Source organism: Ylistrum balloti, unplaced genomic scaffold (assembly GCF_031769215.1).
Source record: "Ylistrum balloti isolate Yb309-2 unplaced genomic scaffold, AGI_CSIRO_Ybal_v1 Utg371192, whole genome shotgun sequence".
Taxonomy (NCBI): Eukaryota; Metazoa; Mollusca; class Bivalvia; order Pectinida; family Pectinidae; genus Ylistrum; species Ylistrum balloti.
The window spans coordinates 1-53,260 of NW_026782649.1; the positions used below are offsets into that span (position 1 = coordinate 1).

A 53,260-nucleotide genomic window follows, 5' to 3' on the forward strand; every position below is an offset into this window, starting at 1 on the left:
CAGATAATCGAGGACAACGTTGAGACTTTACGAGGTTTCGCAATGAGCGAAAATAGGAAACGAAGTGTAGGTAAGAGGTGTGTGGCATACGGGTGTTCAACAAAGTACGGCGATGGGTTTGCCCTTCATTTATTCCCTACTAATGCCGATCTGTGTAAGATGTGGACAAATTTTGTACAAAAGAAAAGAGACAAGTGGGACGGTCCAACAACGTACTCGGCTCTGTGTGAAAAACACTTCGAAGATGGGTCATATCCTATGAAATACGCCATTCTTCGATCCATGGGTCAAACTCCCCCCAAGAAGAAGGTTCTCAATGCCGACGCTATCCCCACCATACAGACGGCAGTTCAAGCTGAGCCCATGGATGATGTATCCCAACTTGCGTCCCCACTGTTTGCGTCAACACCAAAACCAAAAAAGCCCAGATCCGCCTTCATGAAACGTCAAAACAGAAGGGTACGTATTGGGACGGATTGACCTAATGTAGGCATAGTTTTATTCAATGTTTTGAAGATCTGATTTTTAAATCTACATAACATTTTCTATATGCCTAGGTAATTTGAACAAATTATATATTAAATATTAGTGTCATCTACAAAATTGAAATGTACTTATATATTTTATGTATTTTTTTTTATTTATTTTTTTTTTTTTGGGGGGGGGGGAGAGGTTGCTTGGATTGACAAATAACTCGAGATAAGCTTAGGTTTTACATTTCAATTCTACGTTGACTACTATATTATGTATGTATTTAAACCAATTGCACATAAATATGTCATTCAGTCAATCTGCCCTGACAAGTATTGAATGGTTCATATTTTCATTTTTCTTACAGATCATCAATGAGATATTGATTGATGGCCAGACAAAAGACATCAGTGGCGAGGAACCCATGGACACCGACCAAGGTGACACTACCCCTACAGTTTTGGAGGTATGAATAAAGAGTCAATTTTATTCCCCCCCCCCTCCCCCTATGAAGAAATGAAATTGTGAAATATGGTACACAGTTGATATTAGATTATTAAACTTCATAATTAAAAAAAAAAACCTGCGTGATATTGCACCAAATACTATGGTATAATGTGGTACCGGTATATTATTTTTTTTGTGGTACCCAATTCTAATCAATATCATGCCCAAAATACATACATGTTACTGTAGAAAACAATAACTTCAACATGTTGTATATTTCATTCAGACACCAACAGTACAGAATGGCAGCTGTATTAGCATCAGTACTACTAGGACATGCGGGACACAACTGGCTTTCAAAAAGCCCTGTGCAAGAACTGTACGAGTACAAGTTACGCCATTAACTAAAGAAAAGGGTAAGACAATGCACAATACATACAACTTTATTGAAAAAGAAAACAGTCACATAATTTTTTTTGCAATTGAGATACTGATGTAGCAACCCTTCAAACAAATAGAAGAGGCCGATTGTAATACTGCTTTCTGAGCTTTATTTTGCCAATTCTGAATCGGTGTTCAATACATGTTTGACCATTGGTGCATTTGTATCCAGATCCTATTTTGTTTTTAAACTCTGTCAGATTAAGAATTTGTATTTAATAATATTTCAAAAAAATGTGAATTTGTATTTAGCTTATAAATTTTGCATACATAATTATATTAATTGATGTCATTATTTTGTAACAGGATGTCAAACTACCAATAAACCAAAGATGAAAAATGTTGAGGTACAGTGCAACATCCTGAAGCCAGCCAAAGACAAACTCAACACCTCTGTGACATCAGATGAGCTGGACCAATCATGGATATCGTCAGCCCATGGAAATGAAGCAGATGACTCGGACTACCAGCCTTCAGAGTGTGAGTCGGATGTTGGCTCAGAATGCTTGAATGATGATGACAGGTAATGAACAAATGTTGGTTACTGTACAATTATGATTATGTACTTACAATCGATCATGTTTGTCACTTTGTTCATCTTTTTTTTCTCGCTATGCGGAATTTGTTTCTTGACATCTTGGAAATATTCCATCAATCTGATGTTGATTCTAGTTCAACATTTTAGGTATTCATAATTGGAAAAAAAATGTGAGAGGTCTTTCCTGATATGTAAAGAGTTGATTGCAGCAAAATGTTTTATAACTTTAAAAAAAATATTGAAATATTTGTCCATTATTAAATACTTGAAATATACCGGTGTAGTTATAAATTGTACAATTGTATTTGGGAAACTACAAAGAAGTCATATCCTAGATTTCAGATGAAATAAGCTATTTGTCAGCTATTATAGTTTGAATTGAGATTGATATGTGATGAGCCATCTATAATAATCTTCGTTTCACTTTTCAGGACTCGGAAAGAAGACAGACTATACCTTGTCAGTGAACAGAGTTTGATGAGCTTGTTCCAGGTTTGTCCACAGTGCTCATCACCCTCCCTGGGGAACATAATAAACAATGTTGGGACTCTTATAAAAGTCGAACAGGACTGTGGTGTTTGTGGACACAGTAGGTTGTGGAATAGCCAGCCACTGGTAGGGAGTATTCCTCTGGGGAACCTGAAGCTTTCATGTGGGATTCTTTTCTCTGGTTCCCTTCCAGCCAAGACCCTTAGGATATTTGACTTTATGAATTGTCCAGCCATTTCCAAGGAAACTTTCATAAAGCACCAGAGGAACTACTTGCAGCCTGCAATTGTGGATTTGTGGAAGGAGCGACAGAGGATGTATCTTGAAGAAATACAAAGAAACAACCGTCCCATATGTATTGGTGGAGATGGTCGTTGTGACACACCGGGCCACTCAGCAAAGTTTGGCAGCTACTCAGTCATGGACTTGGACCAAGGACAGGTCATTGATGTGCAGTTAGTGCAGGTAATTAAATGTAATATTATAAACAGTTATAAAGGTGAGTGGGTGGGGAGAGAAACCTTGGTTTACCATATATGCTTGTGTCCATATTCCAAACACTGCCTCCTTTCCCCAGATATTTAGTTTTGTCTCAATCAAACTTTACACATAATGGTTAAAAAATGAGAATACTTTTGCCTAAAGGTGATTGTATACTCTTATATGTATACTCTTATTTAGCCTATTTATGGTAAAATATTAGGTTTTCTTTGTGATTTATTTTACAAGTACACAACTTTGTTCTTTTTCTTCGCTATCTCAGATACCCGCAGATATTCAAATGAAATGTGGTTGTTTTAGAACTTAAGTTACATGGACTTCACCTGTGTTGATCATGATCACAAGACTTATAAATAGTTGTAATATTAAGCTGTCTCCATTTTAGAGTAATGAAGTGAAGAGTAGCTGTCATATGGAAAAAGAGGGACTGTCACGCAGCATTGCTTTCCTACAAGATCATGACATCGACATCCACACCATTGTCACTGACCGCCATGTTCAAATTAGAAAGTGGGTGAGAGAGAACATGACCGACACCAAACACTGTGTAGATGTGTGGCATGTAGCTAAAGGTAATTGTCATAGAGTGTAAAATAATTTAAATATTGCTCCAATGTTACTACTCAAGTATACATGTGCTTGAGGGAACTATAATAATTACAACTTGGACGTAGTGAATTGCTATCAGCAGTTTCGATACAAGACATTGGTCATTTATACATATTCTTTGCTCGACAAAGAAAACTGACATTTTTGAAAGCTTGGAAAACAAATTGACGCTTTTTATTTCTAGGACTTAAGAAGAAAGTGTTGGCCTTGTCAAAGGAGAAAGATTGTGGAGAGCTGAGCACCTGGATCAGAAGTATTACCAACCATCTATACTGGGTGGCAGCATCCACACCAGATGCAGATAAAGATTTGATGATGGAAAAATGGCAGTCACTTGGAAACCATATACAAAACATCCATGAGGGCCATGGTAAGAAGTTTCCCAAGTGCCTGCATCCTGACCTCACTGGACTGGAACGAAGAAAACGATGGCTGAAGCCAGGTATGTGCACTGCTACAACACTAGAATAATCTGTTGCTTAAAAAAATTGAATCTTTTCAGACTTTATCATGTATTTTAAACAGGAAGTGCCTGACCACATTGGTTTTCTCTGAGCACTTCAGTATCCTCTTCCCATGAATTTCCACGGGAGCTAACATCTGGGCCAATTTAAAAAACAAATAAAGTTGAAAAAATAAATAATTACAAAAAGAAATTTATTTGAATAAAAACAAAAGAAATAAAATCATATTTGTCAATTAAGTTCTTTATGAATCTCAATGCTTTCTGAGTTTTATGATGATACATTACTTTCAGGCACAAAGAGCTTGGAGAAATTGCTGCCTATCCTGGACAACCGACAGATGAAGATGGATATTCCGATGCTTTCGACCAACCAACAGACATCAGAGTTGGAAGGATATCACTCTGTCATCAACCACTTCGCACCAAAAATGCATGGCTTCTCCTATTATGGGATGGTATGCAGGTAAGGTTTAAAATTGATACTTATTTGTATCACTATTATTTACCAATCTTGTGCATTGAATATTATCCTAATGAGTGTAAATGTCACATTAGAAGCAAAAATATTCCTTCATGGTTTTAATCGAACTAGATATGTGTAACATATCAGTAAACCTCTGACATGCTATTTATAGAATAATCATCAAAAACCTTGCCAGAGCAAACGCATTTATGTCTAACATATGTTTTCTAGTTTTCAAACTTCAAATTGAACTTCTGTTAACTACTGTACTGATTATTTTCTTGTTTATATTGCAGACTTCTACTCGGTGCCCTTCATTACAATGAAAATGGAGGCAGGGACCCAGCAGTCACCAAAGATGGTAACACTTGTTACAACATTGTGTATCCCAAACACAAGAAAGGAGAATACACAGTCCGTGAAGTGAAAATGGAGCCAACTTTCGGTAAGTATACTAAATCGTGGGAACCCCTGGGTCATTTTTCATAACTTCACTATTCAGTTTGGGAAAAAAAATAAAATTGAAGATTTTGGGTAGGGGGTTACCTTTTAAGCAATGGGGGTATGTTTTATGTAGGAATAAAAAGTATCCGATTACATTTTGGTCGGGGGCTACATATTATGCATGACACCGGCAGTGACCGGCACTACACATAAATTAAAGGCAACAATCCATTGAAATGTCTTCTTTTTTTAATGACAGATTACGTTCAAGAGCTGCTACAAATAACAGTCAACAAGGCAACAAACACCAGAATGACTAAAACACAAGATGTCCTGATGGATGCACCTCCAGCACTATGCAGCACCTTTGAACGGCCTTCAAAACTAGAAGCTGTGTCATCAGTCCAATCCCGTTTCGCTTGAAACTAGTCATTCACAAAACCATACTTTTCATTCAGTCTCCATAATTGAAACCCCTCAATTCTTCACCATCACCAGGCGGGAATGTCTGTCGTATGAGATTTACAGCACATGCTGGAAGTGGGACTCGTACATTTCGCCCCAGAAAACCCCAGCACCATCGGACAAACTGTCGGTAGGCAGTGTAGCGGTTTCGCCTGAAAAAAGATAAACAAGAAATACAGATGCATTGTCATGTTTTCATTTTGGTATTATAAATTATAATAAATTATAATTCACAGGTGTCTTTCAGTCTCAGCACTTGAACTTGTTTGGTATTCTTACTGCAAAAGTCCAATAATAGATGAGGTTTTATAAGGGGAAAAACAAACAAATTGTCAGATAATCACAAATCTCTGTATGATATTTCACATCATATACATGTAACATTCAATGGATAGCTATTACTTACGCTGGACCATCGGGTATGTTGCCATTATGGTACTGTCTAAAGGCTTGATATGCTGTACGCAACACATACACATCTAGGCAAACAGAAGGAAATCCAGGGTGCTGTGTGATGCAGTTCAGGTGTGGAAACTCATTCTTGATGTGTTGGATCTGTGCAATTTCAGTGCAACAAATACTTTCAGGGACTGTTGGCATCTCTCGACAGTTTTCACATTTGCACCTGTAAAATAGTCATTCTGAATTATGTTTAACGCATAAGCATTGTTAGAGATTGTTATTGGAAATTGCATTTGTTATTGAAAGTTGTTTGGTATTGAAAGTTATATTTGTTACAGAGTAGTTCTACTCTAAAACCAAATAAATTCCCAGAAATACTGATTTTTTGGATTGCCCTTATTTTTTTTATTAGATATTCTAGGTGTTATTTCATGTGTTCATCACATCAGTCAAAGGATATTTTGTCAACAGGAATATTTATATGAAATAAAGTTGATTTGTCCTTGTGAAGGATTAAATATAACAAAAAAACACTAAAACATAATCTGTGTTTGTCCCAAGTGGATTTGCAGCTTCTCCATGCTGCTCTGAAGTCTAATCTGTGTTTACTTCCTAGTTAACTTATTTGCTCCAAGCAGAATTTAGTAGTTTTCAAATGGTGTAGATGGATTTTAATATTTATTTTTGAGCAGATACAACTTCCTCTGTCAAGATGCTCTGGATATTTTCCCTACAAAACTCACCAAACAACATTACCATTGGTACACAATAACATATTTTGTAGAGATTGAGATCAGGCCTATATATATTCTTATTGACAGAATAATTAATATAATAATAACTGATAATTTATAGATGGAAAAATATATACTCAGTATAGATGTTAGGTTAACAACATCGCATATCCTTTATGGGCAAGCCGACCAAGTTCGTAGTGACGAGATTACTCGTCCAGCGATATAGTTTTATGTTGCCTGGTTAAGTTATGTTATAATATACATGAAGGCAAAGTTGACGGTTCCGTTTAACGAAAATTTTAAGGCTCAATAAAAATACTTTGGCCATTAAAAGGCCGTAAGTATCAAGGTATTCTTATATTGGGCCTTAATATAGGTCTACGTACCATTCGGTTGAGCCCAAGCGGTCCTCGATTGCCGCTTTCTTCATCGTCGTCACTTCCTAGCTCTGGCTCAAAACGATAAGGTCGAATACCTTCAGAATGCTCCACTTCAAAATCAGAAGAAGAGTATCCCATATGAAGGTCGCAATCTGATTGTGAGTCTTCTGTCCCATCGCTTCCACTATCGCTGTAGGCATCCATGTTGAATGTGTTCACCTTGTGACGTCACGATTTCATGTGCACTACACTACACACATATCCGCTACACTCTGATTGGCTTTACCAGTCAGGTGCAAACTGGGATGATTGACAGGCCATATCATCGGTCGTAGTGAATCAATTTACATGCGGTTTTCGACATTTTCTTATTTAGGTGCTAATGTCTTTCTTATTTAAATCTTATAAAACGATACACTAACACTTTAAGGGAAAATATCAGTAAGAGGCACAAAGGGAGAAAGAGGGAAAAGCTACTATTCTAGAACCAATAAGGATCATAAAATGTTTTGATGTCAAGACCCCTTTGAATCAGCAATCTGTTGAGATCTATGTCACAACAATTGCAGAGTAAATTGAATCAACATGTATTGATCATTTTTGTAGTCCCAGATGGAAGCAGATGAAAGGAAAGTACGGTTAAGTTTGTCACAAGGTGTTACATAAACATATTTATAGAATGGAAAGTGCTTAATATCACGTTTCATTTGTCACAGGAAAAAGTGATAATAAGTTGAATTTGACATCAAGTTATCTTTTACAGAGATGCCCCATGTGTGGTTGTTAATGTTGAATATCGCCTGGGACCAGAACATCGCTTTCCTGCCAGTAACGATGATGCCAAGTGTGTGGTACGCTGGGTAACCATGAATAAGTCTCTACTAGGTAAATAAATATTAAAGAGAAAAACAGGAACTGATGTTTCATTGTGTCTAGGTTGTCTTAAAACAGATATTTCTAGGATTCAAATATTTATCAGAGTTAAAAAATACTTCCTCAGATTTGTTTTCCAATAGACAAAACGAATTTAGAAAAACAGAAAAGATGAAACACTTTGCCTCTAAATTTAATTCTATGTGTTTCAATATTTTAATGAATAATTAATGTCTCTGATATTTTTGTAGATTTTTCTTTACATTTCAGAAACACTGTAAAATTAGTTATTGATTTTTAACAAGTAAATTCCTCAGCCATTTTGATGTGTTGGCATATTCATGTGGTTGTTATTTGTTTTCATGTCTCTATGATGCACGGCAGTTTTCAAAATCAGCATGCGTACTGACCTCTTATCATTGACAATAGTTTTACATTAAAAAAAATGTAGTTTTTTTTTTTTAATTTTCAGTATATTTTTTTTGAAACTGGAAAAAATTACTGTGTTTAATTCACACGGGATTTCACACTGAATTTTCTAAATCCAAAAGTATAACTCTGTTTCCAAGCCAACAGTGTATGCTAATGTTGTACATGCATGCCTTGTAAATATGTGTTGGTTTTGTGAAACTAGTTTTTCTATATGTATTAGGTGCTGTCAACAACAGTACCGTGGGTGTAGGCGGAGACAGTGCGGGGGGACAGCTTGCGGCCACTGTAGCTCACCAGCTACACAGTGTTATAGGTTACCAGGTAGGTTTTTTCTTACTTGCATGCTTTCTGTTTCTCAGGCGCCGTCAATGATAGTACAGTCGGGGTCGGAGGTCACAGTGCCGGGGGCAGACTGGCGGCTGTGGTGGCACAACAACTAAGGACTGTCATTGACTATCAGGTACATCCAGCCTCTGTATCTATCGTAGTTTGACTATCAGGTACATCCAGCCTCTGTATCTATCGAAGTTTGACTATCAGGTACATCCAGCCTCTGTATCTAAGTTTGACTATCAGGTACATCCAGCCTCTGTATCTATCTAAGTTTGACTATCAGGTACATCCAGCCTCTGTATCTATCTTAGTTTGACTATCAGGTACATCCAGCCTCTGTATCTATCTAAGTTTGACTATCAGGTACATCCAGCCTCTGTATCTATCTAAGTTTGACTATCAGGTACATCCAGCCTCTGTATCTAAGTTTGACTATCAGGTACATCCAGCCTCTGTATCTATCTAAGTTTGACTATCAGGTACATCCAGCCTCTGTATCTATAAGTTTGACTATCAGGTACATCCAGCCTCTGTATCTATCTCAGGTACATCCAGTTTGACTATCAGGTACATCCAGCCTCTGTATCTATCTAAGTTTGACTATCAGGTACATCCAGCCTCTGTATCTATCAGGTACAAGTTTGACTATCAGGTACATCCAGCCTCTGTATCTAAGTTTGTATCTAAGTTTGACTATCAGGTACATCCAGCCTCTGTATCTATCTAAGTTTGACTATCAGGTACATCCAGCCTCTGTATCTATCTAAGTTTGACTATCAGGTACATCCAGCCTCTGTATCTAAGTTTGACTATCAGGTACATCCAGCCTCTGACTATCAGGTACATATCTAAGTTTGACTATCAGGTACATCCAGCCTCTGTATCTATCTAAGTTTGACTATCAGGTACATCCAGCCTCTGTATCTATCTAAGTTTGACTATCAGGTACATCCAGCCTCTGTATCTATCTAAGTTTGACTATCAGGTACATCCAGCCTCTGTATCTATCTAAGTTTGACTATCAGGTACATCCAGCCTCTGTATCTAAGTTTGACTATCAGGTACATCCAGCCTCTGTATCTATCTAAGTTTGACTATCAGGTACATCCAGCCTCTGTATCTATCTAAGTTTGACTATCAGGTACATCCAGCCTCTGTATCTATCTAAGTTTGACTATCAGGTACATCCAGCCTCTGTATCTATCTAAGTTTGACTATCAGGTACATCCAGCCTCTGTATCTATCTAAGTTTGACTATCAGGTACATCCAGCCTCTGTATCTATCTAAGTTTGACTATCAGGTACATCCAGTTTGACTATCTGTACATCCAGCCTCTGTATCTATCTAAGTTTGACTATCAGGTACATCCAGCCTCTGCCTCTGTATCTAAGTTTGACTATCAGGTACATCCAGCCTCTGTATCTATCTAAGTTTGACTATCAGGTACATCCAGCCTCTGTATCTATCTACATCCAGCCTCTGTAAGTTTGACTATCAGGTACATCCAGCCTCTGTATCTATCTAAGTTTGACTATCAGGTACATCCAGCCTCTGTATCTATCTAAGTTTGACTATCAGGTACATCCAGCCTCTGACTATCAGGTACATCCATCTAAGTTTGACTATCAGGTACATCCAGCCTCTGTATCTATCTAAGTTTGACTATCAGGTACATCCAGCCTCTGTATCTATCTAAGTTTGACTATCAGGTACATCCAGCCTCTGTATCTATCTAAGTTTGACTATCAGGTACATCCAGCCTCTGTATCTATCTAAGTTTGACTATCAGGTACATCCAGCCTCTGTTTCTAAGTTTGACTATCAGGTACATCCAGCCTCTGTATCTATCTAAGTTTGACTATCAGGTACATCCAGCCTCTGTATCTATCTAAGTTTGACTATCAGGTACATCCAGCCTCTGTATCTATCTAAGTTTGACTATCAGGTACATCCAGCCTCTGTATCTATCTAAGTTTGACTATCAGGTACATCCAGCCTCTGTTTCTAAGTTTGACTATCAGGTACATCCAGCCTCTGTATCTATCTTAGTTTGACTATCAGGTACATCCAGCCTCTGTATCTATCTAAGTTTGACTATCAGGTACATCCAGCCCAGCCTCTGTATCTATCTAAGTTTGACTATCAGGTACATCCAGCCTCTGTATCTAAGTTTGACTATCAGGAACATCCAGCCTCTGTTTCTAAGTATGTTTCTAAGTTTGACTATCAGGTACATCCAGCCTCTGTATCTATCTAAGTTTGACTATCAGGTACATCCAGCCTCTGTATCTATCTAAGTTTGACTATCAGGTACATCCAGCCTCTGTATCTATCTAAGTTTGACTATCAGGTACATCCAGCCTCTGTATCTATCTAAGTTTGACTATCAGGTACATCCAGCCTCTGTATCTATCTAAGTTTGACTATCAGGTACATCCAGCCTCTGTATCTATCTAAGTTTGACTATCAGGTACATCCAGCCTCTGTTTCTAAGTTTGACTATCAGGTACATCCAGCCTCTGTATCTATCTAAGTTTGACTATCAGGTACATCCAGCCTCTGTATCTAAGTTTGACTATCAGGTACATCCAGCCTCTGTATCTATCTAAGTTTGACTATCAGGTACATCCAGCCTCTGTATCTATCTTAGTTTGACTATCAGGTACATCCAGCCTCTGTATCTATCTTAGTTTGACTATCAGGTACATCCAGCCTCTGTATCTATCTAAGTTTGACTATCAGGTACATCCAGCCTCTGTATCTAAGTTTGACTATCAGGTACATCCAGCCTCTGTATCTAAGTTTGACTATCAGGTACATCCAGCCTCTGTATCTATCTAAGTTTGACTATCAGGTACATCCAGCCTCTGTATCTAAGTTTGACTATCAGGTACATCCAGCCTCTGTATCTATCTAAGTTTTTGGTACACTGTATCTAAGTTTGACTATCAGGTACATCCAGCCTCTGTATCTAAGTTTGACTATCAGGTACATCCAGCCTCTGTATCTATCTAAGTTTGACTATCAGGTACATCCAGCCTCTGTATCTATCTAAGTTTGACTATCAGGTACATCCAGCCTCTGTATCTATCTAAGTTTGACTATCAGGTACATCCAGCCTCTGTATCTATCTAAGTTTGACTATCAGGTACATCCAGCCTCTGTATCTATCTAAGTTTGACTATCAGGTACATCCAGCCTCTGTATGTCTCAGAGTTTAGATATCTATAAGTATTTGTTTTCTAGGCTCCTACCAGGATTGTGGCTGTTTAGAGGAACCTATTTTTTTATCCTTCAGTCTCTGTGAAAACATTTACATTCTGTGTTTGTAATGTAATTTGATCACTTTCAAAAAGTCTACTGAAAATCAAACTTCCTGTTGGATCTGAACTTACTAAAAGGAATTACAAAATATCTAGAAAAGAAGGGCTATAGGTCAAGGGTCATGGTTATGGTGTTACTTTGTTTAGAAAATTGAAAATATTTTCGTCATAAGAATTATACTACATTATCATATATCAAGGATTTTGTGCTCCTTTTTAATGCTTGCAAATTTAGTGGCTGTCAAAATCGTGTAAAAAAATCAAAACAAAAAAAAACAAACACGCAATGTGAAATTTGATATTGTTTGATATGTAATCTATGGCTTCATAAAAACAGGAATTGCACAGCTTGTGAATATTGGTAAGTCTGAGGTTGTGGAAAAGGGACTGATATCAAGTGTGTAGCAATTCTTCATTTTTCAAGGGTTATTTATTTAATTATATATGCCTACAAACAAACAAAGGTAAGTTATTCTAGGAATTTTAGGTGTGTTTTCTGTTCTATTTATATATGTGTACAAACAAAGGTAAGTTATTCTAGGAATTTTAGGTGTGTTTTCTGTGACAATGAAAGTGCATGAAAAATGAAATATGCAACAATTAAAATTGATAAATTTTGAGGATTTTCATAAAAATTGCTCATTCCAAAAATATCTCAATATATGGTATATCAATATTCATGTATACACATGTGCAAATTGTACAAATATTAAAGCTCAGTCTTAAAGAAAACTTTCATTGTGCATACATGTACACAAACTGGTATATATTGTAACAGAGGTAATTATTTATTTCAATATCTCTGGTTCAGATCAAACCTGGGACCTGTGGCTAGCTAGTTTTACACTCAAATCATTGAGTTCAGGTGGTATATTATATTTACCAGGGTTGTACATGGTAATATGGATCAATGATCTGTGATAATGTCTGCCTGAAATAAATGGCTGTTTATAGGATTCCTGTGAATAGTAAGATCTATTTGAGCATGACATATTTTAATTCATCTGAATACTGCCACAGTTCAGAATATACATAGGTATTTGACATGTTCTAAAATTATCTTGTGTATGAAAACTACAAAATTTATTGAAGCATTGAGCACCTCTTCATCTGGATTTTGACTTTTCTTTGGATCACCTTGGAATTTCCTCAGTCGCCTCCTAGGCCTCAATCTTTAGGCCCTTGGAATCACTGACGAGTCCTAGAAGGAGGAAAACAGCTGTATGATGCAGTTTACTTCATTGTTTGGCTCTGTTGTATCTAGCTCTAAAATTTTATTAAAAGTTATTTGTGGGAACTTTTGTACCATGTTTGAGTTGTTTCATATATTAAGTACAATGCACGGGAACAATGCTGTATGAGATATATGGACTCTGATATCAGTAACATAATCAGATATCAAGAATTATTTGTGTACAAATAATCACAAGGGATTTGCATTCACAATTGACTTACCTTGCATATTAACGCGGAATTCAAACCCACATTTAATATAACTGATTCACAGTATGTTGAGGCTTTAAAGGGATTTGGTTGTGAGCATGCTGAAGGAAGGACCTATGTATTGTATGAAAACTTTATCAATATTCTTATACAACACTTGTACTAGGTTATTTATGAAATCTGGTTTTCCTTACAGGTATTGGTGTACCCTAATGTAGACTATAGAAAACAGTATCCATCTCAGGAAGAATTTGAAAACTTCCCAGGACTTTCTAAAGAGATGACTCAGTGGTATGTAGTCAAGGTCAATCAGGTTTTAAGGGTCAAGGTCACAATTTAAATGGCTTAAAAGGTCAAGGTTAAAATTGAAATCCTTGTCAGTGGCCATCATTGCACATATATTTGAATCAGCAATGTTTGGTCTCTTTTCTATGACAATATTAGTATTGATATTTTGAGAATGGTGTTCTGAACTTGTCTGAAAATATTGTGTAAATATCAATGATACTTCTGTGTTTTTGTTTTTTGTTTTCAACATATTTCAATATATATTAATTCAATTCTTTAATCTGATTTTAAGTTATGCATTGTTTTCCTCTCAATGCTAGAAAACATGTATAAGATGAAATGTTGATGCATTTCTAGGTTCTCTAAAAACTACATTGATGATTCTGATAGGGAGACAGTTCTAGCATCACCTATTCTAAATGAGAAGTTTAACTGTCTGCCACCTGCGCTGATCATCTTAGCAGAATTTGATGTTCTTAAAGATGCAGGTTATGGTAAGTAAATCTGTGAGGAACTCATCGGCAGGTTGTGGTAGATTCCTAGCAGCCGTCTTTGTTTCAAGTCTTATGATTGATACAATTTACATTACTTCTAATATGTCATTAAAATATGAGAGGGGGGAGGGGGAGGGGAGGCGTGACACATTACTTCAACTCAGTCATTGGCTCGTAAGTGAACACATTACCTTGACTCTGTCAAGAATGGGCATATTGCGGTGAAAATGTCCTGGGGTTCCAACACATTACCTCAACTCAGTTATAGGGTGGGCTTATTTCCATAAAAAAAAGTGCTGGGCCAATACATCACCTCTGACTCCGAGTGGAGAAGTGAGCTCGGTGTAGGTCAAGGAAATCCTATTTTAGTACATATGGGTAAGTATTTTGGCCAGACTTGTCCCTGATTATTGGAAGACTATGGTAATGAGAAAAAAGAAGACTTTAAACACACTATTTATTTAGTTACAGACATAATTACCTAATTAGCTCTAGACTGATATTCTTGTCTTCAACTTATAGCTGACATAAGATTCCTTTTATCTTTATCAAAGAGACTACAGGTATGCTTGATTCTATAAGTAACCAGACTATCGCTCGCTGATGTTATCTACAGTGTGACACAATAAGGGTATTAGGAGGGTAATTACCAGGCATTGATGATAGTGTAAAAGTCTGCTATGTCGAAGATGAATTTGTTAATAAAAACCTGAAAACTGATTTTATTTTTATAAGCTGAAATAAATGTTCCTTGACATATGAAATATGGTTGAATGGTCACATCAGAATTATCTCCCTTGTTACACATATTACAGACATCTCTCTTCTTTGTCTCTTGTAACACATATTACAGACATATCTGTGCTTTGTCTCTTGTAACACATATTACAGACATCTCTCTGCTTTGTCTCTTGTAACACATATTACAGACATCTCTCTGCTTTGTCCCTTGTAACACATATTACAGACATATCTCTGCTTTGTCTCTTGTAACACATATTACAGACATATCTGTGCTTTGTCCCTTGTAACACATATTACAGACATATCTCTGCTTTGTCCCTTGTAACACATATTACAGACATATCTGTGCTTTGTCTCTTGTAACACATATTACAGACATATCACTGCTTTGTCTCTTGTAACACATATTACAGACATATCTGTGCTTTGTCTCTTGTAACACATATTACAGACATCTCTCTGCTTTGTCCCTTGTAACACATATTACAGACATATCTGTGCTTTGTCCCTTGTAACACATATTACAGACATATCTGTGCTTTGTCCCTTGTAACACATATTACAGACATCTCTCTGCTTTGTCCCTTGTAACACATATTACAGACATCTCTCTTCTTTGTCCCTTGTAACACATATTACAGACGTCTCTCTGCTTTGTCTCTTGTAACACATATTACAGACATCTCTCTGCTTTGTCCCTTGTAACACATATTACAGACATCTCTCTGCTTTGTCTCTTGTAACACATATTACAGACATATCTGTGCTTTGTCTCTTGTAACACATATTACAGACATCTCTCTGCTTTGTCTCTTGTAACACATATTACAGACATCTCTCTGCTTTGTAACACATATTACAGACATCTCTCTGCTTTGTCCCTTGTAACACATATTACAGACATAACACATATTACAGACATATCTGTGCTTTGTCTCTTGTAACACATATTACAGACATCTCTCTGCTTTGTCTCTTGTAACACATATTACAGACATCTCTCTGCTTTGTCCCTTGTAACACATATTACAGACATATCTCTGCTTTGTCTCTTGTAACACATATTACAGACATCTCTCTGCTTTGTCCCTTGTAACACATATTACAGACATCTCTCTGCTTTGTCTCTTGTAACACATATTACAGACATCTCTCTGCTTTGTCTCTTGTAACACATATTACAGACATCTCTCTGCTTTGTCTCTTGTAACACATATTACAGACATATCTGTGCTTTGTCCCTTGTAACACATATTACAGACATATCTGTGCTTTGTCCCTTGTAACACATATTACAGACATATCTCTGCTTTGTCCCTTGTAACACATATTACAGACATATCTGTGCTTTGTCCCTTGTAACACATATTACAGACATCTCTCTGCTTTGTCCCTTGTAACACATATTACAGACATATCTCTGCTTTGTCCCTTGTAACACATATTACAGACATCTCTCTGCTTTGTCCCTTGTAACACATATTACAGACATATCTGTGCTTTGATTGTTACAGCGTACCATGAAAAGCTGAAGACAGCAGGAATCAGGTCACAGACATTTTGTGTGAGAGGAGTAACACATGGCTTTTTCCATCTCCCAGGTAAGGTCAAGGTTAAAGGTTATTTTACTGACCACCACACCCTCCTCTCTCCAGTTAAAGACAGCGATACAATATGATAATGACTTTCACTGTTTGTATATGTGGGGTGTGTCTGTCTGTGCATCCATGTGTGAAAAGGTTGTGTACAAGATTTAATCATGAGACTTTAGATAAACTTCATACTTACATCCTTAACATCACACCACCATATCTATACATGATTTGAATGTGGTGGTCATCAGTTAAAGTGAAAGGTCATCATCGACTAATTTTGAAATAAAAATCATTTTCAAATGTTATCTGATGAAACCCCTCTACTGATTTTGTTTAGAATAAAAAGACAGGGAGTGAAAGGTTTATCTTAACTTTATTTCCCAATAATTTTGTTTCCTTTTGGTCAAAATTATATTTGTAGTGTTCTTACCAATGGGTAGATTTACACTTTTACATTTTGAATTTTTACATAGGTAAGTCAGTAATTTTTTTATTGAAAATGTCAATAAAAAATGATGATTCTGAGAAAGAATGGTAAAAAAATTGTGTTTTTTTGTTACATTTTATACGTGTCGCTTATTTCATCTGTGTTATCGTTATCACTATTACTACAGATTTACAGATTTAACCAGAAATTATTTAGGTTATTAGGTGGCACTGTGGTTAAGTCCTAGGTTTGATACTCTGAGCAGACCTGAATAGTTAATGGTCACCTGACTGACCATGTGGGTTTCCCTCCCCCACCCCAGGTACCCCAGTTTCCTCCCTTAGTAAAGCATCCTGCACACTTGCATTTAGGCCAACGAGAGTGATGAGTTTAAATTGAAGTAACTGGTTTCACAATAGATAAAGTTTATATCAAATGTGAATCAATAGACTCCAAATTTTTGTTATTTTGATGAATTTGCAATTTTTATACAACAAAAACATGAGTAGTCTTGGTACCACTGCCAACCTACAAGTCAAATCAGCAATGTCATCACTACATGAAAAATTGTTGAAACACCACAATGGGAAATCATTGTTATTGATAGAAAAAAAATTCTGCTAGAAATTTTAGATTTCCATATGACAGAACATATATTGTTAATGAAGGTAGAGCATATATTGTAAATGAAGGTAGAACATATATTGTTAATGAAGGTAGAACATATATTGTAAATGAAGGTAGAACATATATAGTAAATGAAGGTAGAACATATATTGTTGTGTATCAGATATTATAAATACATTTATACCACGATATGTTGTGTTATTCCACTCACAGACCACTGTGTAAATGTGATGATGATCGATAAATATATGATATATAATAGTAGTGGTCTATGACTTTCTGGTCTTTTGATTGGTTGAGAATTTGAACTTTGACCTCTCTTGCAGAAATCAAAATAAAAATGTACAAGATATATAGTTCACAACAGCTTTTTGAAATAATTTGATTTTTTTTTTTGTGGGTTTCTATCGATTTATTTTTGAAAATAAAACCCCGTTTCTTACTGATTACTAGTATTAGGGTTAGTGAAGTACCCGATATAATATTTCGGTGTATATCTGAAATCAGTGTTTTATTTTAGTTAGAGCATTTTACTCTAGGTCAAATCATTACACTGATGTTATTAACTCACTTTGGTACAGAACTTCTGTATTGTTTTAGAAACAGGTCATACAAGCCCCTGGTTGTTATGTACAATATTTCTGTTAGTCTCAACATTTTTGAAAATCTTTCAAAAGTGAATTTTAGTGAAAGAAATACCTTAAACACTACTCATTACGTAACGTATTGTAAGAAAATGTCATATGTTGTGAAATTTAAGCATTTTTTACTTTGTTGTTGTAGAAAGTATATCAATGTTTCTTGGATTGAAGATTTAATCCTGATTTTGTTCTCTTTCCTTCAAGGTCACTTTAAGGAATCCTGCCAGAGAGCGCATGAAAAGGTCTGCAAGTTCATCAAAGCCAGCTCGTGATGAAATGGCTGTACGTTGCCTCGGTTACCAAGGTTTAATGCCATGGGATGATATTGTGTTAATAATTCTCTGCTTTCTTTAACAGTGTTTGTATGTAAATATCAATGGTGTATCGCTAGTCAATATAATAAGATTTTAGAAAATATCAATTTTATACAATTTAGTCCCATGGAACAATTCTGACTCAATATTTCTAACCCAGAATCGTCTTTTATCTCGATCTGTAGCTAAAATTCCTTGAAATCTCAGCTCTGTTTTATTTTAAAATCTAATTAAAAAAAAATACCCAATTTTTTCCTGGTGATTATCATCGTGAATTCAGAGATGTATATGTTACATAATATTAGTAATTTAGAGATGTATATTTTTGATTGAAATTTTTTCAGTTTTGTTAATAATTGTAAAAAGGTTGAATCATAAATTATCACATAATTTGATTACCAAATCTTTATCCTACTGAATTTCTTTCTATACTCAAATGAAAAAAAGAAGGATAAATTCTTTTTTGTGTTTCGTGACAATTGTATTTAAGTAAATAAGTGTGATGATATAGATAATTTATGTGAAGCAAGCTCCTTGGTTTACTCGGAAGGCCTACATATGATGTCCTCAACACATGTTGGCGACAGATGATATTTTTTTTCATTTTTGAGATAACTGAAGAACTCTTTAAGAGGCACATGTAGATTTTGGAATATGAAATTGATAAAAGAAAAACCAAAAATGTCATCGTCATAATATTACAGGAAGGGAGATAACTTTGCTAGACTGCTGTCTAGACAAATTGATAAAGAAGATCATGTGGATTAAACATTTGATGAAGAGTGAGAATAAGTTGTGACAGATTCACCATTAAATAATCATTAGAATATTCATGATGTCCAAATCAGTTGTATGACCAGCGTGAAGTATAGCGAATCATCTATTTCTGTAGGAGAGAAGTTCTCCGATAAATTCACCAGGAAATTCATTAACAACTTTGGTCTTTTTAAATGTTAGATAATCATTAATATTGAAACAACATCTCTTCAGACTTAAATTTAGAAAATTGAAAAATACAATACTAGGGGTAATAACTGATAAATGCCAGATTTTACTGTTGGGTCCAGAAATAATTGTTGAACACTTGTGCTGGAATTTGCAAATGTTCAACATTTTGGTTATGCAGTCAAACTTCATTATAGCTCAAAGTAAGAAGGGCCATGGAAATACTTGGAGATATCCGAGTATTTGATTTAAATACGTTTGAATATTTGGTATGATGATGCATGGGGCTGTCGACATACTTAAAATTTAAGGTCTTCAAATTATATGAGTTTGAGAAAATGAAGTTTGACCCTAATTTATTTCAGTTTTGTGTTGCTCAAATTTGGTGTCATAGTCTTTACTGAATAAAGCAAACATTATTGGACAGTAAATATCATGATTTGAACGGAATCTTCTATTTACCTTATAATACAAAAAAACACAGTTCACAGAAATCAGTTAGCCAGGTATATATTAAGTCTGTGTATGTATATGTGTATATATGTAGGTAATTGGAGGCTGTACTTGGAGTCTTTTTACAGGTATATATATAAATAAGTTGGGACTACATATGTATTTATCTGTTAAAGCTATATATGTTTGTAATTGTCACTTAATATGTAACTGTTTTTAAAATGTACATATGTTCTCAATTCTGCTGATTTTACTGATGATAAATCATCGCTGATTAATGCTTTTCTGTTGCTAAACTTTGATGTTTGATTTTTTGCACATTATATGAAATATTTGTTACAATTATGCTTTTTTATTTGCTTTTATACATTATACAAATTATGATTTTTTAGAATAAAGACAGTTTTGACACAAGACAGTACAGCATCATGTGTTCCAGTAGTTTTGACACAAGACAGTACAGCATCATGTGTTCCAGTAGTTTTGACACAAGACAGTACAGCATCATGTGTTCCAGTAGTTTTGACACAAGACAGTACAGCATCATGTGTTCCAGTAGTTTTGACACAAGACAGTACAGCATCATGTGTTCCAGTAGTTTTGACACAAGACAGTACAGCATCATGTGTTCCAGTAGTTTTGACACAGGACAGTACAGCATCATGTGTTCCAGTAGTTTTGACACAAGACAGTACAGCATCATGTGTTCCATTACTTTTGACACAGGACAGTACAGCATCATGTGTTCCATTTATTCTGACACAGGACAGTACAGCATCATGTGTTCCATTAGTTTTGACACAAGACAATACAGCATCATATGTTCCAGTAGTTTTGACACAGTACAGTACAGCATCATGTGTTCCAGTAGTTTTGACACAGTACAGTACAGCATCATGTGTTCCAGTAGTTTTGACACAAGACAGTACAGCATCATGTGTTCCAGTAGTTTTGACACAAGACAGTACAGCATCATGTGTTCCAGTAGTTTTGACACAAGACAGTACAGCATCATGTGTTCCAGTAGTTTTGACACAAGACAGTACAGCATCATGTGTTCCAGTAGTTTTGACACAGTACAGTACAGCATCATGTGTTCCAGTAGTTTTGACACAAGACAGTACAGCATCATGTGTTCCAGTAGTTTTGACACAGGACAGTACAGCATCATGTGTTCCAGTAGTTTTGACACAAGACAGTACAGCATCATGTGTTCCAGTAGTTTTGACACAGGACAGTACAGCATCATGTGTTCCAGTAGTTTTGACACAAGACAGTACATCATCATGTGTTCCATTACTTTTGACACAGGACAATACAGCATCATGTGTTCCATTTATTCTGACACAGGACAGTACAGCATCATGTGTTCCATTTATTTTGACACAGGACAATACAGCATCATGTGTTCCAGTAGTTTTGACACAGGACAGTACAGCATCATGTGTTCCATTAGTTTTGACACAAGACAATACAGCATCATATGTTCCAGTAGTTTTGACACAGGACAGTACAGCATCATGTGTTCCATTTATTTTGACACAGGACAATACAGCATCATGTGTTCCAGTAGTTTTGACACAGGACAATACAGAATCATGTGTTCCAGTAGTTTTGACACAGGACAGTACAGCATCATGTGTTCCATTTATTTTTACACAGGACGGTACAGCATCATGTGTTCCAGTAGTTTTGACACAGTACAGTATAGCATCATGTGTTCCAGTAGTTTTGACACAGGACAGTACAGCATCATGTGTTTCAGTAGTTTTGACTCAGGACAGTACAGCATCATGTGTTTCATTAATTTTGACACAGGACAATACAGCATCATGTGTTCCAGTTGTTTTGACACAGGACAGTACAGCATCATGTGTTCCATTAGTTTTGACACAGGACAATACAGCATCATGTGTTCCAGTAGTTTTGACACAAGACAATACAGCATCATGTGTTCCAGTAGTTTTGACACAGGACAGTACAGCATCATGTGTTCCAGTAGTTTTGACACAGGACAGTACAGCATCATGTGTTCCAGTAGTTCTACCATTTAGATTATACATTCTGCTTGTTCCACCTTTTACAGCTAAAACGTTTTATGATTATATTGTCATATATCTAGTGGTGCTTTGTGTAAATTGTAATAATTACCATGTTTTATTTTTCATCTCTTTTCCTTGAGTACAATTACAAGGTGATTTTTTTTTCTTTTTTAATTTGACTTTGGAATTTTGGTATACATGTAAAAGGAAGGACAGATTTGAAACTGTGTGCTTTTTTTTCTTTCCTTTTTTTATCAAAATGGCAGAAGTATGAAAACTTCATGAGGTAAACATAATTTACATACCTAATTAGAATGTTTGGGAGATAAGTTTAATTTTATAGAAAAGTTTTAACTTATTTCACTGGTGTACACACTACAAATGGTCAGTTACAAATAAGGTGGTAGATTTCAGTTTCTGAACCAGCTCAATGAACAATAGTAGATCTCATTTTGGACACCAAGAAAAAATGGTTCATATGATGGAGTAGAATTCATGTAAATCACTTTGATAAAAATTTTGAAACATTATATTTCAGTTATGTGATGTAACATAGATTAATTAATAGGAGGGTTTGTTATGGCATTCAAAGACTGTACAAAATATTTATTATCATAAAAAATATCTATTATCATAAAAAAAGATTTATTATAAAAATGCTTAATTATCATAAAAAAACTTCATCATTATACAGTAGGTTTATCTGATCTTTAGGTAACAAGAAATCCCAAGAATTGCAAAATCTGAGTTGTCTACCTTTATACACATCTTGGTTGTCATCCTGAAATTTAGTCTTTTTCAGACAAAGATCCTATACTGACATCATCAGAGATATCGCTTTAAATACTTTCACACTTACCTCCCTTTATTCATCATTTGCACTACCTGATTAAATGATATCCTGTAATATGCCTGCTTGTTTTAGTTTAATCAGTAACCATACAATTTGGCTCATTTATTTCCTCATCTTTGAAATTGAAATATCATGATTTTTCTTTTCTGTACAGATTCCTCAGTGGTAACTGTAAATAGACAATGTAGCCCCTAGAATGCCAAAGTTTTACATTTTTCATTGTTTTCTCAACAATATTTATATAATTGATATTTCGGGTGTTTTGTCTTCCAATTCCATCACAACACACCACAAAGTCTGTCTACAAAAATAGATATCATTCTTTGAACTCATATAGTCTGGTGCTGGCACAATAATTGGACAGTGGAACAAGGGAGGTAATCAGTTAAGTTTTGAAAACAAGAAATGTAGAAGGTACCTACAATAATAAATGATGGAACAATTTGAGCCAGACAACAAAAATAAGTTACACATGACTGAAATGTTATCCTTCCATATTTTTGCTGTTGTGTTGTTGGAAATTCAAATGCCTTTATATGTGTACACTTCAATAAGTACAATAAGTTTCTCTCTTTCACTGAAGGACAATAAGTTTCTCTCTTTCACTGAAGGACAATAAGTTTCTCTCTTTCACTGAAGGACAATAAGTTTCTCTCTTTCACTGAAGGACAATAAGTTTCTCTCTTTCACTGAAGGACAATAAGTTTCTCTCTTTCACTGAAGGACAATAAGTTTCTCTCTTTCACTGAAGGACAATAAGTTGATATCTTTCACTGAAGGACAATAAGTTTCTCTCTTTCACCGAAGGACAATAAGTTGATATCTTTCACTGAAGGACAATAAGTTTCTCTCTTTCACTGAAGGACAATAAGTTGATATCTTTCACTGAAGGACAATAAGTTTCTCTCTTTCACTGAAGGACAATAAGTTGATATCTTTCACTGAAGGACAATAAGTTGATATCTTTCACTGAAGGACAATAAGTTGATATCTTTCACTGAAGGACAATAAGTTGATATCTTTCACTGAAGGACAATAAGTTTCTCTCTTTCACTGAAGGACAATAAGTTTCTCTCTTTCACCGAAGGACAATAAGCTTATCTCTTTCACTGAAGAACAATAAGTTTCTCTCTTTCACTGAAGGACAATAAGTTTCTCTCTTTCACTGAAGGACAATAAGTTTATATCTTTCACTGAAGTACAAGAGGTCAATAAATTCAACTCTAAAGAAAACAAAGGTTTTTTCTGAAGTTCTGGATATTTCCAGAATTTGCCATAAAATTTAGTTTACACCTAGATATGTCTAAAGAGTACAACCACTCATAGTGTCACATTGTCAACTTTTATTCAAACTTTAAAATTTAATGGTGAAAGTTGATTTCACTATTTAGTCGATGATGTCTTCACGTTTTTAAGTATGATGAACAATTTATGAAGTAAAGTTTTATTTCACACACACTTATAGAATACACTGTGAATCCATTCTTATGACTTAATTATGAAATTTACACATATTATATATAATACTATATTCTTAAGAAGTGTAATTATGATAGAGAAATACTGTGTAATGGACGAACTGCCTTCTGTGTATTAGCCTTGTAGACTACATGTTGTTTTATAAACTCCCTGTAACCAGCTTTAATTCTCCCTTGTCAATTGTTCCTGCAATATTTTTATTTTAATTCTATTTTTTTGCTGATTTTACATTTTAATTTCGTTTTAAATGGATGATTATTTATAAGATTGCAGCACTGTGTGTTTTTTTTATAATTTGTAGAATCAGGATGTCATGTGACCTGTGGGGACCACAGTATACTGCAATACTAGAATGATGTGTAGTATCGGGATGTCATGTGACCTGCGTGGGCCACAGTATACCGCAATACTAGAATGATGTGTAGTATCAGGATGTCATGTGACCTGCGTGGGCCACAGATACCGCAATACTAGAATGATGTGTAGTATCAGGATGTCATGTGACCTGCGTGGGCCACAGTATACTGCAATACTAGAATGATGTGTAGTATCGGGATGTCATTTGACCTGCGTGGGCCACAGTATACTGCAATACTAGAATGATGTGTAGTATCGGGATGTCATGTGACCCGCGTGGGCCACAGTATACTGCAATACTAGAATGATGTGTAGTATCGGGATATCATGTGACCTGCGTGGGCCACAGTATACCACAATACTAGAATGATGTGTAGTATCGGGATGTCATGTGACCTGCGTGGGCCACAGTATACCGCAATAATAGAATGATGTGTAGTATCAGGATGTCATGTGACCTGCGTGGGCCACAGATACCGCAATACTAGAATGATGTGTAGTATCGGGATGTCATGTGACCTGCGTGGGCCACAGTATACCGCAATACTAGAATGATGTGTAGTATCAGGATGTCATGTGACCTGCGTGGGCCACAGTATACCGCAATACTAGAATGATGTGTAGTATCAGGATGTCATGTGACCTGCGTGGGCCACAGTATACCGCAATACTAGAATGATGTGTAGTATCAGGATGTCATGTGACCTGCGTGGGCCACAGTATACCGCAATACTAGAATGATGTGTAGTATCAGGATGTCATGTGACCTGCGTGGGCCACAGTATACCGCAATACTAGAATGATTTGTAGTATCAGGATGTCATGTGACCTGTGGGGGCCACAGTATACCGCAATACTAGAATGATGTGTAGTATCAGGATGTCATGTGACCTGCGTGGGCCACAGTATACCGCAATACTAGAATGATGTGTAGTATCGGGATGTCATGTGACCTGTGGGGGCCACAGTATACCGCAATACTAGAATGACTTTATTTGGTACATACTACAATACATTGATTTTAAAGAGTCAGAATCTTTAGGAAAGACAAAATAATCAGTTTTCACAGAAGTCTATATCAACTTATCCTATGACTCAGGTTTTATATGGAAATTTACAATACATAAGAATTTGTGTCATGATCTTTCGAAACCTGTACTCAAAACATTTTAGTAATTTGCCTGAAGACAAACCATGCTTCCTACCTGTGATAGTTTGTTTCGCAGAAAGCAGAAAAGTGGACCTATCTCTGATGACATGACTGTGTCTTTGTGCAAAACACTTTACAAGCTCTGGGTGGTTTGTGATGAACCTCTTGTTTAGTATTCAGTGAGGTAGCTACCAGTTTCTACAGACTGACACTGCCTGTTCACAGGAGGGATAGATCCAGCAAACAAAATGCCTGAAAGCTATATACCCATTGGTATCTGTCTCGTGATAGATGTATGTCACATTGGTATCTGTCTCGTGATAGATGTATGTCACATTGGTATCTGTCTCGTGATAGATGTATGTATATACACATTGGTATCTGTCTCGTGATAGACGTATGTATATACACATTGGTATCTGTCTCGTGATAGATGTATGTATATACACATTGGTATCTGTCTCATGATAGATGTATGTATATACACACTGGTATCTGTCTCGTGATAGATGTATGTATATACACATTGGTATCTGTCTCGTGATAGATGTATGTATATACACACTGGTATCTGTCTCGTGATAAATGTATGTATATACACATTGGTATCTGTCTCGTGATAGATGTATGTCACATTGGTGTCTGTCTCGTGATAGATGTATGTACATACACATTGGTATCTGTCTCGTGATAGATGTATGTCACATTGGTATCTGTCTCGTGATAGATGTATGTATATACACATTGGTATCTGTCTCGTGATAGATGTATGTATATACACACTGGTATCTGTCTCGTGATAGATGTATGTCACATTGGTATCTATCTCGTGATAGATGTATGTATATACACATTGGTGTCTGTCTCGTGATAGATGTATATACACATTGGTATCTGTCTCGTGATAGATGTATGTATATACACATTGGTATCTGTCTTGTGATAGATGTATGTATATACATATTGGTATCTATCTCGTGATAGATGTATGTATATACACACTGGTATCTGTCTCGTGATAGATGTATGTCACATTGGTATCTGTCTCGTGATAGATGTATGTCACACTGGTATCTGTCTCGTGATAGATGTATATACACACTGGTATCTGTCTCGTGATAGATGTATGTCACATTGGTATCTGTCTCGTGATAGATGTATGTATATACACATTGGTATCTGTCTCGTGATAGATGTATGTATATACACATTGGTATCTGTCTCGTGATAGATGTATGCATATACACATTGGTATCTATCTCGTGATAGATGTATGTATATACACACTGGTATCTGTCTCGTGATAGATGTATGTCACATTGGTATCTGTCTCGTGATAGATGTATGTATATACACATTGGTATCTGTCTTGTGATAGATGTATGTATATACATATTGGTATCTATCTCGTGATAGATGTATGTATATACACACTGGTATCTGTCTCGTGATAGATGTATGTATATACACATTGGTATCTGTCTTGTGATAGATGTATGTATATACATATTGGTATCTATCTCGTGATAGATGTATGTATATACACACTGGTATCTGTCTCGTGATAGATGTATGTCACATTGGTATCTGTCTCGTGATAGATGTATGTCACACTGGTATCTGTCTCGTGATAGATGTATATACACACTGGTATCTGTCTCGTGATAGATGTATGTCACATTGGTATCTGTCTCGTGATAGATGTATGTATATACACATTGGTATCTGTCTCGTGATAGATGTATGTATATACACATTGGTATCTGTCTCGTGATAGATGTATGCATATACACATTGGTATCTGTCTCGTGATAGATGTATGTACATACACATTGGTATCTGTCTCGTGATAGATGTATGTATATACACATTGGTGTCTGTCTCGTGATAGATGTATATACACATTGGTATCTGTCTTGTGATAGATGTATGTATATACACATTGGTATCTATCTCGTGATAGATGTATGTACATACACATTGGTATCTATCTCGTGATAGATGTATGTACATACACATTGGTATCTGTCTCGTGATAGATGTATGTACATACACACTGGTATCTGTCTCGTGATAGATGTATGTATATACGCATTGGTATCTATCTCGTGATAGATGTATGTATTATATTGGTATTGCAGTATATTGATTTCCACTTTATTGTGGCAGCCCTGTAGTATCAATGAATTTTAAAAGATTGTAGATATATATATATAGTTTTTTAACACATTTATCTATGGATTATCATATTTCATTGATGATCAGCTCCAACAGAAATGTCCTCTGTCCAACAGAAATATCCTCTGTCCAACGGAAATATCCTCTGTCCAACAGAAACGTCATCTGTTCAACGGAAATGTCCTCTGTCCAACAGAAATATCCTCTGTCCAACGGAAATATCCTCTGTCCAACAGAAACGTCATCTGTCCAACGGAAATGTCCTCTGTCCAACAGAAATATCCTCTGTGTTATCAGCAATACTTAAGAAATACTCATGCAGCTATGCTTGAATAAAAAGTCTCTATTTCTTTACATTTGAAAACAAAAAATTCCTGAAAATCCTCGAAAATTTCTAGTACCTGTTTTGTAGGAATGAACCACCAGGGGGAGCTGATCCTCGATAAAATAAAATTTCTAGGGATTTTTTATCATTTCAGTTTGCAATAGTACTTAAACATTCGCAGAATTTTTAGTTTTTTGATAACTCTGATTAGTTGATTTTGCAATTATACACCTGTGCAATTTTTGGCAAATAAATTGTTAATTGTTTTATTTGTATTATTCCAGTGCTATTAATAAAAACTAATGTAAACTGACAATGTTCCTTAACCTTATTTTTGTATGACCTTGTCATTTCATAGTCAAGGACATATAGTGTTACCTTTTTCTTTCAGTCCATAATTCTGTCATCCACCACTATTTCATTTCCGCCTATTTGCCTTTCAACAGATACAGATATAGAACTGTAATTTGGTTTGAACTTTTTTCGTGCTTCTAAACAGGTCAGGTCCTAATTTGGTTGTGGTCTATAAAAAATATGATTTGTGGGATGGAAGGAGGAAGGGTAGATTTGTGGGATGGAAGAAGGCATTGAAGATTTTGGGGAGTGAAGGAGGAAGGATAAATTTGTGGGATGGAAGGTGGAAGGGTTGATTTGTGGGAGTGAAGGAGGAAGGGAAGATTTGTAGGATGGAAGGAGGAAGGGTAGATTTGTAGGATGGAAGGAGGAAAGGAAGATTTGCATGATGGAAGGAGGTAGGGTAGATTTGTGGGAGTGAAGGAGGAAGGGAAGATTTGCAGGATGGAAGGAGGAAGGGTAGATTTGTGGGAGTGAAGGAGGAAGGGAAGATTTGTAGGATGGAAGGAGGAAAGGTAGATTTGTAGGATGGAAGGAGGAAGGTTAGATTTGTAGGATGGAAGGAGGAAGGTTAGATTTGTAGGATGGAAGGAGGAAGGGAAGATTTGTGGGAGTGAAGGAGGAAGGATAAATTTGTGGGATGGAAGGTGAAGGGTTGATTTGTGGGAGTGAAGGAGGAAGGGAAGATTTGTAGGATGGAAGGAGGAAGGAAAGATTTGTGGAAGTGAAGGAGGAAGGATAAATTTGTGGGATGGAAGGTGAAGGGTTGATTTGTGGGAGTGAAGGAGGAAGGGAAGATTTGTAGGATGGAAGGAGGAAGGGAAGATTTGTGGAAGTGAAGGAGGAAGGATAAATTTGTGGGATGGAAGGTGGAAGGGTTGATTTGCAGGATGGAAGGAGGAAGGGAAGATTTGTAGGATGGAAGGAGGAAGGGTAGATTTGTGGGAGTGAAGGAGGAAAGAAGGATTTGTAGGATGGAAGGAGGAAGGGTAGATTTGTAGGATGGAAGGAGGAAGGGTATATTTGTAGGATGGAAGGAGGAAAGGTAGATTTGTAGGATGGAAGGAGGAAGGGTAGATTTGTAGAATGGAAGGAGGAAAGGTAGATTTGTAGGATGGAAGGAGGAAGGGTAGATTTGTAGGATGGAAGGAGGAAGGGAAGATTTGTGGGAGTGAAGGAGGAAGGATAAATTTGTGGGATGGAAGGAGGAAGGGTTGATTTGTGGGAGTGAAGGAGGAAGGATAAATTTGTGGGATGGAAGGTGGAAGGGTTGATTTGTGGGAGTGAAGGAGGAAGGGAAGATTTGTAGGATGGAAGGAGGAAGGGAAGATTTGTGGGAGTGAAGGAGGAAGGATAAATTTGTGGGATGGAAGGTGGTAGGGTTGATTTGTGGGAGTGAAGGAGGAAGGATAAATTTGTGGGATGGAAGGAGGAAAGTAAGATTTGCACGATGGAAGGAGGTAGGGTAGATTTGTAGGATGGAAGGAGGAAAGGAAGATTCGCAGGATGGAAGGAGGAAGGGTAGATTTGTGGGAGTGAAGGAGGAAGGGAAAATTTGTAGGATGGAAGGAGGAAGGGAAGATTTGCAGGATGGAAGGTAGAGGGTAGATTTATGTAAGAAGGTAAGATTTGTGGGATGGAGGGTGGAAATTTAGAATTACAGAATAAATGGAAGGTTTTTGTTGTTTGAAATACGTGTTGGTTGAATACATGTTAATGTTGAGTTAGCCAAAATGTTGTCGGGTTTGATGGGTTGTTCGTTGGTCATTGTCAGGACAACTTGGTTTTAGTGGAGATGGATTATGAGTACATTCCAGTTTGTATGAAATGCTGATGCTAATACAGTTTCACCTTCTGATATTTCAAATAAATAATGAGCCAGCTAACATTAATTTGACTCTGCTGATCACAGTATTATAGTGAGGTGCTGATCACAGTATTATAGTGAGGTGCTGATCACAGTATTATAGTGAGGTGCTGATCACAGTATTATAGTGAGGTGCTGATCACAGTATTATAGTGAGGTGCTGATCACAGTATTATAGTGAGGTGCTGATCACAGTATTATAGTGAGGTGCTGATCACAGTATTATAGTGAGGTGCTGATCACAGTATTATAGTGAGGTGCTGATCACAGTATTATAGTGAGGTGCTGATCACAGTATTATAGTGAGGTGCTGATCACAGTATTATAGTGAGGTGCTGATCACAGTATTATAGTGAGGTGCTGATCACAGTATTATAGTGAGGTGCTGATCACAGTATTATAGTGAGGTAAATACCACGTTGTATATATATAATGTTATGTCTGTTTTACTGTGTACAAACTACATTTACCGTCACACTCGACTGTACATTCGTCAATAGCATAATTGTGTGCTGTATGTATGCCGAACTAGGGAGCAAAATGATAAATCCATATTCAAAAGTCTACCAGCTGGTGTAGTGATCGTCGCAACATATGGCTCTTTAGGATTTTTGTTTCACTCAATATACTGATGTGAACGCCCCTTTCTAAGGGATTGCATTGCATTTATGGAAACATACATGGATTTTATGATGTAACTTTAATCAAACATTGAATTCCAACGACTTCTAAACAGGGATGACATTTGTCGATTTTGGATTTCCGGTCATGAAATTTTATTTCGGATGATTTTTAAAGAACAACATTAAATCAGAGGGTAAGTGCAATGTGTTTTACATATTATTCATAAATCAGATTATATATAAACATTGTACATATGTTACATGACTGTCTTCCGATGTCCAAAACATTCTGCTGCAGTTGAAAATACTAAAAGCTCATATGCTATGACAGACACTGGTATTTGTAAGAAGGCAAAGTTTGAATACAGTCGTCTAATTATATAGTCTTCATGTCAATTGTACAGGTATATTTCTACAGATAATTGTCCCTAAAATCATAACATAGAAACTTGTCAACAGTTACATCTATCTCATAAAGCATTCATCAGAGACTGATCCAAATTAATTGTAGCTAATTTAGGACTGTTTACATAAAAACAATACTATTACAAAATACAAACAGATTACTGATGTTTATTTCAAGTTGTTTACCCGCTTTGTGTCTGTATATATACCCGGTGTTAAATCTATCCGCTATACACATTTCAATTTGTATATTGAAAGTGTGGTCATTGTTCCGTAACTTATTTACTCTAGAGTTGAAGAATACGTGGGCATACACATATTTTCTTCTATAGACTTGAAAGGAAAATTTATGTGCCGAAGGAATAGTAGATTTTACTGAGTAAGGAATATTGACGGGAAGTACAGGCACGTGTCAGGGTAAATCATGTGACATTCTTCGTGTCCTTCGTATACTTAGGATAAGACAGAAGATCTAAAGACTTAGATAGTTATAAAGAGATGTTTTATGTAACACAGGTATGTCCAGATATGTACAACAGGTATGTATATAAATAGTACAAGAATAAATTAGGTATAAAGTTTAGGTATCTGAATATATATTACACATATATATTAATATATATTACAGGTATATATATAGATATAATGTACTGGTATATATAGTATATATAATGTACAGGTATATATAGATATAATGTACAGGTATATATAGATATACAGTACAGGTATATATAGGTATAATGTACAGGTATATATAGATATAATGTACAGGTATATATAGATATAATGTACAGGTATATATATAGATATAATGTACAGGTATATATAGATATACAGTGCAAGTATATATAGATATACAGTACAGGCATATATAGATATAATGTACAGGTATATATAGATATATATTACAAGTATATATAGATATACAGTACAGGCATATATAGATATAATGTACAGGTATATATAGATATATATTACAAGTATATATAGATATACAGTACAGGCATATATAGATATCATGTACAGGTATATATAGATACAATGTACAGGTATAAATATATATACTGTACAGGTATATATAGGTATATTGTACAGGTATATATAGATATACTATACAGGTATATATAGATATACTGTACAGGTATAAATAGATATACTATACAGGTATATATAGATATATTGTACAGGTATATATATATATAATGTACAGGTATATATCGATATACTATACAGGTATAAAAAGATATGCTATACAGGTATATATAGATATATTGTACAGGTATATATATATATAATGTACAGGTATATATAGATATACTATACAGGTATAAATAGAAAACTATACAGGTATATATAGATATATTGTACAGGTGTATATATATATATAATGTACAGGTATATATAGATATACTGTACAGGTATAAATATATATATTGTACAGGTATATATATATATAATGTACTGGTATATATAGATATACTGTACAGGTATAAATATATATATTGTACAGGTATATATATATATAATGTACATGTATATATAGATATACTGTACAGGTATATATAGATATACTGTACAGGTATAAATATATATATTGTACAGGTATATATATATATATATATATAATGTATTGGTATATATAGATATACTGTACAGGTATATATAGATATACTGTACAGGTATAAATATATATATATTGTACAGGTATATATATATATAATGTACTGGTATATATAGATATAATGTACTGGTATATATAGATATACTGTACATGTATATATAGATATATTGTACAGGTATATATATATAATCAGTACAGGTATATATAGATATAATGTACAGGTATATATAGATATAATGTACAGGTATATATAGATATAATGTATGTATATATAGATATACTGTACATGTATATATAGATATAATATACAGGTATATATAGATATAATGTACTGGTATATATAGATATAATGTACAGGTATATATAGATATAATGTACAGGTATATATAGATATAATGTACATGTATATATAGATATAATATACAGGTATATATAGATATAATGTACAGGTATATATAGATATACTATACAGGTATAAATAGAAAACTATACAGGTATATATAGATATATTGTACAGGTGTATATATATATATAATGTACAGGTATATATAGATATACTGAACAGGTATATATAGATATAATGTACAGGTATATAGATATACTGTACAGGTATATATAGATATAATGTACAGGTATATATAGATATAATGTACAGGTATATATAGATATAATGTACAGGTATATATAGATACAATGTACAGGTATAAATAGATACAATGTACAGGTATATATAGATATACTGTACAGGTATATATAGATATAATGTACAGGTATATATAGATATAATGTACTGGTATATATAGATATAATGTACAGGTATATATAGATATAATGTACAGGTATATATAGATATAATGTACTGGTATATATAGATATACTGTACAGGTATATATAGATATAATGTACAGGTATATATAGATATACTGTACAGGTATATATAGATATAATGTACAGGTATATATAGATATAATGTACAGGTATAAATAGATACAATGTACAGGTATATATAGATACAATGTACAGGTATATATAGATACAATGTACAGGTATATATAGATATACTGTACAGGTATATATAGTATATATAATGTACAGGTATATATAGATACAATGTACAGGTATAAATAGTATATACAATGTACAGGTATAAATAGATATAATGTACTGGTATATATAGACATAATGTACAGGTATATATAGATATAATGTACTGGTATATATAGATATACTGTACAGGTATATATAGATATACTATACAGGTATAGGTATATATATATATATACTGTACAGGTATATATAGATATAATATACAGGTATATATAGGTATACTGTACAGGTATAAATAGATATACTATACAGGTATAAATAGATATAATGTACAGGTATATATAGATATAATGTACAGGTATATATAGATATAATGTACAGGTATATATAGATATAATGTACAGGTATATATAGATATAATGTACAGGTATAAATATATATACAGTAAAAATATATATAGATATATAGTACAGGTATATATAGATATACTGTACAGGTATATATATAGATATAATGTACTGGATTGTATACATTTGTAATACAGGTATGTATACATTCATAATACAGGTATGTATATTTTTAAGTGTTTTGCTGAGGTGAACAATTTGTTTCCTCTGTCGTTGAAGGTGATTTATCCTTGGTGTGTAACATTGAGTTTGTTCGGCTAAGTGACCTGGACATTGTATGTTGCTATGGAAAAGGACAGAATCGTCAGTACAGAGGCGAGTCCAACTAAAACTTCTACCTTCCTGTCAAAAATCACTGTTATTTCCCGGCTATGGGCCATCCTGACATTGGCTGGTAAGTATCGATATTATACATAATGTATTTTTTACACACATCTGGTTTTCAAAATACGAGAAATATAATATAAATTGATATTTCACCTCTAGGCCTTGCAAGTTACAGACATCAACTACTAATCCCCTAACCCTCCAACCCCAAACCCCATCCCACCCCTTAACCCTCCCATCCCCACCTCCACCCCCTAACCCTCCAACCCTCACCCTTACCCCACCCCCTAACCCTCCAACCCCGACCCTACCCCACCCCTAACCCTCCAACCCCACCCCTACCCCACCCCCTAACCTTCCAACCCTCACCCCTACCACGCCCCCTAACCCTCCAACCCCACCCCTACCCCACCCCTAACCCTTCAACCCTCAACCCTACCCCTTAACCCTCCCATCCCCACCTCCACCCCCTAACCCTCCAACCCCCACCCTACCCCACCCTAACCCTCCAACCCCACCCCTACCCAACCCCCTAACCTTCCAACCCTCACCCCTACCCCGCCCCTAACCCTCCAACATTCACGCCTACCCCGCCCCCTAACCCTCCAACCCTCACCCCTACCCCAACCCCTAACCCTTCAACCCTCACCCCTACCCCAACCCCTAACCCTTCAACCCTCACCCTACCCCCTCCCCTAACCCTTCAACCCTCACCCCTACCCCAACCCCTAACCATTCAACCCTCACCCTACCCCATCCCCTAACCCTTCAACCCTCACCCTACCCCACCCTTAACCCTTCAACAGTCACCCTACCCCGCCCCTAACCCTCCAACCCTCACCCCTACCCCATCCCCTAACCCTCCAAGTGTCACGCCTTCACAATCCCCTAACCCTCCAACCCTCACCCCTACCCCATCCCCTAACCCTCCAACCCCCACCCCTACCCCAACCCCTAACCCTTCAACCCTCACCCCTACCCCATCCCCTAACCCTCCAACCCCAATCCTACCCCATCCCCTAACCCTCCAACCCTCACACCTACCCCAACCCCTAACCCTTCAACCCTCACCCCTACCCCGCCCCTAACCCTCCAACCCTCACCTCTACCCCAACCCCTTACCCTTCAACTCTCACCCCTACCCCAACCCCTAACCCTTCAACCCTCACCCCTACCCCAACCCCTAACCCTCACCCCTACCCCATCCCCTAACCCTTCAACCCTCACCCCTACCCCAACCCCTAACCCTCACCCCTACCCCAACCCCTAACCCTTCAACCCCTACCCCAACCCCTAACCCTTCAACCCTCACCCCTACCCCAACCCCTAACCCTCACCCCTACCCCATCCCCTAACCCTTCAACCCTAACCCCTACCCCAACACCTAACCCTCACCCCTACCCCATCCCCTAACCCTTCAACCCTCACCCCTACCCCAAACCCTAACCCTCACCCCTACCCCATCCCCTAACCCTTTAACCCTCACCCTACCCCAACCCCTAACCCTCACCCCTACCCCAACCCCTAATCCTCACCCCTACCCCAACCCCTAACCCTCACCCCTACCCCATCCCCTAACCCTCACCCCTACCCCAACCCCTAACCCTTCAACCCTCACCCCTACCCCAACCCCTAACCCTCACTCCTACCCCAACCCCTAACCCTCACCCCTACCCCCATCCCCTAACCCTTCAACCCTCACCCCATCCCCTAACCCTCACCCCTACCCCATCCCCTAACCCTTCAACCCTCACCCTACCCCAACCCCTAACCCTCACCCCTACTCACCAACCCCATCACCTACCACTCACCCCTACCCCATCCCCTAACCCTCACCCCTACCCCATCCCCTAACCCTCACCCCTACCCCAACCCCTAACCCTTCAACCCTCACCCCTACCCCAACCCCTAACCCTCACCCCTACCCCAACCCCTAACCCTCACCCCTACCCCAACCCCTAACCCTCACCCCTACCCCAACCCCTAACCCTTCAACCCTTACCCTCCATCCCCACGAATGAAAAGGGAATATTCAGTTACAGCATCATGTGAAGGAAATACACAAATGTATATAGAAGCTTAGAATTGTCTTGTTATGGTTTTTATGGTGGTGACAAATGTTTTTTCATACAAACATTTATTGCATTGTCTTTGTCTTTTATAATGATCATAAATGCCATTACAAGACAATGGGTTACTTAGAAACATACAGTTTTATGATATTGCTAATGTTGTTACCTTTCACGTGTCTAAGTCAGATGTGATTACCAGCTTATAACCTTTCAATGTTGAAAGCATGTTCCAAGTATGCAGTGAAAGGTTTCTCTCCCTTTTGAAACGATGAAAATTGAAAATAATAACTATAATATTTGAACTGCTTTTTTATGTTGGTATTTTTGAGCATTATGAATGTCATATGGAAAATGGTAAATTCAACATGAAGCGCTTATGCCCCTTATCAAATTTCCCCTTATTCAGTTGATATTCATATTGCGTGTGAATGCCACCTGAAATCTGTTTGAGTTTTGATTGCATTGTAGTAATGTGGGGAGCCGGTGTGTACTCTATACAAAATCCACCAGACGTAGATCCGAAGTTGTACCTCGGCTGGTACCTCATGTAAGTGTTTACAGTAATCAAACAGTTACTAACATTGTAAGAGGTCGACACAACGATCTGATAATGATAATATAATTATTTCTACATTTCATCAATACTTTGTGTGATAATGAAGATAATGAAACAACAACAAAACACCAACACGTCAACATTATCATAATCCAAACTCAAATTCAATAAAGCTAGGACAGAAACAACAAAATACCAACATGTCAACATAATCATAATCCAAACTCAAATTCAATAAAGCTAGGGTAAAACCTAAAAAGAAAGATTTATACGAAGACTCCTGAAAAAGTGCAAAGAGAATAAGACCAGGTGTTAATGAGGAGTAAGCGTCTTCTGATTCATCGACGACTCGCACTTTACTTATCTTGGTCAATCCAAGTAAGTAATATCACGTTCTCAAAAAGGGAACATGGAATACAACAACGGAACCAACAGGCAAACTAACGAGCATTAAACACGTCCAGGCTTCATATTGCACATAGAAAAATAATATTTCTCAATATACGCTTGTCCATATCTTAAGGACAAACCATATATCAGACTGGCCATATTTTGTACCATATATCTAAGAAAACTATGCGATGGCAACTCAACAGAATATATAGGAATGTTTTTAGGCATCTTACGAAACTATACAAAGTCGTTATGAAAAAATTACAGAACCGGAAGTGTATCAATTTAAAAAGGACATTCAAAAGAGAATACGTCATCAAGTCATCAAAATATGTTAACTGATCAAGGAAATAAACTTCTCAAGGAGTTCTAATGGGCATGGAATGTCATTTCGGGTGTAGTTACCACGCTTTTGGTACAGTTCTTGTACTCGTCGTCTCATACCATTGACCAGGCACCGAAGCTTGTTCTGAGGAAACCTCTGTCATTCCTGAAACTCTGAACTTTTGGATGTCGTGTATTGACTTTTTGTCCGAGATTTCCCCACACATGCTCAATCTGGTTCATGTCTGGTGACATTGCACGCCATTTGAGCATCTCTTGGTGAAGGTAATCTTGCAGGAGTCGGGTTGTGTGGTTAAACATAGTCATCCGTTACGATAGGCTGATCTGCCAATGCACGGGCATCAAAATACGAGACGACTGAAGGCCGTAGGATCTTATCACCGTAATTATGCCCATTTAAACTTCTGTCAAGGTCATGACAGCATCTCCAAACTGCCAGACGCTGTTGTTGTGCCGCTAATGTGATTCTGGTGATACGTTTGGTCTAAAAAGACGAACCGTGTCGTCTGTCGGAGTAAAAACGTGGCCTTCACCAGACCAATGGATTATTAGCCAAGTCCTATAATATTCATGTCCGGTGATCACATGCTTGCCTTGCCCGTCTACACAGAAGTATTGTTTAAACCTCTGTTGACGGTACGTCGGATAACAGGGAACCTTGACGTTTCGCTACACTCCGAGTCAGTTGATGGGGCCTTGCCTTGCCTGTCTACACAGAAGTCAGTCTTCCCTCTCTGTAGTCTTGTCTTTCGAGGTCTGCCATACCTGGTATCGTTGTCAACATGCGCGGTTCAGGTACTGTATAAACAGAGAAATAACATAATGGCTGACATTACAACGCCAGAAGTTTGCCATTTTTCAGCGTTTCTCAAATTATCCACATGACATTTTGAGATACAATGTGAATGTTTGATTAAGCTGTAATACACGTGCAAACGATGCTTAAGGTGGCAAGGCAAACTTTTCTTTTGTTTTTTGGTTTTTGTTATAGTACGAGCCAACACATTTTATCCTGGTTATCGTGGTAAGTTGAGTATCGCTTGGTGTCATATGGCACAAAAGGAAAATAGGTTTTTATTAAATCATTCATATTGAAATTGACGGTTGCTAACTTATGGCTTGTGGTCTAACAGGGTCTCGAATTCGCGATCTATTTCTACAGCTGTCTAACCATTACACCACCACGACAAACAAGAACATAAAGCTAGAAATTCAAGGTCCTAGTGGCCAAATGTCTTTTTCCTAACATTAACATCTGGATTGCAAAGTATATACATACATGGATACGAATTTTACAAGGGACACCTGTCATGTATATGTTGAAGTCGTGTACGTTTTTGGTGTTTAAGAAAAAATAAAGAAGATAATGAGAGTTCTTTTTCAGGAAATCTGTGAAATTCAGTCAAGTTAATTTTGAATAGTGTAATTTATTCACAATCATTTTAAAATTCTGATCACATATTCTTCAGAGCTGCCAGTATCGTAATTACCTTGCTTGAACTGACGTGGATCATTAACAAATCTGCATGTTGCAAGTAAGTAAACCGACACTTGTTACAATACCGTTCTCAGCAATGAAGTTTTTCTTTCACGGACGTTTCACAAAGGGAGATGTTTCTGGTGACGTGATGTACGTTTACTGTTGATGAAGTATAAAAGTTTAACATAAAGCTGGGACTAACATATGTACACAAATTATTTATTTAACTGCTGAGGGAACAACAGTTTAAGCAAAAATATAAGAATAACATGTGAAATACAATTCTAGAAAATTTATATTTGTCCCTCACAGACGAGAAGGTTGTTGTTGTCACTGTTGGTCAGTCATCATGTGGATTGATAACTGGAAGAAAGGCGTTGTCTATCTTATCCTGGCTGTTCCAGTGTTCATGGAGGGCATGCGGAATATACTCGGAATTATTAGTGGTAAGTTTGTAGCTTTTTAATTTCGGGATGTTCTCGGAATTCTAGGTGGTAAGTTGGTAGTTGCTATATTGCGAGATGTCGCGGAATTATTGGATATAAGTGTATAGTTTGAACATCCTCGGAATTATTAATGGTAAGCTTGTAGTTTGATAATAGCGGATGGTTAATACAAGTTGTACAAGAAATGTATATTTTTTAGTTTGATACAGTTCACTTTCACCAAATAATCTATATTTTTAGAATTAATTATAAAGTATACCTATTAATTACTGTGTCGTATAAGTTATCGTTTCAATCGATAAAAATATCTAAATTATTGTATATATGACCTAAATCGTATGCGTTGCAGGATTCCTATTGGTGGTTTGTGGACTACTGTACGTAGTGAAGACTTTTAAGGATGGAGTAGTCTACACTGTGACTGAAACTCGTTACGTCAAAACATACACTCCAAACGTCAACATGTTGGTACACGAGATGGCAACACAGACTGATGACGATAGATACTATGAGGAGCTAGCCCCTAACAAAAAGCGATGACGTCATCAACTCACGGACTTATGATGACAAATACTCCGAGGAGCTTGCAGCTAGAAAAAAAGCGGTCAACTGACGCCGTTTTGGATTTAAACTGGATTGTCTGCCGTAGTTTAGCTACACTCCGCTAGACTTCGCTTCGAAAATACAACGAGCGAGCGCAGTCTAGCGGAGAAAAGTAGTATGTAAGGCAGGTAATCCAGTCTATTAATATTCTGATGACATTTAGGATGACCGCAATACTTTCCTTCGCTACTTCGGAATGGAACGAATTACGTCATCACTATATTCCATGAACCCATTTTCACAGTTTGAACCAAAGACATGAAAAACAAGCTTTTACGGAAATGGGCTAAAAACAGAAATATCTAGGAAATGACGTCATTCACTGAAAAGGACCATGGTACCGAATGGTTTTATGATAATTACTATACGTTGTAAAGCCTTTTAAGGATGGAGTGGTTTACATCGTGACTGAAGCTCGTTACATCAAAACATACACCAAACGTCAACTTTTGGTGTACGAAACAAATTAACTAACAGAAATGGTGGTCTTGGACAATTCCAGTAGACGGGGATTAAAGAGACAACATCATCTACCAATGATCAAGTTTGTGTATGTGTAAACGAATGCCAAAGTGTAATAAATCTTCCGTTATATGTTAGATAACGTGGACTTTTCACCGACACTATTTCGTCCTGGCTAGACTTGCATTAACCGAAATAAACGACTTGAAGTTTAATATTACACCTATGGACATGAACTACTTGTGTCTATCCTCTCCGCTTATCTGTATTCTTCCTTTATCTAATTTCTTTTCTTTATAACAGTAAAACCTTCAGATCTCCAGAGTTACTTCCCTTAGTGTCACTGTCACAAGTCTCTTCATTACAACTTTAACGGTGGTCGCCATTTTCTCACTTCCGTCACGTGAAATGGTTAGTTGTATATGATATAAAAGAGCTTCAACCAGTTTTAGTAAAATCCAATTGTGGTACGAAATCACTTGGGAATCGACAGTTTTGATTGTAATCATTATAGGACAAAGTTTGAACTTAAAACTGAACGATTTACTTCATTTCTTAATTGGAAATGTCAGAGACGTATATATACGTGTCTGGAAATGTGATGGTTGTGTTTTACCACAAGTAGAGAAAACAGCTTTAAATATCGGGTGCAATATAGTGTTAGTACTTAATATTTTTATTTTCATGACTCGAAAATAAAACTATATATAGAAGGATGTTTGAAAGAGGTGGAAATTTGTCAATTGTAATGCGCTTGCGAGAGAACAAGAGGCGTCTCTTTCAGTTCGAGCCTTTCCTCCCATTTTAAGAACAAACATTAAAGAAGATAGAAACGCCTCAGTGATTTAGAAAATAGCAAGAAAATATCGACATGTCAACATCATCTTAACTACAAATTGGTGAAACGTCTGCAAAATATGAAGAAAAGGATGTACTCGAGAATAAACCAGGATTTCTGAAGCGCGAAGTCTTCTGCAACGGAATATCCAGTCATATCAATGAACATCAAATTGTTGTGATTGAGTGGTAAGGGGAAACTTGCTTTCACATAAAAGAAGAAAAATCTCGCGATAAGTAGTTTAAGAGGAAGGCAGCTTCATCAATGTTGGTCCAAAACTCCTTGTTATTTTTTCATACAAATCAACCTTTAATAAAGAGATCCACAACGAATGTTGGTGACGTCATTTTTCATATTATGCAAGATAATTCAGAAAATCAAATACAATAGATTTAAGACCACAATCAAAATGAAATAATTTCTTTGATACGAACATCAACAACAAAATATTAGAAACGTAAAAAATTATAGTTACTTTAATAAATCACAAAAAATGTACCATCAAATTCCCGCTAAAAAGTACATCTTGACAGGACTAACTTGCTGATCGGCGGGCTACATTTTGTTCAATCTGACGACAAACGATTCGGATTCTCCATCATGCTGTGATTGACATGATAAGGGGAACTCGCTTTCACACCATAAGGAGAAAAACACAAACACAGCTGTATCATTCCAGTTGATTTATCAGAATCCTCCAAAATATATCTCAATATTAAAAGAGTTACAATGAAGGGAAATAACTCCTATGCATTTTGAATAAGATTATCTCCCCTGGACCATACAGTTATGTTATCTTGTGACATCCCAAATACGAAACGCATATCTTAAAAGAAATAGTTAGGGAATATTACTCAACGATAGTATAATGGCGACTACAATGCTGTCAATTGTCCATTGTTGACATCTGTTTCCGTCGGAGATCGTGACATTGTCGAAACAACAGCGACATGTCAATACCGTTTGTGTGTGGAAGACGGATGATACCGACTAGAAACAGAAAACACAAAACAGGGTAAAAACAGTACAGTTATCAATAAGTTTTGTCGAAAAGCTATCCCTGTTAGCTTCTGTGTAGGAAAATTGAGATAAACGGTTAAGAAATTTCACGGTTTTTTTTTTAAATACAAGACACAATTACTTAATGTGAAATTAATGGACTTGTCAGAGTATTTTTGACTTGTTTTCATAATCTCGTCGACAAATATTGTCTCGCATTACGGAGACAGCTGAAATAAGTCAGTCAAGAGAGTGTTCATCTATGTTTACAGATGATTGCAAAGTGTGTCAGTCTACGTCCAACAATGCCAGTGAAGACAGGGAGCTAGGTAACACGAGGATTGGTATAGAGAAGCTATTTATTTACATACGAGGACTGATTGATAAGTTGTGAGCGTTGAGACGTTCAGCAGGTATGTCCTTTTTCAGCTCTACTTTTCCCCGACTGGTTTTATTTGGTCAGTATATGTGAGGAGGTTGCACTCGAAAGTAAACAAGGCAAGTGACTTTTGGAAAATGGACAAAATCGCTGGAAGAGCAGCGATTCAATATTTGCATATGAAAGGTCTAGCACCCTAATCCTGTCATTGTTACAACCCCAGAAATGGTCATTAAAGTCCATATGGCTGACAGGCGAGTTACAGAGAAATATATAGCCAGTACAGTTTGGATTTCAAAGGAAAGAATACATTTCATTCTTACGGAAGATCTGGCAATGAGACAGCCCTCAACTTGTCGGGTACCAGGCGATCCATCATTTCATTCCAGAGGCCAAACAACAGACTAAACAATGGAAGCATCCTGGTTCACCTTCGCCGAGGAAGGCAAAGACTGTCCCATCAGCTGGAAAAGCTATAGTCTCTGTTTTCTGGGATGCTGATGTTATTTTGATGGTAGATTATCTGCAAAATGGACAAACAATTATGCATCACATCTTAGGCAGTTATGAGAAAATATTAAGCTCAAGCGCCGCGGAAAACCCAGTAAAGGTGTGTTGTTCCACCAAGACAATGCCCCTGTACAAGTCTATCATTGATATGGCTGTCGTTTTCGATTGTGGCCTTGTACCATCAGACTTTCATCTATTTTCAAAATTGAAAAAGTCCATTTCTGGCATCCACATTCGGTCATACGTCATACATCCAGCAGAGGACTTTCTGAACGGAAGAAAACGGCTTATTTAAACGTGGAATTGAGGCCCTTAAACATCGCTGTGTATAGTATAAATGCTGAAAGGGATCGTGTTGAAAATGATGCAATATATCCGCCAAAAGTTAAACGCTTAAATATGAGGATCAGAATTTATCAATCAGCTCTTGTTCTACGTTTTCACACTGACACGAACGTACTGTGACATTACTACAAAACAGAGTTGGCTCCCTTTGTCTGTAATAAGATACGTTAAGCCTTATACATAATATAAAAGTATCACTTTGTAGTAATAACAATATGATGTTTGCGGAGTCTATGAAATCATTGAAGTACAAAGTGTATTAATCGAAGAAGGTTGAAAGTATACTTGTTTCTCAAAGCTGGGTGTTTTTGAACTGACAGAGTTCCATCAAACCACCAATCAAGTAATACTAGACATTTAATTTGCATTTTCCCAAGGTATTTTAATGACTTATTTGATATTTGTGGGTATATCATATTGGCTTTGAATCACATTGGTTACAGTTTGCCCAGGTTTTATTAAATTTGCATTTTGATTATGTTGTCATATTAGAAACTTTTACAATTGTTTTCCATCTTTTCTGTTAATTTGTATACAAACAGGAAATTAAACAAGGTTTTCATTTCATATGAGAATTTATGAAACGAGTTTATAAAGTTGGAATTGGCGAGCAAACATTCTAGACGAGTGTAATACAATTTCATACAAAACGAAAACAAATTTATGATACATTTTATGACATACTCCAGAAAAGTTTCCGTTTCATTTACACTGGTCAAAATGTGGAGGACAAAATCAAACGGAGGCAGCAATTTTTAATTCTTGAATATGTGATTGGTCGCATGACGTTGGTGCCTAGTTCCTAGTTCCATTTAAGAAAAACGGATCTGTAAACCAGATACCTGCTCATTTTCAGCTTAAACGGAACTGAGAATCAGACCCTAGTGTCGTTTTAGCTTAAACGGAACAGGGAACCAGATCCAAGTTCCGTTTAAGAAAAACATATATGTTCGCAAACCGACAAATTCGGGACAGGAATCGAACCAACAACATTTCAGACAGAAGATAACACTACCATATATTTTGTATAGGAATTGGCCTTATACGGAACTCACATTCAACTGGAAACCAGATCCGTTTACAGTTTAAGAAAAACGTACATTTTCGCAAATCGACAAATCCAATGTGCATGATCTTACCTTAAATCGGGACAAAAGTCGAACCCAAGTTTTTCAAACAGAACTTAACACTATCATAGCTTTTATAAAGTAATTGATCCGATACGGTTTACCTTCGCTTGATTCTATCTGAATTCGGGGCAGGAATCAATCTCAATTTTAATCCATACCTTCTGCCTAATTAGAACTAAAATCGGGAAAACCTTACTATGGAGCTTTTCTATGATGCCACGTGCGTTTATCCCACACCCTTCTACTCTTTACTATTATAGCCTTTTATAATCAGGAATTCTGTTGAAGTAAATTCTTAATTTCTACAATACATGTACAATACATAAGGATGTGTAATTAAAGTGTGTCTGGTTTTGAAGGTTTAATTGTGAATGAAAAGAATATATTGAATATAAATCCGTATAAGTTTGGGTAAGTTCTGCCTTTCTTTACCTCTATGTAGCCTAGTGATGACATTATATTTTCGGATGATCCTATGGGAGCCCCATAACCAGATATACACAACTGACGTAAATACCCAGTCTCTACCAGAGTTGTCGTTCCTTACAATACAACGGAAAAATACCGGTAATACATTCTACTAGTTAAAAAAAAGAAAACAGAATAAAAAATATATAAATAAAAAAAAATATGCAAGTCGTAAATATTGACATTAAACTATAAAATTAATTTCCATGATGTGAAACATACTGTAAGGCAATTAATGTTTGTGGTAGTTTAATCTAAATTAGCTTAATACATCAACATTTTGGATTTAAATAGATTTTTACGAGCACCTGTCAACCACAAAAGCAAACGCCTACGAAGTAGCAATGTTTTGAAAATATTGAAATTTGAGTCCCACGAAAAAAAGTCGTAATGCATGACGCAAAATGACATTAAGAAGTGTTGTGTGTGGTGTAAACATGTGAGCAATGATGGCGTACTAGCAGGTAGACTGCCTACGTGAATTTACACCATATTACGCACACTAAAACGCGATATGGTCATTGATAAAGATAATGGTCAGTTAAAGACATAATATGGACCAAAAAAAGGGGCAATCAGCACAATTTACATAAACATTCAAAAGCAATCACGCTGATTGACGCGGAATTCTCCCACCTCACGTGGCTCGCCATGACTCCTGGCTGTACACCACATCACTGATCTTGTTGAGAACAGAGTAAACATGTGTAACAATACTGTGGAGGTGTGTGTGGTTTTTGTGTGTGAGGATGTGATGTGTGTAAGGTTGTGTTGTGTGTGAGGATGTGATGTGTGTGAGGATGCATTGTGTGTGAGGATGTGATGTGTGTGAGAATGTGCTGTGTGTTGGGATGTGCTGTGTGTGATAATGTGTTGTGTGTGAGGGTGTCTCATGTGTGAGGATGTGTTGTGTATGAGGATGTGCTGTGTGTGAGAATGTGCTGTGAGTGAGGATGTGTTGTGTGTGAGTATGTGCTGTGTGCGAGGATATGCTGTGTGTGAGGATGTGTTGTTTGTGATGATGTGCTGTGTGTGAGGATTTGCTGTGTGAGGATCTACTGTGTGTGAGGGTGTGTTGTGTGTGAGGATGTGTTGTGTGTGAGGATGTGTTGTGTGTGAGGATGTGTTGTGTGTGAGGATGTGCTGTGTGCGAGGATATGCTGTGTTTGAGGATGTGTTGTGTGTGAGGATGTGTTTTGTGTGAGGATGTGCTGTGTGCGCATTAAGTATTCCACTTTTGCTGACTAATCTCTCACATCTCATTACTCGAGTATAATGACTTTTCTGCAATAACGGAAAATAAAGATATAATGATGGCCTGAGTATGGATTGTGACTTAACACAACAACAGTCAGTGGTTGTACCCTTCACTTCAGTGTGATCGCTTAACCCATATAGGTCCTTATGGTACATATACCTGCTCACACCTGACCAAAGACAATGTAGATCCCCAGGGTACACTTGACCTTGAGCCTACTCACACCTGACCAAAGACAATGTAGATCCCTAGGGTACACTTGACCTTGCACCTGCTCACACCTGACCACGGACTTAAAGTAGGTCGCTTTGTGTATTGAGCCTAGTAGGGCCCAATAAAGGGGATACATGCTATTTTTTTTTATTCACCTTCTTTTGTAGGAATTCCACAATTCTGTCCCAATTTGGTGAGAAACATTCTTATTTGAAAGATATTTGAATATATAAGGTAGGTACAGGGGGTCTCTATGGTAGGGTGGACGGGGTGATAGCAAAAATAGAGCAAATTTTTAAGAATTCTCCTTCTTCCTTAGAAATCACAGGATTTTGTCCTCAGCTGAAACATTTTATGTGCTATATTATTTTAGTGATGGGCAGGTTCAATTATGTGAAATAGAGGAAAAGCCAGGAATTCGGTATTCTTCTTATGTGATAAAGGTTAATTTAAACGAATTTTTGACTGAAGCACATAGGAATGGGGAATTTAATGTTTCATAAATCCAAGGTTCCAATATTTAAAATCCTCCCGCGTCTGCTTGAAGACCAAGTCAGGTGAACAATACATGGGCTCTTGTTTTATAAATAGTTCGGCGATCTACTTTAAATCAAGGATTTAATTCATAACACGCTTGGCGAGAAAGATCATTTGAAATGATATCCAATTACTAAAAATATATATCCCATAAAGGTTTTCCATTTTCCAAACATTTAGTAAGTATTTTTGTAAATATTTTTAATAAAGTCACAAACTTAATTTCTTACACAATGAGTTACAATGCAATTATTGAAATGTTTAAATAAATACATGTAGATTATATGTTCAGAACTGTGGCATCACTGACTATTTCATTTACACAGCCGTTTATCCGCAATTATTGCCCAATAATTTGCAGTTTTAATTCAATACACATCTATATAAGTCATCATAAACGAGATCAGAAATTGCATTGATTTCCTTATATGCAATTGAAATGTGTCACTTACCTATCATTAATATACCTAAATCCTTTGCTTTATTAAAAAATATCCTTTTTAAATTGAAATAAGTAAAGGTAAATGACATACAACTTGATATAAATGAATGCTAGTGAAATAAACACAATGTAGTTTAGTTTTACTCCCGCTGGTTCTTGGGTAGAAAGACATGTACTCAAACTTATGGTATAGATGAAATGAGGCGACTAAAGTGGAGACCTCACTGGAAAAAATCGCGAATTAAAAAACAAAGTTTAAAAAGAAGGTGATTTAGCTACACCGCCGATGCAAGTAATGTCACGTTTTCAAAAAGGCAATCTGGGTATTCATATGGAAGACTAACCACCGTGGAATATTTCAGATATTGTGTTATCCAAAGGGCTAATTGCTATGATCACAGTACTTGCCCATAGTCACCATTTTTTTTTATTGTGGACAGATGTTTAGACTAGAAAGGAAAGGAAGACAATTCACGGTCGGAAAACTTTTCCGTACTCTTGTTTCTAGAAATATTTCAAATGGTGTTTTATTGCGTTTCTAACTTTTATCTAAATTTTCTTTCGCGTGAAATGTGATGTTTCGGAAGTTTTGTTTCATTTTTCCAAGGTGAATAAAAGAAAATGAAAATAAATAAAATAAAAGTGTAGATTAAAACTGGATCTGCGCACTATTTCGTGTAAGGTGATCAAACTGGAGATTGTATAATGTAGAAACAGGTGTATATGTTATATAGGAACTGACCATGGGTCATATACGTAATGAATATGTCCCGTGTGAAAGAAACACCTTGTCAGGCGAGAGAGTTTGGTTAACGTCACAGTCTGTTTTTGTTTTTGTATCAACTATTAGCAAATACGTATCCTTTTCCTATCTAATTTATCAACGGTATCTCGTTTACAATGACGAGGATAGAAAACGATAAACAATAAATAGATGTACGATTGCTGAAACTGATTTGTGTACTGACAGAGACTAATCGTGTTTCGTTAGCAACCATTCTCGCTAATCAAAACTCGCCATCATACTGTGTAGTAATTTGATACAGCTTCTGCGACGTGAAAAGAAACGTTAAGCAAATGAGACTGTTGGGTTAATAGGATTCCATAGAAACCACATACGTCGCAATGATAAAAATATCAGTTTTTCAGTCAGACCAAAATGATATTAATCTCCACGTTCATGTTTCAAAATGATTACAAATATCTTTTGATGCTACATGGCACTGATGACGAGTCTTGACTGGTTACGTAATATGTGTATCAGAAGAGACCACAATTTCTAGTGATGGAAAATAGTTACTCGCTCGGTAGATTACACGACTCACTTGTGTTACTCGCTCGGTATATTACACGACTCATATGTGTTACTCGCTCGATGGATTACACGACTCATATGTGTTACTCGCTCGGTAGATTACACGACTCACTTGTGTTACTCGCTCGGTATATTACACGACTCATATGTGTTACTCGCTCGATGGATTACACGACTCATATGTGTTACTCGCTCGGTAGATTACACGACTCACTTGTGTTACTCGCTCGATGGATTACACGACTCATATGTGTTACTCTCGCTCGGTAGATTACACGACTCACTTGTGTTACTCGCTCGGTATATTACACGACTCATATGTGTTACTCGCTCGATGGATTACACGACTCATATGTGTTACTCGCTCGGTAGATTACACGACTCACTTATGTTACTGGCTCGGTATATTACACGACTCATATGTGTTACTCGCTCGGTATATTACACGACTCATATGTGTTACTCGCTCGATGGATTACACGACTCATATGTGTTACTCGCTCGGTATATCACACGATTCATATGTGTTACTCGCTCGGTATATTACACGACTCACTTATGTTACTCGCTCGGTAGATTACACGACTCATATGTGTTACTCGCTCGGTAGATTACACGACTCACTTATGTTACTCGCTCGGTAGATTACACGACTCATATGTGTTACTCGCTCGGTAGATTACACGACTCACTTATGTTACTCGCTCGGTATATTACACGACTCATATGTGTTACTCGATCGGTATATTACACGACTCATATGTGTTACTAGCTCGGTAGATTACACGACTCACTTATGTTACTCGCTCGGTAGATTACACGACTCATATGTGTTACTCGCTCGGTAGATTACACGACTCATTTGTGTTACTCGCTCGATCCTGGCCGAAATGTTCTCATAGTGTCGATCATGTCCGAAATGTTCTCATAGTGTCGATCATGGCCGAAATGTTCTCATAGTGTCGATACAACTGACCTGCCTGGATGTGTTTAGAAGGTCATGTCTGTTTGATCATTTTTTATTTTACCAACCCAACCGTTTTCGACACGGTGTCTGCATGTATCTACTTTGAATGTATATGTAGTTTAGTTTATAATATTTCATTTGACACAAGTTACACAATTCAGGAACGTCATCTGTTGTAAAAAATTATACAATGGTAACAAACATATAATGGTATATATAGGTAATGTATAGCGAGTTTGATCTAAGCGCCTGTTTAAAAGTGCAAAGTATGTCTCTTGATCGGGTGTGCACACGGTACACCAATAAGACATACTACTTCATACAGAACAAATTTCCTGAGATACCTTAAACAAGATGTTTTTTTCATACTAAGATCACTTATCAAGCATTGTACAAAGCTCCGAAACGATGTGGCGCCAATGACAATTTCATTAAACTGAAGCTTGGAACTCTTTTTCCCTGTAAAGTTTCTTTATTCCATTGGTTGTTCACATTAAGAATTAATTAATCAGTTGACAGTGAATATTTTTTATCGTGATTTAGTTCCGCCTGTGATAGCTGTCAGGTCCGCCATTATCCTCCAGAATTTCGTCAGATGTTCATATATACTAGATATGAATCATTCTGTGCCCTTCATATGTCTGTCATCTGGTGTATTATTACACTTAATTCCATCAACATAAATAACAGATAATCACCAATTACTACATTTTTCCTTAAAATCATAGCGCACTGATTTTCTTAATTATCTGAACTAGTTTCATATTTTGAACCAGGAAAATACTTGAGTGAAAAATAATTCGGTGAATCACCTAATTGTGTAAATCAATGTATTATAATGATTGTGTAACGAGGGTTCGACTGAGAGAAAAAATCTACAAAGGACGAGTAGATGGATAGGAAAGGAAAAAAACCTGACATCGAGACTGTTGATCTTTTCATTGAATTTAAATACTTATCATTAAGGAGAAGACAGAACACAAAGCTTCTAAAGGGAAACCATTAGTCGCCTCCTTTGTATTCAGAGAGATCATTCTGTTCAGTAATACAAATATTCATCAATGTTTATACATCAATGTTATATCAATGTTATATCAATGGTTATATCAATGTTATATCAATGGTTATATCAATGTTATATCAATGTTATATCAATGTTATATCAATGGTTATATCAATGTTATATCAATGGTTATATCAATGTTATATCAATGGTTATATCAATGTTATATCAATGATATATCAATGTTATATCAATGTTATATCAATGTTATATCAATGGTTATATCAATGTTATATCAATGTTATATCAATGTTATATCAATGGTTATATCAATGTTATATCAATGTTATATCAATGGTTATATCAATGTTATATCAATGGTTATATCAATGTTATATCAATGATATATCAATGTTATATCAATGTTATATCAATGTTATATCAATGGTTATATCAATGTTATATCAATGTTATATCAATGGTTATATCAATGTTATATCAATGGTTATATCAATGTTATATCAATGTTATATAAATGGTTATATCAATGTTATATCAATGATATATCAATGTTATATCAATGTTATATCAATGTTATATCAATGTTATATCAATGGTTATATCAATGTTATATCAATGTTATATCAATGGTTATATCAATGTTATATCAATGTTATATCAATGGTTATATCAATGTTATATCAATGATATATCAATGTTATATCAATGTTATATCAATGTTATATCAATGTTATATCAATGGTTATATCAATGTTATATCAATGTTATATCAATGGTTATATCATGTTATATCAATGATATATCAATGTTATATCAATGTTATATCAATGTTATATCAATGTTATATCAATGTTATATCAATGGTTATATCAATGTTATATCAATGTTATATCAATGTTATATCAATGGTTATATCAATGTTATATCAATGTTATATCAATGGTTATATCAATGTTATATCAATGATATATCAATGTTATATCAATGTTATATCAATGTTATATCAATGTTATATCAATGTTATATCAATGGTTATATCAATGTTATATCAATGGTTATATCAATGTTATATCAATGATATATCAATGTTATATCAATGTTATATCAATGTTATATCAATGTTATATCAATGGTTATATCAATGTTATATCAATGTTATATCAATGTTATATCAATGGTTATATCAATGTTATATCAATGTTATATCAATGTTATATCAATGGTTATATCAATGGTTATATCAATGGTTATATCAATGTTATATCAATGTTATATCAATGTTGTATCAATGTTATATCAATGTTATATCAATGGTTATATCAATGTTATATCAATGTTATATCAATGTTATATCAATGGTTATATCAATGTTATATCAATGTTATATCAATGTTATATCAATGGTTATATCAATGTTATATCAATGGTTATATCAATGTTATATCAATGGTTATATCAATGTTATATCAATGATATATCAATGTTATATCAATGGTTATATCAATGTTATATCAATGGTTATATCAATGGTTATATCAATGTTATATCAATGATATATCAATGTTATATCAATGTTATATCATTGTTATATCAATGTTATATCATTGTTACATCAATGTTATATCAATGTTATATCAATGTTGTATCATTGTTATAT

At 36.0% G+C, this 53,260-nt stretch overlaps 3 protein-coding genes and 1 pseudogene across 3 annotated transcripts; 3 read left to right on the plus strand and 1 right to left on the minus strand.

The window, feature by feature from the left end:
• Window positions 1–18: 18 nt before the first annotated feature.
• Window positions 19–6,201, plus strand: LOC132561296 (uncharacterized). Its single transcript, XM_060226023.1, has 10 exons — window positions 19–459; window positions 839–937; window positions 1,205–1,334; window positions 1,666–1,882; window positions 2,329–2,851; window positions 3,273–3,459; window positions 3,681–3,938; window positions 4,254–4,425; window positions 4,722–4,870; window positions 5,129–6,201. The coding sequence occupies exons 1-10, from the start codon at window positions 43–45 to the stop codon at window positions 5,290–5,292; spliced, it is 2,316 nt and encodes a 771-aa protein (XP_060082006.1). The 5' UTR covers window positions 19–42; the 3' UTR covers window positions 5,293–6,201.
• Window positions 5,101–7,226, minus strand: LOC132561298 (uncharacterized; annotated as a pseudogene).
• A 239-nt stretch (window positions 7,227–7,465) lies between these two features.
• LOC132561292 (carboxylic ester hydrolase LipN-like) lies at window positions 7,466–18,627 on the plus strand. The gene is made up of 7 exons (XM_060226019.1): window positions 7,466–7,496; window positions 7,604–7,738; window positions 8,379–8,479; window positions 13,455–13,549; window positions 13,904–14,040; window positions 16,299–16,385; window positions 18,279–18,627. The coding sequence occupies exons 1-7, from the start codon at window positions 7,466–7,468 to the stop codon at window positions 18,344–18,346; spliced, it is 654 nt and encodes a 217-aa protein (XP_060082002.1). The 3' UTR covers window positions 18,347–18,627.
• Window positions 18,628–34,779: 16,152 nt separating this feature from the next.
• LOC132561299 (uncharacterized) lies at window positions 34,780–40,701 on the plus strand. Its single transcript, XM_060226024.1, has 5 exons — window positions 34,780–34,888; window positions 37,362–37,440; window positions 39,657–39,722; window positions 39,980–40,113; window positions 40,463–40,701. The coding sequence occupies exons 1-5, from the start codon at window positions 34,780–34,782 to the stop codon at window positions 40,651–40,653; spliced, it is 579 nt and encodes a 192-aa protein (XP_060082007.1). The 3' UTR covers window positions 40,654–40,701.
• The last annotated feature ends 12,559 nt before the right edge of the window (window positions 40,702–53,260 follow it).

Excerpts from the sequence above, each read along its gene's own strand:
- LOC132561299 (XM_060226024.1), top strand. The coding sequence starts at position 34,780 with ATGGAAAAGGACAGAATCGTCAGTACAGAGGCGAGTCCAACTAAAACT. Across the intron at positions 37,441-39,656 it reads TACCTCGGCTGGTACCTCAT|AGCTGCCAGTATCGTAATTA; the intron begins GTAAGTGTTTAC and ends CATATTCTTCAG. Across the intron at positions 40,114-40,462 it reads TATACTCGGAATTATTAGTG|GATTCCTATTGGTGGTTTGT; the intron begins GTAAGTTTGTAG and ends TATGCGTTGCAG.
- LOC132561296 (XM_060226023.1), top strand. The coding sequence starts at position 43 with ATGAGCGAAAATAGGAAACGAAGTGTAGGTAAGAGGTGTGTGGCATAC. Across the intron at positions 938-1,204 it reads CTACCCCTACAGTTTTGGAG|ACACCAACAGTACAGAATGG; the intron begins GTATGAATAAAG and ends TATTTCATTCAG. Across the intron at positions 4,871-5,128 it reads GAAAATGGAGCCAACTTTCG|ATTACGTTCAAGAGCTGCTA; the intron begins GTAAGTATACTA and ends TTTTAATGACAG.
- LOC132561292 (XM_060226019.1), top strand. The coding sequence starts at position 7,466 with ATGGAAGCAGATGAAAGGAAAGTACGGTTAA. Across the intron at positions 13,550-13,903 it reads TCTAAAGAGATGACTCAGTG|GTTCTCTAAAAACTACATTG; the intron begins GTATGTAGTCAA and ends ATGCATTTCTAG. Across the intron at positions 14,041-16,298 it reads TCTTAAAGATGCAGGTTATG|CGTACCATGAAAAGCTGAAG; the intron begins GTAAGTAAATCT and ends TGATTGTTACAG.